The following is a 72089-nucleotide window of genomic DNA, read 5'->3' as shown; positions in this document are numbered from 1 at the left end:
CATATTTAATTGATTTTTTACAATTGCATAAACTATAGAATGTATAAGTGCTTATGGTAGAGATCTCTCAAAACTTATGACTAGGTAAGCATATTTGTAGAAACTCATGTTGTACAAACATTGTCGTTGGTTGATTCTTCATCCATTTTATTTCAGTAAGTAATTGACAATGTTTGTATACCCAGGATACTTGATATGGAAATAGCACCGTTAATAGTAATTACAGATAAATAAACAGTTGCATTTGCTTTTTTTTCGAAAAGAGGGATCTCCCCGGCCTCTGCATCAGAATGATGCATACGGCCATCTTATTAACGAAATAAAAGGTTCCAACAAGGTTCCAAAGTCTCCGACTGAAAAGAAATAAAAAGACAGCCCACACAGAGCTAAAGAGGCTGGGCACACAGACTAGCCATGATAAGACGCCACAACCGGCTGGCTAAAGATAGATAGGTAAACTAATTGCCTATCCTATTACATGACCGTCATCCAAACCGGTTGAAGATATCCCGAGCTACCATCTCCCAGCGGATAGATCCAGTAACCAAATGCTCCCTGGCCCCCATCGGAGTGAGTAGCGACCATGAACGGATCACGGCCGTGGCTCGGAAAATAACCTGCAAAAAGTGAATACGTGATATTCTGTTAAAAACCAAATCATTTCTGCAAGTCCAGATAGTCCACAACAAAGCGCAAACTCCAACACGAATATGTCTCGCTAATTCAGGCTCAATCCCAGTGAGCCATGTCCCAAATAACGTAGTGACAGAATTCGGTGGAGTAATGTTAAAAGCAATGTGGACCGTCCGCCAAAGAACTCTGGCAAATGGGCAATCAAAAAAGAGATGTTTGATCGTCTCGTCCCGATCACAGAAGCTACACCTCGTAGGTCCTGTCCAATTACGCTTAATCAAGTTATCCTTGGTTAAAATAACCTGTTTATGGACAAACCACATAAACACTTTTATTTTCAAAGGGACTTTGACAGCCCAAACATGCTTGGAGGTAGGAATGGAGCTCGAATTAATTACATCAATATACATTGATTTCACCGTGAATACTCCAGACCTAGTCAGTTTCCAGTGTAATTCATCGGGTTGTTGAGAAAGATGGACATCCATTAGTCTTCGAACTAGACGGAGCCAATCTTCCCAACGATTGCCCACTAATGACCGTCTGAACTGAATATTAAGGGGGATGGATTGAAACACCGTAGCAACGAATACCTCACGTCGTTGAACAATGCGATATAAAGACGGATATTGAATGGCCAAGGGTGTCTCGCCAAGCCAAGTATCCTCCCAGAATCTTGTACTAGTGTCGTTTCCAATAACGACCTTTGTCCTATTAAACATAGATTGTTTGACTTTCATCAGGCCTCTCCAGAAAGGCGAGTCAGTTGGCCTTACTGTGACTTGAGACAAGGATTTGGTCTGTAGGTACTTGCTGCGAAGGATCTGGGCCCACATAGCATCAGTCTCAAAAGAAAGCTTCCACAGCCACTTGCTAAGAAGGCATCTATTCTTAACTTCAAGATTCTCAATACCAAGACCCCCTTGATCTTTCGGTCTACAGATGATATCCCATTTTGCAAGTCTGTACTTTCTTTTTAGCTCATCACCCTGCCAAAAGAAACGCGATCGATAGAAGTCCAGTCTTTTCCTAACACCAACTGGGACTTGAAAGAACGATAAGAGAAACATAGGCATACTCGTGAGCACCGAATTAATCAGAATTAATCGGCCTCCATATGACATGAGCTTGCCCTTCCAGCAACTCAGTTTCTTCTCAAACCGGTCTTCGATGCACTTCCATTCTCTATTGGTCAGCTTTCGATGGTGGATTGGAATACCTAGGTAAGAGAAAGGTAAATCCCCCAAGTCGCACCCAAACAATTGCCTATAAGCCTCCTGTTCGTCTTTGGCTCTACCAAAGCAGAACAGCTCGCTCTTATGAAAGTTAATCTTTAACCCGGTCAATTGTTCGAAAAGGCATAACACCAGCTTCATATTTCTCGCCTTGGCCAGGTCATGCTCCATAAAGATGATTGTATCATCAGCGTACTGAAGGATGGATACACCTCCATCAACCAGATGAGGTACCAAGCCACCCACTTGACCATTCTCCTTAGCCCTTCCTATCAAGATGGCTAACATATCAACCACAATGTTAAACAGGATAGGGGACATCGGATCTCCTTGTCTTAGGCCTTTATGTGTCTGGAAGTAATGACCAATATCGTCATTCACTTTAATTCCCACACTCCCTTTTTGCGTAAATGATTCGACCTGGCGTCGCCAGGCTTCATCAAAACCTTTCATACGCAATGCCTGTTGGAGAAATGGCCATTTGACCTTATCGTACGCTTTCTCGAAATCCACCTTAAAAATGACACCATCTAACTTCTTGGAATGGATTTCATGGAGCGTTTCATGAAGGACGACCACCCCTTCAAGGATGTTTCTGTCCGGCATGAAAGCAGTTTGGGAGTGCTGCACCACAGAATGCGCAATCTGTGTGAGCCTATTAGTCCCGACCTTGGTGAATATTTTAAAACTAACATTGAGAAGGCAGATTGGCCTGAACTGCTCAATTCTCACAGCATCCGTCTTCTTAGGAAGCAGTGTGATAGTTCCAAAATTCAAGTGAAATAATTGAAGCTGTCCAGAGAACAGATCATGAAACATAGGTAGCAAATCCCCCTTAATAATATGCCAGCACTTCTTGTAGAACTCCACCGGAAATCCATCCGGTCCGGGAGCCTTATTATTTTTCAACTGTGCTATAGCATCAAACACCTCCTTCTCCGAAAACGGGGCAACCAGAATATCATTTTCAGCAGCCGAAAGTTGAGGCACATCCTCAGTTCTGGACTCATCGAGAGATACACAATTATCCTCCGGAGGTCCAAATAACTGCCTATAATACTCGGTTATATATGTTTTTAGGTTGTCCTGTCCTACAATAGTGCCCTCATCTTGTTCAAGTTGGAATATTCTCTTCTTTCTGTGCTTACCATTAGCAATCAGATGAAAGAATTGAGTATTCGCGTCCCCTTGGACCACTTTGCGAACCTTAGCTCGCAAAGCCCACTTCAACTCTTCTTCGCGGAGAAGTTCTTTCAACCTCTTCTCTGCTTCAGTTTTAACCTGGAGCTCAGCAGGCACCAAAATCGTGGATTCTGCCTTAACGTCCAGATTCTGTATAAGAGAGAGGAGCCTGTCCTTCTCAATCTTATACACCCCACTAAGGTGCTTAGCCCAACCCCGTAAGAAGCTTCTCAAACTCCTAATCTTATTTTGCCAACGCTCAACCGCGGTCCTACCTCCAACACCCTTCGCCCATTCCCTAGCGATGAGGTCTAGGAATCCTTCACGTTCGAACCAGGCCATCTCAAAAGAAAAGGAGTTTTTGTTTCCCACGTGGTTCGGCTCCCCTGAGTCAACGAACAGGGGTGTGTGATCGGAAAAACCCCGTGAAAGAGCTTGAACCGTCACAAGCGGGAACTTCTGTTCCCACTCCACACTCGCAAGAACGCGATCAAGCTTTTCGTAAGTCGGGTTGGGCAAAGAGTTAGCCCAGGTAAACTTTCTACCAGAAAGCTCTATCTCCCTCAGATCCAAGCTTTCAATAATAGTATTGAACATGAACGACCACCTGCCGTCAAAGTTATCATTATTCTTCTCCTCTCTCCTCCTAATGATGTTGAAATCACCCCCAACTAAGATGGGAAGCTGCTCGGACCCACAAATCCGAACAAGATCCGCCAAAAATTCCGGTTTAAGCTCGGGCTGTGCGGCACCATACACCGCCACCAACGCCCAGTTGAAACCATCAACCTTAGACCTCACTCGAAACTTAACCGCGAAGTCGCCCATCACTACACTACGGACTTCAAGCGAATCGCATCTCACACCCAGCAAGATACCACCCGATCTTCCTCGCGGAGGGAGGCAATGCCAATCAAAATCAACACCACCCGCAAGAGAGGAAAGGAACTGGGGCGCAAAGTTGTCTCTACCAGTCTCCGATAGAGCAATAAAATCTAAGCGATGCTCCAGAGAAGCCTCAGCAAGAAACCTTCGTTTAGCCAAGTCTTTCAGACCTCTGCTATTCCAAAAGATTCCTTTCATCACTCATCATGAAATTTTTAGTAGTCCGAATCCTAGCACTCCTACGAACTGCAGAATCGGGGTAAATTTTCCGTTTCCACTTACGCTTGGGTTTACTAGGTCCTGACTCCCGATCCTCATAACCGGGCTCAACGGAAGAAACAACTGCATTATCTATGGGCATATCATCGTCCTCAGACTCATGATTGGATGGTGCTAGATCCACACACATATTATCGAGCACTCTAACCCCTAATGCATCAATCTCATTATCATTCATGGGTTTAACCGCTGCAAGATTACGAATAGTTTCTAAGGCACGCTCCGCCTCCAAATCTAACAAATCATTCACCGAATTGGAAATCTCACTATCTGTAGCCCCGAGTGAAACTCCTAATTGGTTTGCATTATTTATAATTTCCTCATTAGAAAAATGCAATAAAGAATTAGATATGTTGACGGACATACCAGTAGAGATCCCAGCATCATGAAGCTTGGCCGCCCTCATAGCGCACCTCTGCTGCATGTCATCAACCTCCGGAAGCTCCTGAATGCGAGCACTCATCCGCCTCCCCGTCGAGGCCGGGTCCGGGATCCCGCCAAAAGCAACGACCTCCTCCCTAGTAACTCCTCGCACTGAAACCCGCGAAGGGTCAACCAAGGATACCGGAGGAGGCGGCTGCGGGCTCCCAGACCCCTCGGACAAGTGCCCCAATCCGAGACCCATAGCAACAGGTACACTGGGAGGAGGCTCGGATCTCCTGACCGCCGACGAGGAAGGAGGAGTCAGGGCCGCCTGCCCCAAACCCCCCTCCCCCAACGCCACAAAAGGCGCGGGCGCCGCCACAGCCGAAGGAGAGGCGGTCCACCTGACCGCCGGCAAGGAAGGAGGAGTCAGGGCCGCCTGCCCCAAACCCCCCTCCCCCAACGCCACAGAAGGCGCGGGCGCCGCCACAACCGAAGGAGATGCGGTCCTCCTGACCGCCGGCGAGGAAGGAGGAGTCAGGGCCGCCTGCCCCAGACCCCCCACCCCCAACGCCACAGAAGGCGCGGCTGCCGCCGCCACGCCCGAAGGAGAGAGAGCCGCGGCCGCCTGCCTCGGGCTTCCTCTCCCATCACCTGCCGGTCCCGTCATGACCAGCGATGCCGATGTCGGTATAGTGAAGGGGGAAGTGGGAGCCACCTGCCCCGACCCCCCACCCCCACGCCCCACCACAGCCGCAGCCGTTAGGGCCGAAACGTCGACCTCCGGTGGAGCAACCACCGACTCCCTGTCCCCGGAGCCAACCAAAGTCCTCACCGACGATGTCCGCAGCAAGCATCCAGCCGGTGCCCCACCAGCATCCTCGAACGCCAACAAAGGTAGTGACTGCTCAAACGCATCATCAGAATCTACCCGGTCACTCCAAAGTCTGGGAGGGGCAGAGGCTGGCTCAAAGGACCCGAACCGCAACGAAGTCATAGGCACCGATGGAGAAGGTGCCGGCTCAACCCCGGTTCCATCCCCGGTCTGAGCTACAGGACGAGAGCCGTTAGTCCCCTCACGAGTCGACTCGTCAGTCGGTGCCTCCTCAGCTCCCGTACCGTCGTCCCCCTCGTGCATGTCAACATCATTCCCCATCATCGCCTCAGCAAACAGGGCAGCGTCCTCAAACTCGATCTCAAGAGGAAACACCTCTCCTCTGTAAGTCCAGTTAACCACGTCAGGCACGAACTCAATATCCAAAACACTCACTAAGATGCGGGCCACTCCATGTGCACGAGTAAAGGCCATATCCACTTTCTCCATCTTGCCAACCATAATGCCCATACTGGCCACGACTCGAACATCCTGCAAAGGCTTAGATGGAGCCCCCGAAAACCGCAACCAGACCTGCGTAAGCGGATTTCCTTTAGGTTCCACCTGCTGCCACTCATGGAACTCCAGAATGCACCTAGTGCCAGGAACTCTGCATAAACCAAAACTCAACAATCGCTGCAGATCGTCCACTGAAGGAAACTCCACCTTAAAAACCTTGGCCTCGAGAGGAACGAGCTCCCAATGGAAGTCTCCCGGTACCAGTTCCTGAAGCCTCTGCACAATCTGAGCCTCCAAAACCTCACCCTGAGTAGCTTTGACAACCCCGGTGGTCAAGCTCAAAGTCTCCTCCGGAGCCTCTCTCGCTGCCGGGGACTCGAAGAACATTAGCTCAGCACAGTAAACTCCATACATAGCCAAAGACGGAGCCTGGTCACACAACAACGGGCAATCCCCCGAGGCATGTGCCGGCTTACCACAGGAGTCACACAGCTCTGCCACGCATTCAGCTATGAAGTGGCCCTTCTCACCACAACGGTAGCAAAGCATCCTTTCCTTCTTACGCGCCCACTTGGACGCCCTCTCAGCATCAGACCTGTCTGTAACCTCAGTCACACTCCCAGTCACCGGAACCTCAACAGTGGCTAAAGCCGCAACCACCTCCCTTGCCTGGGGAGGGAGCTCCGTGGAAGCGCAAGCGGTCTCCAGTACTGACTCCTCTTGGTCAACAACTGCCGGAGGCGGAGGCGGAGGCTGTCTGCGATGATACCTCCCGCGGCCACCGCCCCGACCACCGCGATGACCACGGTGACCCCCTCTCTGGCGGTGATCCGGACCGGAAACACCCTCGACAAATCCTCCTGGAGGCCCGAGAAACGGTCTCTCAGCAGACCCGTCACTCTGCCAGGCATAACCACGCCCCCCTCCCGTGGAGGAGGAACCCCGGTGCTGTCCATTGCCATACACATCTAACCCATCGTCCCCCCATTGGCCTCGGGGCGGAGCACGAGAGTCTTTAGAACTAGAAAGCTGCCTCGTCTGAGATGGTCCTGACCGGTTTTGGGCCGGTCGCGCGACGAAGTTAGGCGGAGGCGCGCCTATAGCCTAACCTCTGCCAGTACCGGTTGCACCAGCCACGCCCATCGTTGGGGGCCTAGGCCCGCCTCTACCCGCGGCCTGCGGAGCGACGGGCGCCGGAGGCCTGAGCCCTCCCTTTCCTGCCGCCGGTTGCAGGGACGCCACCGGCGCTGGAGGTCTAACCCCACCGCGGCCTGCCACCGGCTGAACGACGGGCGCCGGCGGCCTCCCGCCCAGCGGTGCGTTACCACGGCCTGGTCCCGGAGGAGCCCCACCGCCCGCCGGCTGCCTCTGGCCAGTTGGGCCGAGAGCTCCACGCCCCACCGGCGGCTCCTCCCCGCCCCGCCCGGCTGGAGGGGCCGAGACGATCTTCTTCGGAGGAGGCGGCGCAGTCCCACGACCAGCCATGGGAACGAGCGGTCTGATTCGTCTCGCCCGACGAGCACCAAACGTCGGGATACCCCTAGTCCCTCGCCTGCGAACCCTAGCAACGACAGACGACGGCGCACGACAAGAAGGAAACCGATCCCTTTCGTACGTGCATGTGATTGCGTTGCGGGATGGAGGATGGTCCGGTTCAGCATGGGCCTCATACCCATCTGACCTAGGCCCAACTCCTCGTGGACTCGTCTCCCTCCGAGCCGGCCCAACATAGCCCAACAAGTTGTTCAAACGAAGCGCTCTCGCCTCCGCAATCCCCATCGCCGACACTGCCACGATCTGCGCCGCCGGTGCCTTACACTCGCCGATCCGCCGCTTATTCTTCCTCTTCTTAACAGTAGTCCACGACTCCGGCCTAATCATGTCGAAAAAGCGTAAGATTCGGAAGACTCACCTTAGGTATGGGACCCTTCCAAGGTCGAATCGCAGATGCCGCCGTCCTCCGATGAACTACACGTCGAATCATCTCGTTCTTCTCGTCCACGCGAAGACCGATTCGCGCCGGATCCTCCAATGGCAGAACGCGATCAATCGTCGTAGCCACCTCATCTTCGGTATAACCTGAACGAAAAAATTCGCAAATGAGATCGGAAGGAGTCGGTGAGGGCAAGGAGTCCGCCGGAGGATCCCCATCGTCATCCACGCCTTCATCGTCTGAGTCGGCGAGCGCCCAAAACCTCCCGCCGACCCGTCGTTGGTCGCTGGCCGCGGAGGTCGCCGTCGCGGGCGCAGTCGCCTGGCCAGACGCCCGGTCTCCTCTCATCAGTAACATGGTCTCCTCTCATCAGTAACAGTTGCATTTGCTTGTATTAATTTTGCATACACATGATTTAATTATTTGATATAGTCACCTACAATGTGCTCAATATCTTAGTTAGAATTTCATGCACCAGAATTAATCATAAAATATAATTAACGTAGATTTCCTTACATTGTGTAGGACTTCCATCGTAGGGGTACTAGTAACCTAACTGAAAGCACTACTACAGATTAGTGGCCAGTTCTTTAGGGCTTATGGGTGGCTGTCAAAATAAGTTGTCCCCTAACTACCAAACTTATTCTGAGAGCCCAACCTAAAGTTTTATTCCAGAGTCCTACTAATTAAGGGTTAACTAGTAGGTACACGCTATTGGTATAAAGTCTAGACTTGGTCCCACAAATTGATCATTTTGATTTAGATGTTGTTCTATAAAAATTTAAGCTGAGTAGATAACTAGGATAGCAGATACAACCAAATAATGGGATAATTAAGCCCACGGACACTAAAATGATCATAAAGAAAGTGATTTTTTTACAAGACACCAAACCTCAAAATTATCACCAAACACATAGCTGAACCCGTTGCCATTACATCACCACAACTTTTTCGAGAGAGAGACGACATCATAAAATTCATCTACTGAAGTACCAACAAAGACTTGCAGAAGGCCCAAACCTCATTGAAACTCCGCTTGGACGTAATAGATAATATTATTGTGTTTACTAGTATATTAATATTGTCTTTATCAGTACAATTAATATTTAGGGCCCTCTTTATCATGGGTTTAGGGGGCAATAGGGTGCTTATGTGGGCTTTCATACTTTCATTTTCCTTCTCTTAAATTTGTTGTTGGTGTTTTTCACGTGCCTGTGTTTTGACCATAATCCCATATACTACAGATCTCCAATATTTGTTAGTCAGTGGATCATTACATATTATTACCCTAGGACTACAGTTCTACTCTATTTTTTTCTCTTATGTTTTTTTATTATCTTTCTAGATGCCACATTCTATAGGTGGACGGCCTTTCTGATCTACTCCTGCAGCGAACAATAAATTTGAGACAATATCAAACAAAATAGAATAAAGAATTGATTTTTCCTTGCACAAAGTTTTTTTAGATGAGCTTGCACCAAAGATGTTCAAGATTTTTAGGGGCACGCAAAATTTCGTGGCAATATGACACTCGGCAGCTATGGACAAAAAAATCTGAGCTCCGTAAATAGGTTCAAAATGTTGAAGTTTGGAGCACTATTTTTTTTTCTCCAGAGCTCCCCAATGTCATATCACCATACAATTTTGCACGCACCAAGAGAACTTGAGTTTTTTTGTGCAAAAATAATAATCAGATTTTTAATTTACATTGCTATTGTTTTCTAATTTATTGTTCAACCGGGACAAGATGAGCTCGGGTCAGTCAGCAAGTAGCCTAGTCTAACGTTCTTTCCTTAAGACAGCAGGTATTATTATTTTTGCTTCCAAAGCTTACTCTTCTCATCTTATTAAAGAATAAATTTTGATATGACATTGACAAGTTTTGAAGGATTCTCTTGTTTGGGTCAAGAATTTGGGTCTTGTGTGTATGGTGTCCTTTGGTAGTTCGTGCATGACATTCAGAAACGGCCAAGTCTCAACTAAAAAAAGGATATGGCCAAGTCAGCGGGAGGTTCAGAGTGGGATGTCGGGCGGTCGCCTCTGGTGGCGGTCTACTCAATGGGCTCTTCGGCGAGCCTCCGGGTAGCAGCGGTGGCGCTGCCTCTTGATCGCGTGGGCGGCGAGAGGTGTTACGGTGGGTGGCCCTAGCGCCTTCCTTGTTTGACAGTAGAGAGTCCCAGAGTTGGTTCTGGAGGTCCTGGCTTCGTCGCGGCAGCTGACTGTGGCTTCTTCGTGGCAAGTCGAAGCAACCAAGCGAAAGATTGCGCTCTGGTGTCGAGGATGATGACATCTACGGGTGTCGCTTTCCTCCTTAGGACGTTGCCGTGGTTTTGCTTCCCATGTCAGGGTTCCAAGTAAAAACCTTTGTCTGCTCCAGCGGACACGACGACCACACTTCTTGTCGTTTTCCTCTTGAGGGTGTGGTCGTGGAACTCAGTGACATTAGTTGTGTTGTGGTGTAATCTTTATGTCCTCCTGCATTCTTGCTCGGCGAAGTCGTCGTTCCAATGTGTGTTGTCCATTACTTTTCTAGGCTCTGCTTCTTTGAGGGATTCCTCGCCATCATGTGTCGCTCCACCATGTATTTGCAGTTCGTACTTTAACTATAAAGCGGAGCGAAAGTCTGTTTCGTGTGAGGAGGGGAGCTGGAGGGAACAAGGGAGATGGCGAAGGTGAAGAGGAGGAGGGTGAAGCAGATCAGAAATGACCATGTCGTGCTAAGACAGAGCGCATATGTTCTTCTACCTTCATCATCACTGCTCCTCACAGCTGCCAGTCCTTGGGCTTCAAGGCCGCGAGGCTCACCAAGGAGATCAACTTCGTCATTGGGATGGGAGCGATGTCATCAAGAACGGCAACAAAGAGACGGTGGGGCAACTCCCCAGAAAGATTTGGTTCTTACGAGTGGTTTATGTGAGGAATTTGACGAGTTGTATGCAAGTTCGTGGCCGTGATTATATACACAAAGTTGGTATGTTTTTAATGGAATGTGTCATGGGACTTTTTTTTAGGGGGACATGGGGAGTATTTTGTGAAAAAATATATTTGTTTACATGTCGCCATGGATATCGAATGGCCCAATTGACCATTGGAAAAAGAATGGAAAAGGGTACAACTAGGCCAGATATTGACGGGCAAACGGTAAGAAAGCCAAACGGGCAAGTGGGCTGCATCCTCGTGCGAACTGGATCTTTCTCAGCTGGCCCATTGGCCCAACTTAAGGGAGCGACGAGCTGCAGGGCGCTCGTTCGATTTTGCTCATAAAAAAATAGACCTGCATTCGAGGTTTGAAGTTACGTGAACTCGTTCCATAAAAAAAAAGTTGCTTGAACTCGTCCCTCTCAAAAAAAAAGTTACCTGAACTCGGTGTTGCACGGCGGAAGGAAGGCTCATATCATTCTCGAATGTACTTGGGATTGGACGGAGGGAGTAGGATCTGGAATTTTCCTTCTGTTCCATGATCATTCGTGATCAAGAATTCATATAGAGTAGCTTAATTTTATATCGCTCAGGTTTGTAATCTTTTGTATATGTATAATAGTTAGTTCTTTTTTTTCAAGGACTAATAGTTAGTTCTCGCTGTTGAATATATGGTTTGTGCATGTATATTGTATAGCCTGGCCCACCTCTTAGTCTGTGTATAGTTGAGGTTGTGGCCCACCTTGTACTCCATATATACATGCGCTATGCACCGATCAATACATCGTGAAGCATTGCCAAAACTCTTGTCTCCAACATGGTATCATACCTAAGATCCTAACCCTAACCCGTGTGCCGCCGTCGCCGCGATCCCCATCGCCGCCGCCGCTGCCACCACCGCCGCCGCCGCCGCGATCCCATGCCGCCGCGACCGCCGCCCCATGTGCGCCGCCGCCCCCGCTTCCGCCTCCACCCTACCGCGCCGCCACCCGGCTGCGCCTCCACCCCTCGGCCGCGCCGCTTCTCCGCGAGACGCCGCCAACCCCATCCCCCCATGGCCTCCCCCGGCTCCTCCGGCACCACCCGCAGCCGCCGCACCAACCCGTTCGAAGGTCCCGATCCCGACGTCATCCGCGACCTCAACATCCTCGCCCGGGTACCCGTCGTCCTCGACCACCTCACCTCCACGTACTATGCATGGAAGACGTACTTCTCCCTCGTGTTCCGGGAGTACAACATCCGGGATCACATCGATGGCTCCGTGGACTCCCGCTTCATGGAGGACGATGAGGAGTGGATGTCCATCGACGCCACTCTCATCCGTTGGTTCTACCCCACCATCTTGAAGGACCTCTTCTACACGGTGGTCTCCGCCGACGATGATGCTCACGCCGTTTGGACCAAGCTCAACGGCCTCTTCACCGACAACGCGCTCCAACGCAAGGTTTCCTTGCACAGCGAGTTTTTTGGGTGCCAGCAGCTCGACACGTCTGTTGATGATTACTGCATGCGCCTCAAGAAGCTTGTTGACGAGCTCCGTGATCTTGGTGAGAAGGTCTCCGACAAGCTCCTCCTCAGCACCCTCATCGCCGGCCTGAACGACGATTTCGGGAACGCCGCCTCCAACATCCCCCTCATCACCAACCCGACGTTCCCGAAGATCGTTGCGTACCTGAAGTTGGACGAGCGGAGGATGCGGATGTCACGCGCCCGGGCCACCCACACCGCCCTCACCGCCGGTACCCCGCGGCGGTGCGCCGCCCACCGCCCCGCCGAGGCCCGTCCCGGGTCCCTTCCCAGCGCCGCCGCCGCCCGGGTTCCCGTACCCGGGGCAGCCGCCGGCCCCGCCGCAGCCCCACCCCCCCCCCCCCCGCCGAGCAGCAGCGCCGTGGGGGCCGCCTTGGCCGAGGCGGCCGCAAGCCGCAGCAGCAGTAGCCGGCTGCGCCCGGCGGGGCGCCGCGCCACCACCAGCAGCAGCTCCCACCGGTGCCCTGGCAGGCCGGCCAGAAGGACCGGGCTTGTGCACGCATACTCCATGCCTATACTGCGTGCCCCCGTTCTGGGCTTCTTCGGCGCCCGCCCGGCCGCTCATCAGGCGCTTCATGCGGCCCCTCAGCCATACCCGCTCGTGCCGCTCTACGGCCCCTCCGCGGCCTACGGGCTGCCCTCGGCCGGCGGGTTCGTGGCGCCACCGCCTCAGCTGGCGCCGTCCGCCCCGGCTCTTCCGCCGGCACCTTGGGACCCCGCGCTCCTAGCGGCCCTCCACACCGCCCCCACGCCGCAACAGTACACTGGCGGTGGCGACTGGTATATGGACTCCGGAGCCACGGCTCACATGGCCGCCAACCCCGGTAACCTTCTTGTCGCTCACCCCGTTCACACCGCTGCTCGCATTACCGTGGGTGACGGTTCTTCCATGCCTATTACTCATGTCGGCCATGCTGCTTTTCCTTCTAACGCCATGTCATTATATCTTTCTAACGTACTTGTCTCTCCTGACATCATTAAAAATCTTGTTTCCGTTCGTTCTCTTACACGTGAAAATCCTGTTACCGTTGAATTTGACATGTTTGGCTTTTCTGTTAAGGATGCCCGTACCCGGATGGTGCTCCACCGATGTGACAGCCCTGACGAGCTCTACCCGGTCCACTCCTCCACTTCCTCTGCTGCTGCACCCATGGCGCTTTCCGCCGGAGTGGACCTTTGGCACGCCCGTCTCGGTCATCCCAACACCGCCACCCTTCGTCATATTCTTCGGAGTTTTTCATTCACGTGTAATAAGATCGACGATCACACTTGTCATGCTTGTCGTCTCGGCAAACATGTCCGTCTTCCTTTTAGCAATTCCTCGCATGTCGCATCATACCCATTTGAGTTAATTCATAGTGATGTTTGGACCTCTCCTGTTGCAAGTAACACGGGCTATCTTTATTATCTTGTCATACTTGATGATTTTTCGCACTATGTGTGGACCTTCCCGTTGCGGCGAAAGTCGGACTCTGTTGCCACTCTCACCGCTTTCTACTCCTATGTCTCCACGCAGTTTGGACGTCCCATTCATGCGTTGCAAACAGACAACGGGAAGGAGTTTGATAACCTTGCGATCCGCAACCTTCTCGCCACACACGGCACGATCTTTCGTCTCACTTGCCCGTACACTTCGCAACAAAACGGCCGCGCTGAGCGCGTGCTTCGCACTCTTAACGACTGCGTTCGCACCCTCCTCTTTCACGCCAACGTGCCACCACGTTTTTGGCCCGACGCGCTCGCCACCGCATCACTACTCATCAACATTCGTCCTTGTCGCACTCGCGGGAACTTTGCACCTCATCACCTCTTGTTTGGCACGCCACCTTCCTATGCTGAGCTCCGTATTTTCGGTTTCCTGTGCTACCCCAGCATCGCTTCCACTACCCCTCACAAGCTCGCACCTCGGTCTGTGCCCTGCATCTTTCTCGGCTATCCCCCCAACACCAAAGGCTACCGCTGCTATGATCCTATCTCACATCGGGTGATCACTTCACGACATGTTTACTTTGATGAGATGGTTTTTCCGTTTCAGCAGGTACCTTCGGATGTTACGGCTTTGCCCGCTCCCGGTGACGGCCGCCCATGTGCTTCTCTTGGGCCGCCTCCCAGCTTTGAGGGTGCCCCCCGCGCCACGGGTCGAGTTTCTTCCCGGTTGGCTGCCCTGGGGGCTGCACCTTCCTCGGCACCCGCGACGCCCTTGACGTCCCCGACCACGCCATCGGCCTCGCCCGCCGCCTCGCCCGCCGCCTCGGAGGAGGCGGGCTCTTCCTCGTCGTCACCCGTCTCCGCTCCGGACCCGCTCCCCCGTCCGATGACTCGCTCTCGGGCTGGCACCCTCCGCCCGAGCACACGGTACCCCAGCGATGAGTACCTTCTCGCTGCTTCCGTCTCTGAGTCGTCCCCTCTCCCATCGTCAGCTCGAGCCGCCCTTCGGGATCCTCATTGGCTCGCTGCGATGCAGGAAGAGTTCGACACGCTCCAGCGAAACCGTACCTGGCAGCTCGTCCCTCGGCCGCCCGTGCCAACATCATCACGGGCAAGTGGGTCTTTCGGCACAAGACTCGTCCGGACGGTACTCTCGAGCGCTATAAAGCTCGCTGGGTGGTTCGGGGCTTTCGACAACGCGCGGGCGTGAACTTCACCGACACATTTGCCCCGGTTGTTAAACCGGGCACGATCCGCGCCGTGCTCCAGCTAGCCGTGTCTCGCGCTTGGCCTGTGCATCAGTTGGATGTGTCCAATGCCTTCTTGCATGGTCACCTCGCTGAGCAGGTGTTCTGTGAGCAGCCCACCGGCTTCGTCGACGCCACGCATCCAGATCATGTGTGTTTGCTCTCCCGTTCTCTTTATGGGTTGAAGCAGGCACCTCGGGCCTGGTACCAGCGCATCGCCGCCTTCCTGCAGACGCTCGGATTTACATCGACTCGCTCCGATGCGTCCCTCTTCGTGTATCATCACGGAGTTGACACGGCCTACTTGCTGCTGTACGTACATTCTGACGGCATCCACTGTCGCGCTCCTCCAGCGGCTCACTGCTTGTCTTCGCGATGAGTTTGCCCTGAAGGACTTGGGTCCCCTGCATTACTTCCTTGGCATTGAGGTGGTTCGATGGCCCGATGGGTTCTTCCTGCACCAGCAGCGCTACGCCCATGAGCTTCTCGATCGAGCTGGCATGCTTAACTGCAAGCCCGCTCCTACGCCCGTCGACACCAAGGCCAAGGTTTCTGCTTTGGAGGGTTCGCCTGCATTTGATGCGGCCTTCTACCGCTCCATTATGGGTGCTTTGCAGTACCTGACCCTGACGCGCCCCGACTTGCAGTATGTTGTTCAGCGGGTCTGTCTCCACATGCATGCTCCACGCGACTCCCACTGGACTCTGGTGAAGCGTATCCTCCGATACATACGCGGCACCCAGTCTTTGGGACTTACGCTGACGGCCTCCGCCTCCACCGACCTCGTCGCCTATCCTGATGCGGACTGGGCCGGCTGCCCGAACACACGGCGCTCCACCTCGGGGTACTGTGTCTATCTTGGGCCGTCCCTTATCTCTTGGTCCTCCAAGCGACAGCTCACTGTGTCCCGCTCGAGTGCCGAGGCTGAGTATCGAGCAGTGGCTAACGCCGTTGCTGAATGCTCTTGGCTCCGTCAGCTGCTTCAGGAGTTGCTTTGTGATGTTCACAAGGCCACGCTCGTCTATTGCGACAACGTCTCCGCCGTCTACCTCTCCGCCAACCCGGTCCATCATCGTCGAACGAAGCATATTGAGCTCGATATACACTTCATTCGTGAGCAGGTGGCTCTTGGGCGCATCCGGGTCCTCCACGTCCCGACGGCGCAGCAGTTCGCCGACGTCATGACGAAAGGACTGCCTACTTCTGTTTTCGAGGAGTTCAGGTCCAGTCTTTGCGTCTCCGGCGACGCTTCGACTGTGGGGGGTGTTGAATATATGGTTTGTGCATGTATATTGTATAGTCTGGCCCACCTCCTAGTCTTTGTATAGTTGAGGTCGTGGTCCACCTTGTACTCCATATATACGTGCGCTATGCACCGATCAATACATCGTGAAGCATTGCCAAAACTCTTGTCTCCAACACTCACAAACATATTTCTCTGATTAAAAAAAATTCTCTCAATATGCAAGCAATCACATTGGAGATTTTTGAAAGGTTATTACTTGTTTAGATCGCTATTTTTCACGGATTCGAGCTTCATCATGCAAGCAGTACTGTAAACTCTTCAACACATCGTTGTGCTGTAACATACATTGATATAATCCTGGCCTTTCTAGTTGCGGTTTGCATTCGGATATGCTTCTGTTGAATGACTAAATGCTGAAGAGCGGAGCTTAAAAAACATTTTACAACTATACAGTAGTAATATACAATCATATGACTTTCTTTTTGTTTTTCTCATATTATTGCTCTGAATATTTATGTTTCATACAATTAAATCTTATTAAAATATACTACAAATACATTTTCGCAACAATGTACGGGGTATCATCTAGTTGAACAGAGGGCACTGACTTAATTTTGTACCCCTGAGAGCGCCCAACAAGAAATTGAAAATTAAACATCCTTGAATATATTTTCTGAAAGCAAACACCACATTGTAGATTTTTTATCATTTCATTTTGTGAACGTGTAAGCGTGCCGATTCATGTCAGTTAGACACAAAGATGAAAATGGGGGCTTAAGCCTAGGGTTCCTCTGCCTCCTGCCGGCGTCGCCGCCGGTTCGTGTCATCTCCGATGGCCTTAGGCCATGGGGGCGCGATGGATCCTGACTCTTGGCGGCATGAGGGCTCGACTTTTAGATGTTTCTTCGAGTTTTGTTAGGTTTTGTGTCCTGCTCAGGAAGACGAGACGGCGGCGGCGGCTCCCTGAAGATGGAATAAGATTCTCTCCCGCCTAGCCCGTCTCGATGATGTGTTTAGCATCGTCGGTGGTCGTATGGAGGTGTGTCTCCGGCGGGCCTGTGTTTGATGGATTTGCTCAGACCTGTTCGTCGTTTATCTACGTTCGTGCGTTTTTCACGTTGGATCCTTCCGGTCTACGTCACTCTTCATCGGCGGCGGTTGCTGTTCTGGTGTGTTGGTCCAATGAGGCCTTAGCACGATGACTTCCCAACTATTTACTACAACAAGTTTTCTGGGAGGGAGGGGCGATGATGACGGCGCGCCTTCAGCTCACTTCAGTAATCGTCGTTGGGCGATCTACGGATCTAGATGTAATTTTTATTATTTATAATGTTCGTTGTACTATGATTGGAGATGAATAGATCGAAAGTTTTCCCACAAAAGAAAACTTCTGATTTCTAAGTTAAGTTTAGGTGTCACACATGTAACACGCTCCTTATCTTTTCTTTTTCTTCTATGCATGTTGCAGAAAGTTGCAACCTGATTATATATCAAGAAGTTTGAAAAGAATTGTGAAACATCTCGCAACTTAATGATCAGATGGAATTGGTGTATGGCACTGCTGGGAGAACTATAAATATTGCAATGAAGATGACACCCGGGATTGTAGGAAGGCTATTATTGATATCTCCGATCTGCAACCAACCATGACGCGTACATCTTCGGCTCCTCTTGTGACGGCCAATGTGATTAGGGTTTCTCTGCCTCCCACTGGCGCCGTCATTGGTCCGCCTCGTCTTCGGCGTCCTTAGGTCCATGGAGGACGGTGGACCCCGACCTTTGCCGGCGGGAGGGTTCCTGCTTATTTTTTAGGTCGATTCGGGTTTGTGCCCTGCTCAAGAAGACGAGGCGGTAACGACTCACTATAGATGAGATAAAGTCCTCCCACCTAGCCTCCGTCCCAACGGCGCGTCTAGCATCGCTGGAGGGTGTGTGAAGGTATCTCTCCGGCGGATCTCGTGGGATTCGATCGGTGTTTGTTTTTGTGCATCTTTATGGATTCAGTCTTCGTTCTTGTGTCTACATGTTGGATTCTTTCAATATATATTTCTCTTCATTAATGACGGTTGTTGTTTTGTTGAGTTGGTCTTATGAAGCCTTAGAGCATCACTAGTAGTACCCTCAAACCCTCAAACCAGTTTAAGGGTTGAGAATTGGCATTTTTTGGGCACTTTTAAGGGTTGAAAAACAGGGGCAAAGACTAGAACTCTCAAACTCAACCCTTATAACGGAATTCCGTTATAAGGGTTGAGTTTGAGGGTTCTAGTCTTTGCCGCAACTCCAACCCTTAAAACTGTCATTTGGCATATCACAATTATCACTAGAAAAACACATTCAACCTTGAAACAAACTAGGAAGTGAAAATCATTGATGCATGGTTTAATAGTTTACATCACAAAATCATCATCTTCCCCCTCTCATCGGCACCATCACCAAAAAGTTGCACCTCGGCGCCATCTCCTAGACCACTTCCACGTCCATCAAGCACCTCCATAGGCGCCGGTGGTGGAGTCCTCCACACCGCCATCGCCACCACCACTCATCGGAGTGGCACCTTGAAGAGTAGAGGACGCACCACGGAATATCCTCTTCCTCTCTGCGATGTCCTCCTTGTAGTCCCTCCACCACATCAATTGGTCTTCATCCATGTCCTTCTTGGACATCATGTGCTCCTTCTCTTCCACCATGAGTTCTTTCCATGCCTTTGCTTCTTTAACCTTGATCATCCTCTCCTCCAAGTCGGCCTTGCGCTTTGCTTCAACTTGTGCAAGCTTCACCTCTTTCTTCTTCTCGGTGATAAGAAGCTTTGTCTTCATTGTCAATGTCTCCCTTGACTTCATCATATGCTCCATCTTCTCCCTTATGCTTGACGCTTCTCCTTCCATCTTCTTCCTTAGCTTATTTCTTGGTTCCCTCGGGCTTGCACAAGTTCCTTTCCTCCTCATCACTATCATCCATCCTAAGCATTGCCGCCTTCTTGGGTGCGGTCTCTTGATCCCTCAACTTCCACTTGTCAAAAGTTTGAAGAATTGCCCAAACATGCTTAAATGAGAATGCTTTGCCCTTGGAAGCGGCCATCTCCTTGTACCTCAAGCTGGCAATTGCCTCCTACAAACCCACCAATAGCATAGTAAACGCACATAAGACCTCTATCTCGGTCACCTCCTCCTCATCTTCCCCTTCCTCCTCCTCATCACCCTCTTCCTCCAAGTCATCACCAAACCCAAAGGGTTCGAGAGGAGAAGCCCCGAGGTCCACCTCCGCGCCTTGGAGAAGTCCCATGAATGACGTCGTTGCGGGCATACCGTCGAGCTCCTCGTGCACGACGGGCGGAGGGTCGGCGATTGGGGGCGCGGGCGCGGTCTTCTTCTGGGAGGTGGTCCTCTTCACGACCGGGGTCTCTCCCGCGGCGAGCTTGGCGACCGTAGCACCCTTCGGCCCAACCGACGACGTCTTCCGACGGCGCTTGGTGGTGGGCGGCTGCGGCGGGGCGAGTTCGGGCGGGGCGAGGGAGGAGGCGGGGGCCGGGGCGACTGCGGGCTGCGGAGGGACGACGTGCTGGCCAGCACGCCGCCGCTTGGCGCCGAGGACGTGGGTGGCGGCGACCACCGACGCGACCTGCGCCTGGCTCGGGACGGGCGGCTGCTGGGCCGACGCGGGCGTCGTGGAGGCGGCGATTGGGGGCGGGGCGACGGGCGGGGTGAGGGAGGAGGCGGGCGTGAGGACGAAGGCGGGCTGCGGCTCCATGGCGCGCGGCGGCCGGCGGCCGGCGGCTGCGAGCTTGGCGGGCGGCGGGACGGGGCTGATTTTTCCCTCCCACGCTTTCACAGCGGAGGAATAGAAGTTGGGGTTGTTTCCCCTCTCCAACCCTCACTTTTAGAGGCTGGGAGAGCAACCCGGGCTCCAACCCTTAAAATTGTTTAGGGGTTTATATGGGTTCTAGTCTTTGCTTTTTTTCTGTTTCAACCCGTAAAAAAGCGGTTTTTGAGGGTTTGAGGGTACTACTACTGATGCTCTTAGCACGACCCGACTGCTAATAGGTTTTGCCCCGCTTTGATAAGAGAGGAGCGATGACGATGACGTGCCTTTGGCGCGCTCTAGTGCTTGTAGTAGTTGCTAGGTGGTCTACGGACCTTCATGCAATTTTTGTCATTTTTGGTGTTCCTGGTACTGCCATGACATATGATGAATAGATCAGAAATTTTTCTAACAAAAATAATTTAGATTGCGACATGTCAACAGATCCTTTCCATAGTATATATAGAATAAATGCCAACCAAATGCGGCATCTTTCTTTAATTAATGGACAAGAAGCAGCTTTGGACGGAAAAATTCGGAGAAAGTGCAGCTTGCAAGGTTGTACGTAGTACAAGACGAAAAGTAGATATATATAGAGCTCATAAAAGAATACGGTTCAGTCTGGTCCCGCCCTCCCCAGCCGAAACCGGATCACACACCAATACACCATGGCACCGTGCCTCCCCGCGAAGTATTAAAAAAAAAAAGAGGGGAGAAGAGCACCGGATCGCACCGCCGCACACGCGTCACATCCGTCGGTGTGGTGGACGGCGAGGCCGGAGACGGTAGGTGGAAGCAAACGAGCGCCTTTCCCCCCTGCTCCCCCATCAGCGAGAAAAAAAAAAAGCTCCGAGGCAACAAGCCACGCCACGCAACGCAACGCGCGGGACGCGTGCTCGGCTCCCCAGATCTCCCCGCATCCGCATCCCTCCCTCCATCCCCCGCGAGCGAGCGCAGCGCACCAGGTGTCGGATGAGTTGACGCGGCGGGACGAGCGGAGGCGAGGCGAGGGCGAGGCAGCGCGGGAGGCTAAGGTGGGGCGGGAGGCAGATCTGGGGAATCTGGCAGGAGCGGCGGTGGGGCTGCGGGCGCGGGGGCGGGCGGGGGGCTGGGCGGACGGCGGGGACGAGGGCGGCGAGGGGGAGGACTGCAGGCTCAGGCCCTGGCGGCGGAGGCTGCTCGCGTCCATGGCGTTCTCGTGGCCCTCGGCCCTCCGCCTCGCCGTCGGCGCCGCCCTGCTCACGGCCGCCGGCGTCGCGCTCTTCACGCTCCCCGTCGAGAAGGTGCGCGCCTCATCCCCTCGCCATCGCCGACCTGATTCGGACCCTGCTACCGATGGTAGATGTGATGATGTTAGGGCTATACCGCTTGCAACGTGCGTGATGTAGTGTGGCGCGAGAAGAAGTCCTTTGTGTTGCCGAAATGTAGCTCTGTCCTGGCTCCTGATTAGACGTACTCCACCCATCGATTACACCTAGTCTCGTCACCGTTTTGTGGAAAGAGAATTTTTGGTATGACATTGTGTTATATGGCTGAAAGTTTCCTAGCAAATGCTGTCAGCGGCTGCTGGCACGCACTCAAAAGTTTAGATCGTTAGAAATGTAGGCTTGTACAGAGTAGACTGTTCATTGCATTCCAATATAGTATGATAGTGTCACCTAATCAGTGAAATTATTTGTAGGCAGAAATTATCTCATTAATGTAAATACTACTCCCTCTGTCCCCAAATATAAAACGTCTTATATTATGTGACGGAGGGAGTATTTTGCAAAGTATTTGACGATGTAACATGTGTTCTATCAAGGCTCTAAAAAATCTGTAACCGATGCTGTCTGTTCACCCATCTAGTAAGTATTGTATGCCAGAATTGGTAATTACATGTAAGTGGTAAGGCCGTTAGGGTGCATTTCTCGAGGACACTGGTATCTATTTGTTATAATCTATTCGAGTGCATCCTTCTCCAAATAATAGCAATATAGCATATAATTCGCATATGTTTATACACTTCTATAACAGTCTTTTTAATGTTTGCCTTTTCCATAGTGGAATTCATAGTGTAGTTTCAAAGCAGAGCCAGGATTATAATTTTCAATGTGAAACCATTTCCTTAGATACTTTTTCCCCATGTTTTAATTAGTTAGTTCTTCTAAATCTAGTACTAGTAGGCCACTTAATACGGCAGAACATTCTCATGTTATCACATTCGCCCTTTCAAAGAACTGTTTGCTTAGTCTTCATATTATCAGATATGATGGCATGTTGGTAGATGATATTGATATGGAGTTAGATTGGTAATTTGAGAGGAAAAATATGCAGGTTACTGGTCCTGTTGGCTTTCATACTTACATTTGATGATGTTAGCCTATGTTTATGGAATAAAGTTTTCTATTGTTTGAGATCTCTGTCAATCAAGCATCAGTGCTAGGCTTCAGATTTCACTTTCTCTAGAATTATTGAAACTAAATCTAATCTGTCTCTAAATTTTCCGTGTTAACATTTTTTATTGCGACTATAGTTCTAAACCTTTTTCTTCTTCTTTCGTTCTTTGTTTACCTTTCTACTAGATGCCACAGTTTAATGTTTGTCCTTAACACAACATACACGTTTTTGCTTCAAATACTTACTCTTCTCATTTTATTCATGATGAGTTTCGATATGACATTGACAGATTTTGAAGGATTTTCTTGTTTGGATCAAAGAGAACCTTGGTGCATGGGGTCCTTTGGTATTGTAAGTAATCTCTCCCCTTTGTTACATGATTGTATTGGCATAGTGAATTCAACTGAATACAATGTCCTCCACTCTTCTCTACCATGCTAACTACTTAGGCATTCCATTTTTCACACTCCTCACTCGTGACCACCTTCCTAGTGCCCTTTGAGTGGACCAGTTTTCCAGCACAACCCAAGGCCTACACCACACACCACACTTACGCACAAAAAGGAGGGTGGTTTACACAGCTGTTGCTCAAGATCAAAATTTCAGCTTCATATTTGAAAGAATATTTTGAGATATATTGTTCATAATTGGCGTGTTGTGCATTGCAGGGCCCTTGCTTACATCCCTTTGACGGTCTTAGCTGTTCCAGCCTCAATACTCACAGTAAGCACGAATTGATTTTTCTGTTAGCAGTCACTTCTGATGGAACTTCCGTTTGTTATGCTCTCCTCTTTATTTGACGTAGTATTAATTGGCTGATTGGTGTGCATTATCTGCTTGTTTAGCTTGGGGGTGGTTATCTATTTGGCCTGCCCGTTGGGTTTGTTGCTGATTCCATTGGAGCGACAATTGGCGCAACTGCTGCATTTTTGCTTGGTAGAACGGTAAGGAGGAACTTAATGCTCTTGTAATTTGAAAGTAAATTGCATGTTGTCACTGATAACAAATTCACTGCTCAAGAACCAGTCACCAATTAACGTAATTCCATCTTCCTGACAATGTTTTCTCATATATTGTGGGACCTAAATTATATGTTGCATTTTCTTCTTCTTTATCAACTGTAATTACGTAAGAAGATAATATGATAAAATACGTATAGATATGCTCCCCTGGTCTGTGGAGGCTTTAATTTCTGCCTCTTAGTTTCATCTTTAATGGTGCATTTAATGTTTATATCTTATAGTTCTATATGACTTGCAGATTGGAAGGCCGTATGTTCTCTCCAAATGCAAAGATTACCCCAAGTTTCAAGCAGTAGCTATAGCCATTCAAAGGTCTGGCTTCAAGGTAACTTCTTGCGGATTGGATGTTATAGCTCTGTGATGTGAAAAACACAATAACTGCCAAGTGTTCTGCAAATGTTTCAGTTCCACATGATTGTTAAAATTTCAAAAATTAAGACTATTGCTATGAGTAATGTCCAAAGGTGGTACTAGAAACCTGAGATTTCCGACATATAATTATCAAGGAAGCATATTTTCTTGTTTTTATGATTTTGTTGGAGTAATTTGCGTGATTTTGTGGTTTTTCGGTGCTGGTTCTTGCCCCACAATTTATGAATGCCCAAGGACTTATTTTTTTAGTTTTAACTCGTACGTGTATCAGTATATGCGGTTTTTTGGTGCTGCTTCTTACCCCCACAATTTTGCATTTTCTGTGACTGTTTCACAGTTTTAACTTGTCGTGTTTCAATATATGTTATTGGAATTCTCCTGCATATCACAATAAACCTAGTTATTTACGCTTTTCATATTTTTGTTCACAGATCGTGTTGCTACTACGGCTTGTACCTCTACTTCCATTTAACATGTTGAACTACCTGTTGTCTGTCACTCCTGTTGGCATTGTGGAATACATGCTGGCATCTTGGCTGGGAATGATGGTATGCTTCAAGTTCTTCTCTTCGTTATCTAATTTTGGTGCTGGCACATACTGGCTGGCCAGTTGACCTAATGAAACCTCATGTTGTAACCATCAGCAACCTTGTCTTTTGACCATGCATTCACCGTCAGGCTTTGTGTAATTTGCTGCTTCGTGCACTGTTGTACGAGTAGACATAATTATTTTCAGAAATCCGTGTTCGGTTCCACAGTTCCTTAATCAGCAATTCAGCATATCACTGTATTTCCACACGAAACATGGTCACATGTAACATGATACAAACATCTGCTAACTTGCAGGTTTTGTTACCTTTAACTAAAAGAGCTGATCTTAAACTATCAGGTGTTTGTGACCTTTGTTGCTAATCATATTTATTCTTTTGCCAGCCAATCACTCTCGCCTTGGTATATGTGGGAACAACATTAAAAGATCTATCAGATGTGACACATGGATGGAGTGAGATCTCGACTACCAGATGGGTGAGCAATTGAGTATTGTAGCATTTTCCTGTATTAATTTTTGGAGTAGGTATCATGTTTGTCATGAGTCCATAATTATTGTTGACGTTTCCTCTGTTGTATGGCTTGGGGTTCTTCCAGGTTCCTTTTCGATCATTCATGCTTGCCATGAACCATGTGACGTTTATTGTGCAGAATTTAGATAATTGAAAATCGTTCATAGCAATTTTGTAGTATACACTTTGTTTGCATTTGGGTTCTTTTCATATTTGGTCAGGCTTTTGCAAAAACTTAAGTTGCATGCATGAGCATGATCTATCAAGTTCCAGAGTTATTTTTAACGATGCAAATTTCGTCACAGTCCACAAGTACTCCCTCCGTCCCATAATACAAGAGCGTTTTTGACACTGCACTAGTGTAATAAACGCTCTTATATTAGGGGACGGAGGGAGTATGTTGTAGTGGCATATTGGTGTATGTATGGTAGGAAAATGTGCTTGGTATTTCCTGGTAGCACTAAAAAGCTGTCGTCTACATTTGATGTTTAGCTTAAGGTGAAATGTGGAAGAAAAATGCTAACATGTAATGTGATCAAGTAGGCAAAAGTGCCATATTTTTTCTCATAATTGACAGTAAAAGAAATGAACAGGTGGAGTCATATCTACCCCATCTCCAATTATATACATGTCCTTCAAGTTGTTTGACCGTTTTTAAAAGTAGGTGCCACTGTTATACACTGCTTTTAACGACTTCTTTGTTCTTCACAGGTTCTCATAATTTCTGGCTTTGCAATGTCCAGTAAGTGCCAGTTCCTCCGTTATTCTTTGTTGTCACTCTACTCCTGCTTACATTTGCAAGTATATGCTGATGATTTTCCTCGTGTCATGCTGCAGTTCTCTTGATTATATGCGTCACAAGAGTCGCAAAATCTGCTCTGGACAAGGCGCTGGCAGAGAATGGGGAGGCGGATCTAGGAGCCCCGCAGCTTCCGGTGGCGGCCTCTCCCTCGGACCTGCATCAACCTCTTGTAATCAGGATTGACACCTCGAATGAAGATCACGAGAAGTAAAACCTGTTGGTTACAACTTTACATGTACATTCTGTGGGATCTGTAGCGTTGTACTCCTTATATTAGTTCAGGTTTAAGGAAGACATGGGTGTTAAAAAGGTTAAAAAGGAAGGGAGAAAAAAAGAGGGGTATGCCAATGTGGAGATTGACTGATAGGTGATACTACAGTATACATTGTTTCCTTTTTGTTTTAATCCACGTGCTGCTACTTTTTATCGTTGATGCTGACACAATTGTAGTTGTACTTTCTTTATTGACGCGTTCAAGCTCCAGAGCTTGATTATCATCATCATCAATAGCTAAAAAGTATTCTACTCGTTCCTAGTTTCCTGCCCCCGATGAGGTATTTAGCTCATACAGGTGCGAACATTGTGGTGTGAATGGATGTAGCGGGACAGTGATAGCAGGTTTGGGTGAGGAAGTGCAGACTAGCGAGACGAACCTGAGTGATTTTGGACCAACTTCTTGTTCTTGCTTAAACACGAGACGAGGCTACTACAAGCATACCCTATATAACACCACGAAACATGACGATTGGCACTTTGGCAGCGGAATATTTTTTCAACCAGGAAAGCCAAAGACGGGGCTTGAGCATGTGCACGGCTTTGCGCCCACACCAGCTCTCTGCCTGGTGCAGGGTGGCCGATGAGAGCGGCCAGACTCCTGGCTATCGATATCGTCATATCTAGCACGCGGGCGCGACCGGCGTGGTGTGAGGGCCGGGCACGGCGAGGCCGGAGGCGCGGAGATGAGAGGCTCCATCGTGCCGTGCATGCCCTCCCGACCGGGCAGCGGATCTAGCTGCCGGCGGGGCTGGCATGTACTGTACTAGTTCGAGCATATCTCCTCTCTTCTGACATGTGCACACAAATGGCAGTGACACACAAATCCGAGGTATATATACACGCAACGGCGCAAATACTTCCAACCGCACCCCGCCATCGCTTCTTCGGGCTCTCCGGAGCCGGGGCACACCATGCCAAGTTCCCTCCACTACCAGCGCGTCGGTTCCTCCACTGAATCCAGGAGCAACCGAACAAAGCAACCGTTCTCTCTTCCTTCCTCACTTTGTTTCAGCGAAAGCAACCGTTCTCAAAACACAAGAAGAAACCAGAGCAGATTTTTCACGCCAGCAAGCGATCAAACCCAAGCGATCGATCCTCTGTGCTACTATTACGTGCCATGCCACGCAGATACGGCCAAGTCTCGAGCGGCAGCGGGGAGGAGAGCGCGTCATGGTCATGGAGATGGCGAGCGCGAGGAGGCGGGCGAGGCAGCTCAGCGGCGACCACGCCGTGCTCTGGAGCGCCTGCGTCCTCCTCTCCGCCGCCTCGCTGCTCCTCGCCGCCACCCTCTCCTCGGGCTTCGGGGCCGCCAGGCTCGCCGGGGAGGTCAGCGTGGTCGTCAGGGCACGCGCCGGCGCCGTCGTCTTGACGACGGACGGAGACGCCGCCGTCGACAACGCCCGCCGGTACTGCGGCCACGTTGATCACGACGGCATGTTAACCGACGGCGAGTGGGTGCGCGAGGAAGCGGGCGTGGCCCCCCTGTACGACTCGAGGGAGTGCCCTTTCGTCGACGTGGGGTTCCAGTGCCGGGAGAACGGCCGGCCGGACGACGGGTACGCCAGGTGGAGGTGGCGTCCGAGGCGCTGCGAGCTCCCGAGGTTTGCACCATGGCGGCATGGTTTCATGGATGGAACTGCACTTTTTTATTATTATCTGTTATTAGTTAACAACTTAACATTGCTCGTCGATCGCTTGCAGGTTCGACGCCGAGAAACTGCTGGAGGTGCTCCGGAACCGCCGGCTGGTGTTCGTCGGCGACTCGATCGGGCGCAACCAGTGGGAGTCGATGCTCTGCATGCTCTCCTCCGCCGTCGCCGACGCCGGGGCCTCGGTGCGCGAGGAGCACGGGAGCCCCATCACCAAGCACAAGGGCTTCCTCTCCTTCCGGTTCCTTCGCCACAACCTCACGGTGGAGCACTACCGGTCGCCGTACCTGGTCCGGCGCGGCGGCCGCCCCCGCCGCGCGCCCAGGCACGTCCGCTCCACGCTCCAGCTCCGCGCTATGGACTCCAGGGCGCACCTGTGGAAGGGCGCCGACGTGCTCGTCTTCAACTCCGGCCACTGGTGGAACCACGACCGGCTCCAGCAGCTGTATGTGTGTTTTATGGATCGCTTAAAATGGCTGCTCCTCGGGTTCCATGGCTTGACCTTGCTGTGCCAGGCATTGCTACTTCCAGGAAGGCAAGAGGCTGAGGCTGGACATGAGCGTGGAGGCGGCCTACCAGAGGGCCATGGACACAGTGCACGAATGGGTCCAGAAGGAGGTGGACGGCAGCAAGACCCTGGCCGTGTTCAGAACCTACTCGCCGGCGCACAATAGGCACGTCTCCTCTGCTGGTCTTGTGAATTTCAGCCATGATTTGCACAGATAAGTAGCAATTTGCTTGTTGCTTTGCAGGGGCACAAATGGCGGGAGCTGCGGCAAGGAGACGCTGCCGGAGCTGAACATGACCGGAATCTCGCTGGGCCGGTGGCCGGGAATGCTGCAGCCGGCGTTTGGGGGACCGGAATCGGCCGTGGTGAGGGACCTGCGTGTGATGAACGTGACGCTGATGACGGCGCACAGGAGGGACGGCCACCCGGCGGTGTACAATGTGGAGCCGTCGGCGAGGATGCTGGTGGGGCAGAGGGAGGACTGCAGCCACTGGTGCCTGCCCGGTGTGCCCGACGCGTGGAACGAGCTCCTCTACGCCATGGTTCTCGCCAGGCTTTCTTAGACGTTCTCTTGACTGACGTGTATGTACATTTACTTCGCATTTGGATTTTTTGTTTCTTTTCAAAAAGGAGTAATTATTCACCTAGAATTTACAAAGTAGTAATACATTAATAAGTTTGAAGCTACCATTGGCAACATCCTTGTTACTCCTATCCACTTGATGAAGGGGTGTATATTGTCGGGGCTGCATACTCACACCTCACACCAAAGCCCAACATCTAAAGTGGGAGACCTCAGCCAAGCCGAACTGCCGGGTCTGGGTCACACACTGGTCCAGCGCACTCTCAGTGTGCACCGCATGCGCGCGCTGCAGAGGCCGTCACCACCATATTCCACCAATTCATCTTCAGAGCAGGTAGTAATGCATCGACCCTGCCAGACCTGCCGTCGACGCCACCACCTCCCTACACGCGTTCATCATCACACATCCTTCACCCAACAGTTTATTGATTTCGAAGAAGGTAGTGTGGATTTTTTGATTTCCTAAAAGAGTTTTGGTTGAACATTTTTTTTCTCCGAAGAAGACAAAAAATATAATAAAGAATAAAATATGCTCCAGTGATTATGCTCCATACTGGGTAAAAATCTCATTGGTGTACACACCGTCGTGAACAACAATTGGTTCTTCGTTCGGTGTAGCGTAGACCATAAACGTGAAAAAATAATATCAAAGGAGAAGAGCTTTTGTCACTAAAAACCAAATCATTTCTACATAGGCAAATGGACCATAATAAAGCATACACTCTCACTCTTATTAGCATTCTGAATCTATTTGAAGTACCGTCCAACGAGTGATAAAAAATATTGGCAACACTTGTGCGTGGATAAAGATTGAACGCTATTTGGATGTTTGGCGCGCAAACTTGAACTAGAAAAAGTGGTGCTTGATTGTCTAGTCGTGAGTACAAATGCTACACTTCTTCTTTCCTTGGCAATTGCAACAATGATGTTATCTTTGGTTAATACAACTTCCCTCCGAAGATACTACACGGAGATTTTAACCTTTAGTGGAATTTTCGACTTTCAAATTTTCTTGTTATTATTACTGGGACCTCTGAACGTGTGAGCGATGGTAGACTGTGAATGACCCATATGTAGTGAGGTTCCAGCGAAACACATTTCATCCTTGTATTAGATTAATCTAATCAGGATAAAAGATTTTGCCATGACATAATACGGAGGCCAATCAAATCCCGTCCGAAAAAATATCCAACGAGGATGAATTGAGCACATGTGCAAGAGTGTCATTCTTATCGCGAACAATATGATACAAAGCTGAATATTGTTGTCGGAGGCTCGCATTGTGTAACGCCCACGATGCGGCTATATCTCCTACGTGTCGAGGCACGACTTAGAGGCATAACCGCATTGTAGGAATTGTCGCAAGAAGGGTCATCTTCACACAATCCCATGTAATGAACAAGAATGGGATAACGAGAGTTGGCTTACAATCGCCACTTCACACAATACATAAATTAATTCATACATCATCCAAAATCCACACATAGACCGACTACGGTCAAAACCAAATGAAAATAAGATAAACCCCAAATGCTATATCCCCGATCGTCCCAACTAGGCTCCACTACTGATCATCAGGAAACGAAACATAGTAACGACCACGTTCCTCGTCGAACTCCCACTTGAGCTCGGTTGCCTCCTCTGCACTGGTATCGTCGGCACCTGCAACTGTTTTGGTAGAATCTGTGAGTCACGAGGACTCAGCAATCTCACACCCGCGAGATCAAGACTATTTAAGCTTATAGGAAAGGATGGTGTAATGAGGTGGAGCTGCAGCAAGCACTAAGCATATATGGTGGCTAACAAACGCAAATGAGAGCGAGAAGAGAAGCAACGCAACGGTCGCGAAGCTAGAAAAGATCAAGAAGTGATCCTGAAACTACTTACGGTCATGCATAACTCAAACCGTGTTCACTTCCCGGACTCCGCCGAGAAGAGACCATCACGGCTACATACACAGTTGATGTATTTTAATTAAGTCAAATGTCAAGTTCTCTACAACCGGACATTAACAAATTCCCATCTGCCTCATAATCGCGGTCACGGCTTTCGAAAGATAATACTGTTGGAAATATGCCCTAGAGGCAATAATAAATGGTTATTATTATATTTATTTGTTCATGATAATTGTCTATTGTTCATGCTATAATTGTGTTATCCGGAAATCGTAATACATGTGTGAATACATAGACCACAACGTGTCCCTAGTAAGCCTCTAGTTGACTAGCTTGTTGATCAACAGATAGTCATGGTTTCCTGACTATGGACATTGGATGTCATTGATAACGGGATCACATCATTAGGAGAATGATGTGATGGACAAGACCCAATCTTAAGCATAGCACAAAAGATCGTGTAGTTCGTTTGCTAGAGCTTTTCCAATGTCAAGTATCATTTCCTTAGACCATGAGATCGTGCAACTCCTGGATACCGTAGGAGTGCTTTGGGTGTACCAAACGTCACAACGTAACTGGGTGACTATAAAGGTGCACTACGGGTATCTCCGAAAGTGTCTGTTGAGTTGGCACGGATCGAGACTGGGATTTGTCACTCCGTATGACGGAGAGGTATCTCTGGGCCCACTCGGTAATGCATCATCATAACGAGCTCAATGTGACTAAGGAGTTAGCCACAGGATCATGCATTACGGTACGAGTAAAGTGACTTGCCGGTAACGAGATTGAACAAGGTATTGGGATACCGACGATCGAATCTCGGGCAAGTAACGTACCGATTGACAAAGGGAATTGTATACGGGATTGATTGAATCCTCGACATCGTGGTTCATCCGATGAGATCATCGTGGAACATGTGGGAGCCAACTTGGGTATCCAGATCCCGCTGTTGGTTATTGACCGGAGAGGCGTCTCGGTCATGTCTGCATGTCTCCCGAACCCGTAGGGTCTACACACTTAAGGTTCGGTGACGCTAGGGTTGTAGAGATATTAGTATGCGGAAACCCGAAAGTTGTTCGGAGTCCCGGATGAGATCCCGGACGTCACGAGGAGTTCCGGAATGGTCCGGAGGTGAAGAATTATATATAGGAAGTCCAGTTTCGGCCACCGGGAAAGTTTCGGGGGTTATCGGTATTGTACCGGGACCACCGGAAGGGTCCCGGGGGTCCACCGGGTGGGTCCACCTATCCCGGAGGGCCCCATGGGCTGAAGTGGGAGGGGAACCAGCCCCTAGTGGGCTGGTGCGCCCCCCATGGGCCTCCCCCTGCGCCTAGGGTTGGAAACCCTAGGGGTGGGGGGCGCCCCACGTGACTTGGGGGGGGGGGAAGTTTCCCTCCCCCTTGGCCGCCCCCCCATAGATGGGATCCCAGGGCCGGCCCCCCCCAGGGGGCCTATATAAAGGGGGGGAGGGAGGGCTTCTGTACCCTAGCCCCTGGCGCCTCCCTCTCCCTCCCGTGACACCTCTCTCTCCCGCTTGTGCTTGGCGAAGCCCTGCCGGGATTCCCGCTACTTCCACCACCACGCCGTCGTGCTGCTGGATCTCCATCAACCTCTCCTTCCCCCTTGCTGGATCAAGAAGGAGGAGACGTCGCTGCTCCGTACGTGTGTTGAAAGCGGAGGTGCCGTCCGTTCGGCGCTCGGTCATCGGTGATTTGGATCACGACGAGTACGACTCCATCAACCCCGTTCACTTGAACGCTTCCGCTCTCGATCTACTAGGGTATGTAGATGCACTCCTTCCCTCTCGTTGCTAGTAGACTCCATAGATGGATCTTGGTGATGCGTAGAAAATTTTAAAATTCTGCTACGATCTCCAACAGTGGCATCATGAGCCAGGCCTATGCGTAGTTACTATGCACGAGTAGAACACAAAGCAGTTGTGGGCGTAGATGTTGTCAATTTTTCTTGCCACTACTAGTCTTATCTTGTTTCGGCGGTATTGTGGGATGAAGCGGCCCGGACCGACCTTACACGTACGCTTACGTGAGACAGGTTCCACCGACTGACATGCACTAGTTGCATAAGGTGGCTAGCGGGTGTCTGTCTCTCCCACTTTAGTCGGAACGGATTCGATGAAAAGGTTCCTTATGAAGGGTAAATAGAAATTGGCATATCACGTTGTGGTTTTACGTAGGTAAGAAACGTTCTTGCTAGAAACCTATAGAAGCCACGTAAAAACTTGCAACAACAATTAGAGGACGTCTAACTTGTTTTTGCAGCATGTGCCTTGTGATGTGATATGGCCAAAAGGATGTGATGAATGAGATATATGTGATGTATGAGATTGATCATATTCTTGTAATAGGAATCACGACTTGCATGTCGATGAGTATGACAACCGGCAGGAGCCATAGGAGTTGTCTTTATTTTTTGTATGACCTGCGTGTCATTGAATAACGCCATGTAAATTACTTTACTTTATTGCTAAACGCGTTAGCCATAGAAGTAGAAGTAATCGTTGGCGTGACAACTTCATGAAGACACGATGATGGAGATCATGGTGTCATGCCGGTGACGAAGATGATCATGGCGCCCCGAAGATGGAGATCAAAGGAGCAAAATGATATTGGCCATATCATGTCACTATTTGATTACATGTGATGTTTATCATGTTTTGCATCTTATTTGCTTAGAACGACGGTAGTAAGTAAGATGATCCCTTATAATAATTTCAAGAAAGTGTTCCCCCTAACTGTGCACCGTTGCGAAGGTTCGTTGTTTCGAAGCACCACGTGATGATCGGGTGTGATAGATTCTAACGTTCGCATACAACGGGTGTTGACGAGCCTAGCATGTACAGACATGGCCTCGGAACACACGCAATACACTTAGGTTGACTTGACGAGCCTAGCATGTACAGACATGGCCTCGGAACACGGAAGACCGAAAGGTCGAGCATGAGTCGTATAGAAGATACGATCAACATGGAGATGTTCACCGATCTTGACTAGTCCGTCTCACGTGATGATCGGACACGGCCTAGTTAACTCGGATCATGTTTCACTTAGATGACTAGAGGGATGTCTATCTGAGTGGGAGTTCATTGAATAATTTGATTAGATGAACTTAATTATCATGAACTTAGTCTAAAATCTTTACAATATGTCTTGTAGATCAAATGGCCCACGTTGTCCTCAACTTCAACGCGTTCCTAGAGAAAACCAAGCTGAAAGATGATGGCAGCAACTATACGGACTGGGTCCGGAACCTGAGGATCATCCTCATAGCTGCCAAGAAAGATTATGTCCTAGAAGCACCGCTAGGTGAAGCACCCATCCCAGAGAACCAAGACGTTATGAACGCTTGGCAATCACGTGCTGATGATTACTCCCTCGTTCAGTGCGGCATGCTTTACAGCTTAGAACCGGGGCTCCAAAAGCGTTTTGAGAAACATGGAGCATATGAGATGTTCGAAGAGCTGAAAATGGTTTTCCAAGCTCATGCCCGGGTCGAGAGATATGAAGTCTCCGACAAGTTCTTCAGTTGTAAAATGGAGGAAAATAGTTCTGTCAGTGAGCACATACTCAGAATGTCTGGGTTACACAACCGCTTGTCTCAGCTGGGAGTTAATCTCCCGGATGACGCGGTCATTGACAGAATCCTTCAGTCGCTTCCACCAAGCTACAAGAGCTTTGTGATGAACTTCAATATGCAGGGGATGGAAAAGACCATTCCTGAGGTATATTCAATGCTGAAATCAGCGGAGGTGGAGATCAAAAAGGAACATCAAGTGTTGATGGTGAATAAAACCACTAAGTTCAAGAAAGGCAAGGGTAAGAAGAACTTCAAGAAAGGACGGCAAGGGAGTTGCCGCGCCCGGTAAGCCAGTTGCCGGGAAGAAGCCAAGGAATGGACCCAAGCCTGAGACTGAGTGCTTTTATTGCAAGGGAAGTGGTCACTGGAAGCGGAACTGCCCCAAATACTTAGCGGACAAGAAGGCCGGCAACACCAAAGGTATATGTGATATACATGTAATTGATGTGTACCTTACCAGTACTCGTAGTAGCTCCTGGGTATTTGATACCGGTGCGGTTGCTCATATTTGTAACTCAAAACAGGAGCTGCGGAATAAGCGGAGACTGGCGAAGGACGAGGTGACGATGCGCGTCGGGAATGGTTCCAAGGTCGATGTGATCGCCGTCGGCACGCTACCTCTGCATTTACCTACGGGATTAGTTTTAAACCTCAATAATTGTTATTTAGTGCCAGCTTTGAGCATGAACATTGTATCTGGATCTCGTTTAATTCGAGATGGCTACTCATTTAAATCCGAGAATAATGGTTGTTCTATTTATATGAGAGATATGTTTTATGGTCATGCCCCGCTGGTCAATGGTTTATTCTTGATGAATCTCGAACGTGATGTTACACATATTCATAGTGTGAATACCAAAAGATGTAAAGTTGATAACGATAGTCCCACATACTTGTGGCACTGCCGCCTTGGTCACATTGGTGTCAAGCGCATGAAGAAGCTCCATGCAGATGGACTTTTGGAGTCTCTTGATTACGAATCATTTGACACGTGCGAACCATGCCTCATGGGTAAGATGACCAAGACTCCGTTCTCCGGAACAATGGAGCGAGCAACCAACTTATTGGAAATCATACATACCGATGTGTGCGGTCCAATGAGTGTTGAGGCTCGCGGTGGCTATCGTTATGTTCTCACTCTCACTGATGACTTAAGTAGATATGGGTATGTCTACCTAATGAAACACAAGTCTGAGACCTTTGAAAAGTTCAAGGAATTTCAGAGTGAGGTTGAGAATCAACGTGACAGGAAAATAAAGTTCTTACGATCAGATCGTGGAGGAGAATATTTAAGTCACGAATTTGGTACGCACTTAAGGAAATGTGGAATCGTTTCACAACTCACGCCGCCTGGAACACCTCAGCGAAATGGTGTGTCCGAACGTCGTAATCGCACTCTATTGGATATGGTGCGATCTATGATGTCTCTTACCGATCTACCGCTCTCATTTTGGGGCTATGCTTTAGAGACTGCCGCATTCACTTTAAATAGGGCTCCGTCGAAATCCGTTGAGACGACACCGTATGAATTATGGTTTGGGAAGAAACCTAAGCTGTCGTTTCTAAAAGTTTGGGGATGCGATGCTTATGTCAAGAAACTTCAACCTGAAAAGCTCGAACCCAAGTCGGAAAAATGCGTCTTCATAGGATACCCTAAGGAAACCATTGGGTATACCTTCTACCTCAGATCCGAAGGCAAGATCTTTGTTGCCAAGAACGGGTCCTTTCTGGAGAAAGAGTTTCTCTCGAAAGAATTAAGTGGGAGGAAAGTGGAACTTGATGAGGTGATAGTCACCCCTTCCGAACCGGAAAGTAGCGCAGCGCGGGAAGATGTTCCTGTGGTGCCTACACCGACTGGGGAGGAAGTTAATGATGATGATCATGAAGCTTCGGATCAAGTTACTGCTGAACTTCGTAGGTCCACAAGGACACGTTCCGCACCAGAGTGGTACGGCAACCCTGTCCTGGAAATCATGTTGTTAAACAACGGTGAACCTTCGAACTATGAAGAAGCGATGGCGGGCCCGGATTCCGACAAATGGCTAGAAGCCATGAAATCCGAGATAGGATCCATGTATGAAAACGAAGTATGGACTTTGACTGACTTGCCCGATGATCGGCGAGCCATAGAAAATAAATGGATCTTTAAGAAGAAGACAGACGCGGATGGTAACGTGACCATCTATAAGGCTCGACTTGTCGCTAAGGGTTATCGACAAGTTCAAGGGGTTGACTACGATGAGACTTTCTCACCCGTAGCGAAGCTGAAGTCCGTCCGAATCATGTTAGCAATTGCCGCATTCTATGATTATGAGATATGGCAAATGGACGTCAAAACGGCATTCCTTAACGGCTTTCTTAAGGAAGAATTGTATATGATGCAGCCGGAAGGTTTTGTCGATCCTAAGAATGCTAACAAGGTATGCAAGCTCCAGCGCTCCATCTATGGGCTGGTGCAAGCATCTCGGAGTTGGAACATTCGATTTGATGAGATGATCAAAGCGTTTGGGTTTACACAGACTTATGGAGAAGCCTGTGTTTACAAGAAAGTGAGTGGGAGCTCTGTAGCATTTCTCTTATTATATGTGGATGACATACTATTGATGGGAAATGATATAGAATTCTTGGAAAGTATAAAGGCCTATTTGAATAAGTGTTTTTCAATGAAGGACCTTGGAGAAGCTGCTTATATATTAGGCATCAAGATCTATAGAGATAGATCAAGACGCCTCATTGGTCTTTCACAGAGTACGTACCTTGACAAGATATTGAAGAAGTTCAATATGGATCAGTCCAAGAAGGGGTTCTTGCCTGTATTGCAAGGTGTGCAATTGAGCACGGCTCAATGCCCGACCACGGCAGAAGATAGAGAAAAGATGAGTGTCATCCCCTATGCCTCGGCCATAGGGTCTATTATGTATGCCATGCTGTGTACCAGACCTGATGTAAACCTTGCCGTAAGTTTGGTAGGAAGGTACCAAAGTAATCCCGGCATGGAACACTGGACAGCGGTCAAGAATATCCTGAAGTACCTGAAGAGGACTAAGGATATGTTTCTCGTTTATGGAGGTGACGAAGAGCTCGTCGTAAAGGGTTACGTCGACGCTAGCTTCGACACAGATCTGGATGACTCGAAGTCACAAACCGGATACGTGTATATTTTGAATGGAGGGGCAGTAAGCTGGTGCAGTTGCAAGCAAAGCGTCGTGGCGGGATCTACATGTGAAGCGGAGTACATGGCAGCCTCAGAGGCAGCGCAAGAAGCAATCTGGATGAAGGAGTTCATTACCGACCTAGGGGTGATTCCCAATGCGTCGGGCCCGATGACTCTCTTCTGTGACAACACTGGAGCTATTGCCCTTGCCAAGGAGCCCAGGTTTCACAGGAAGACCAGGCATATCAAGCGTCGCTTCAACTCCATTCGTGAAAGTGTTCAAAATGGAGACATAGATATTTGTAAAGTACATACGGACCTGAATGTAGCAGATCCGTTGACTAAACCTCTCCCTAGAGCAAAACATGATCAACACCAGAACTCTATGGGTGTTCGATTCATCACAATGTAACTAGATTATTGACTCTAGTGCAAGTGGGAGACTGTTGGAAATATGCCCTAGAGGCAATAATAAATGGTTATTATTATATTTCCTTGTTCATGATAATTGTCTATTGTTCATGCTATAATTGTGTTATCCGGAAATCGTAATACATGTGTGAATACATAGACCACAACGTGTCCCTAGTAAGCCTCTAGTTGACTAGCTCGTTGATCAACAGATAGTCATGGTTTCCTGACTATGGACATTGGATGTCATTGATAACGGGATCACATCATTAGGAGAATGATGTGATGGACAAGACCCAATCCTAAGCATAGCACAAAAGATCGTGTAGTTCGTTTGCTAGAGCTTTTCCAATGTCAAGTATCATTTCCTTAGACCATGAGATCGTGCAACTCCCGGATACCGTAGGAGTGCTTTGGGTGTACCAAACGTCACAACGTAACTGGGTGACTATAAAGGTGCACTACGGGTATCTCCGAAAGTGTCTGTTGAGTTGGCACGGATCGAGACTGGGATTTGTCACTCCGTATGACGGAGAGGTATCTCTGGGCCCACTCGGTAATGCATCATCATAATGAGCTCAATGTGACTAAGGAGTTAGCCACGGGATCATGCATTACGGTACGAGTAAAGTGACTTGCCGGTAACGAGATTGAACAAGGTATTGGGATACCGACGATCGAATCTCGGGCAAGTAACGTACCGATTGACAAAGGGAATTGTATACGGGATTGATTGAATCCTCGACATCGTGGTTCATCCGATGAGATCATCGTGGAACATGTGGGAGCCAACATGGGTATCCAGATCCCGCTGTTGGTTATTGACCGGAGAGGCGTCTCGGTCATGTCTGCATGTCTCCCGAACCCGTAGGGTCTACACACTTAAGGTTCGGTGACGCTAGGGTTGTAGAGATATTAGTATGCAGAAACCCGAAAGTTGTTCGGAGTCCCGGATGAGATCCCGGACGTCACGAGGAGTTCCGGAATGGTCCGGAGGTGAAGAATTATATATAGGGAGTCCAGTTTCGGCCACCGGGAAAGTTTCGGGGGTTATCGGTATTGTACCGGGACCACTGGAAGGGTCCCGGAGGTCCACCGGGTGGGGCCACCTATCCCGGAGGGCCCCATGGGCTGAAGTGGGAGGGGAACCAGCCCCTAGTGGGCTGGTGCGCCCCCCATGGGCCTCCCCCTGCGCCTAGGGTTGGAAACCCTGGGGGTGGGGGCGCCCCACCTGACTTGGGGGGGGGGGGAAGTTTCCCCCCTTGGCCGCCGCCCCCCCATAGATGGGATCCCAGGGCCGGCGCCCCCAGGGGCCTATATAAAGGGGGGAGGGAGGGCTGCTGTACCCTAGCCCCTGGCGCCTCCCTCTCCCTCCCGTGACACCTCTCTCTCCCGCTTGTGCTTGGCGAAGCCCTGCCGGGATTCCCGCTACTTCCACCACCACGCCGTCGTGCTACTGGATCTCCATCAACCTCTCCTTCCCCCTTGCTGGATCAAGAAGGAGGAGACGTCGCTGCTCCGTACGTGTGTTGAACGCGGAGGTGCCGTCCGTTCGACGCTCGGTCATCGGTGATTTGGATCACGACGAGTACGACTCCATCAACCCCGTTCACTTGAACGCTTCCGCTCGCGATCTACAAGGGTATGTAGATGCACTCCTTCCCTCTCGTTGCTAGTAGACTCCATAGATGGATCTTGGTGATGCGTAGAAAATTTTAAAATTCTGCTACGATCTCCAACAAATACCCTGCAGGGGTGTCCCAACTTAGCCCATTATAAGCTCTCACGGTCAACGAAGGATAAACCTTCTCCCAGGAAAACCCGATCAGTCTCGGAATCCCGGTTTACAAGACATTTCGACAATGGTAAAACAAGACCAGCAAAGCCGCCCGAATGTGCCGACAAATCCCGATAGGAGCTGCACATATCTCGTTCTCAGGGCACACCGGATTGTCCAAGCTTCCGATAGGCGAGCCCAGAGTTGCCCCTGGTGGCCACCGGCGACTGACAGTTTGGACCAATAATCAGGGGAGCACTGGCCCGGGGGTTTAAAATAAAGATGATCCTCGGGCTCGCGAAAACCCAAGGGAAAAAGGCTTAGGTGGGAAATGGTAAAACCAAAGTTGGGCCTTGCTGAAGGAGTTTTATTCAAGCCGAACTGTCAAGGGGGTCCCATAAATCACCCAACCGCGTAAGGAACGCAAACTCAAGGAACATAATACCGGTATGACGGAAACTAGGGCGGCAAGAGTGGAACAAAACACCAGGCATAAGGCCGAGCCTTCCACCCTTTACCAAATATATAGATGCATTAATTAAATAAGAGATATTGTGATATTCCAAAAATATCCATGTTCCAACATGGAACCAACTTCAACTTCACCTGCAACTAGCAACGCTATAAGAAGGCTGAGCAAAAGCGGTAACTTAGCCAAACAACGGTTTGCTAGGAAAGGATGGTTAGAGGCTTGACATGGCAATATGGGATGCATGATATAGCAAGTGGTAGGTAGCACAGCATAGCAATAGAGTGAACAACTAGCAAAGCAAAGATAGAAGTGATTTCGAGGGTGTGGTCATCTTGCCTGCAAGGTTCTCAGAGTTGTCGAAAGCTTGATCCTCGTAAGCGTACTCAACAGGTTCCTCGTTCACGAACTCGTCTCCCGGCTCTACCCACAGCATGAACACAAGCAATGGAACCACAATCATTCACGAGAAATGCATAAGCAACATGATGCAATAGATGCATGATATGCGAGATGTGATATGCGATGCATATGCGTGCTCCGGAAGAAAAAGGATGAACAAGGCAGTAACTTGGAAAACCAAGTATGCCACTGGAAAGATGAGATGATTTCGGTCGAAATCGATATAAAGATCACCGGAAACGGATGCAGGGTTTGCAAATGGCAAGCAAAACAAGAATGACACGATTCTGCGATTAACAGCATGATAGCACTTAGAATACAACAAGTAACTATGCTACAGCACCCCAACATAGCAACAAAGTATATGGTAGTGATCTATAGGATATGCTTGACAAACGATGAACACTGAGCTACGACTAGATCACACAATAACAGGTTCAAACAAGCATGGCAAAAGTGCAAAAGATATCAGGTTCACAGACTTAGTGAAAATACTGAACATGGCTGAAACAGCATCAGGTAGCAATGTTCAGAGCAAGCAAAACACATGCTACAGGAACTTAACATAGAAAAACAAGGCATAGCATGAATCTACTAAATGCATAGAACAAAAGTCCCTTACTGACCATGAGCCAAAAAGGACCAGAAGATATGATGGCACCCATGTAAACATAGCAAGTTTCGTTAACAGGTTTCAGACTTAGCAGAAAACAGAGCATGGCAGAAACAGTAATATGAAGGAACCTTGGTGAGCTTGATTCACTCACCACAAAGCAATTCATGACAAAAAAGCATACCTAAAGCAAGATGGCATGTTTATGCAGATATCCATGGCAAGAGCAAATACATAGCATGAAAGGATCAACTACAACAAGCTTGGCAAAATTGAATAACACGTAAACAATCTGCCAGAAATACTTTATAGCAAAATTAGAGAAAGATTAAGACATGTTATGACACTCCATAATTGCAAACAGGGGCATGGATAGATAGAGCACAACTATATCTACAAAACATCCTTACTGAACATACTCAAAATAAGCATGGATCTCACTGTAGACACATGGATACATGGCAACAAAATAACAGCAGTAACAGACAAAATCCTGTCCCTGAAAACAGAAACATCACGAAGCCTAGTTTGCATGCTTGTGCCAGTCACCACATAGATCACAAAAATACATGGCATAAACCTCTATAAAGATGGCATGGCATAGATCAAAACACCTGTAGAGCTCATGCCCATAAGATGCACACATCAATTGCAACAAAAATAACAAATCACCAATTTCTGATAGGTAACAGCAATAAACAGCACATAGCACTCTTGCACTAGAGATTTGGGCATCAAGATGGAATCTAATGAGCATGGCGAAATGGAACAAAATGAAGAGCATCTCGTGAAGAACATTTTGATATATTACACGCATGAAACAGAGCCGTATGCAAAGAGTTATGATGCAATGAACATGGCAACAGAATGTTGGAACTTCGGGACTTGGAGAAAAATTCGAGAGGGGGAGAAGTCAACCTTCGGTCCAGATCTCGTCGGCACGCGAACCGAGGCGGGCGGCTCGCCGGAGTTCGTCGTGGGGAGGCTCGGGGAAGGAGGAGGCGACGGGGACGGCGCGGGCGACGACCAGCGGGCGGCGGCGCGGTCCGGTGGTTGGCGGCGGACACAGGGTGGCGGGGAGGCGCGGTCGCGGGCGCGGCGGCTCGCGGGGGAGCGGGCGACCCGGGCGGCGGGGGAGATGGGCCGGGAGGGCCCGATCCGGGCTCTCCTGGCTGCGGCGGTGGAGACGGCGGGGTGGACACGTGGCGGCGGCGGATTGGGCGAGGGCGGCGGCGCGAACCGGACGTGTCCGGCGCGCGGAGGGAGCGTGGCTAGGGTTTGATTTGCGTGAGAATTTCGGGGGAGACACATATTTATAGGTAGAGGGAGCTAGGAGAGTCCAAATGAGGCACGGTTTTCGCCCACACGATCGTGATCGAACGACCGACAGCATGGAGGGGACTTAGATGGGGTTTTGGGCTGTTCGGAGGGGGATTTGCTGCAACACACAAAAGGACTTTGCGGTTACCCGGTTAACCATTGGAGCATCAAATGACCTCCAAATGGAACGAAACTTGACAGGTGGTCTACCGGTGGTATACCAAGGCCACTTGGCAAGCCTCGGTCCATTCCGAGAACGTTTAACACCCGCTCACGAAAAGAAACAAGAGGGGTGCGCCGGTGCACGTGGGAGTGTCGGATTGCAAAACGGACAACAGGGAAAATGCTCGGATGCATACGACGAACACGTATGCAAATGAGATGCACATGATGACATGATATGAGATGCATGACATGAACAAAATGCAAAACAAGAGACAAAACCCGACCACGAAGGGAATATCATAACACATAGCCGAAAATGGCAAGAGTTGGAGTTACTAATATGGAAAGTTACATCCGGGGTGTTACAACACTCCACCACTACGAGAGGATCTTGTCCCGAGATCTAGGACTGAAAGAACTCCGGATATTCGGAACGGAGGTGTTCCTCGTGCTCCCAGGTGGTTTCTCAGTCGGAATGGTGCGACCACTTCACTTTCAGGAATTTGATTGACTTGTTGCGAGTCTTGCGCTCTGTTTCTTCAAGAATAGCAACGGGGTGCTCATGATAAGACAGATCTTCTTGGAGATCAATCTCTTCGAAGTTGATGGTGCGCTCAGGAGTCTTGAAGCACTTGCGAAGCTGTGACACGTGGAACACATCGTGCACGTTCGCGAAGTTGGAGGGAAGCTCAAGTTGATAGGCGAGGTCGCCTCTTTTGCCAATGATCTTGAAAGGACCCACGTATCTAGGGGCAAGCTTCCCTTTGATACCGAAGCGACGAGTGCCTTTCATTGGAGAGACGCGGAGGTAGACATGGTCTCCGATCTCGAAAGCCAAATCACGGTGCTTGCTATCATAGTAACTCTTCTGGCGCGATTGCGCGGCTTTGAGATTTTCACGGATGACTTTACACATTTCTTCAGCCTCTGTGATTAAGTCATTGCCAAGAAGTTGGCGTTCACCAGTCTCTGACCAATTGAGAGGAGTACGACACTTTCTGCCATAGAGAATCTCAAATGGGGCCTTGCCCGAACTCGCTTGGAAGCTGTTGTTGTAGGAGAATTCGGCATATGGAACACAATCTTCCCACTTCATGCCAAAGGAAATGACACAAGCCCTGAGCATATCTTCAAGAATTTGATTGACTCGCTCGACTTGGCCACTAGTTTGAGGATGGAAAGCTGTGCTGAAGCGAATGTTGGTGCCCATGGCCTTCTGGAAGGAGTCCCAGAACTTAGAAGTGAAGATGCTTCCATGATCTGAAGAAATCAATTGTGGAATGCCGTGCAAGGAGACAATCCTGGTGGTGTATAGCTCTGCCAACTGAGCTGCTGTGATAGATTCTTTGATTGGAAGGAAATGAGCCACTTTAGTAAGCTTGTCGATGACAACGAAGATAGCATCATTTCCGCGCTTGGACTTTGGAAATCCAGTCACGAAGTCCATTTCGATATGATCAAACTTCCATTCTGGGATAGCAAGAGGTTGGAGGAGACCAGCTGGTCGTTGGTGTTCTGCTTTCACCCTTCGACAGACATCACATTCATTCACGAATTGAGCGATTTCTCGCTTCATTCGAGTCCACCAATACGACTGCTTGAGGTCATGGTACATCTTCGTACTTCCAGGATGAATGGAAAGAAGAGAATTGTGCGCCTCGTTCATAATGACTTTCCTTAGATCACCTTTAGGAACCACAATCCGGTCCTCGAAGAATAAAGTGTCTCTGTCATCAATGCGATAGCACTTGTATTTGGAAAGACCCTTGTCGATACCACGTTTCACCTTCTTCACCATGGTATCCAGGAGTTGTGCCTCATGAATTTGATCTTCCAAAGTAGGAGAGACTAGGAGGTTGGCAAGAAATCCTTGAGGAACAACTTGGAGATTGAGTTTGCGGAAAGCTTCACAAAGGTCCGGTTGGAATGGCTTGATAATTAAACTGTTGCAATAAGCCTTCCTGCTCAAAGCATCTGCAATGACATTGGCCTTTCCTGGAGTATATTCAATACTCGGATTGTACTCTTGAATCATTTCGACCCATCGAGTTTGCCTGAGGTTGAGGTTTGGCTGAGTGAAGATGTACTTGAGACTCTTGTGATCGGTGAATATGTCCACTTTTCTTCCCAACAAGAGATGTCTTCATGTTATTAATGCATGGACAACTGCCGCCAACTCAAGATCGTGAGTGGGGTAGTTCTTTTCATTGGGCTTCAACTGACGAGAGGTATAGGCCACAACTTTCTTCTCTTGCATTAACATAGCACCAAGACCTTGAAGAGAAGCATCACAGAAAACTTCGAATGGCTTGGATTCGTCAGGAGGAGTCAAGACAGGAGCTGTGACGAGTTTCTCTTTGAGAGTGTTGAAAGCAACGTCACACTCAGGAGTCCAGACATACTTCACATGTTTCTGGAGGAGGTTGGAAAGAGGCTTTGCAATCTTAGAGAAATTCTCAACGAATCTTCGGCAATAGCTTGCAAGACCAAGAAAACTGCGGAGCTGCTTGACATTCTGAGGAGGTTCCCAATTCACAATTGCAGACACCTTCTCGGGATTAACAGCGATGCCCTTGGCAGAGATGATATGACCAAGGTAAAGAACTTCATCAAGCCAAAACTCACATTTGGAAAACTTCGCATAGAATTGATACTCTCTGAGCTTGTCGAGCACCAATCGCAAATGTTTGGCATGATCCTTCTTATTCTTGGAGAAGACCAAGATATCATCGAGATACACTAGGACGAATTCATTGGTATAGGGGTTGAAGATGAAATTGATCATCCAAGAGAATGTTGGAGGAGCATTGACAAGGCCGAAAGACATGACAATATATTCATAAGAACCAAAGCTTGTTCTGAATGCTGTCTTGGGAATATCTTCTTCACGAATGCGAATCTGATGATAACCCATTCGAAGGTCAAGCTTGGAGAATACTTTAGCACCTTTAGGTTGCTCGAATAGCTCATTGATGTTGGGAAGTGGATACTTGTTCTTAATTGTCTTCTTGTTCAATGGACGGTAGTCGACACAAAGTCGGTCCGTGCCATCCTTCTTCTGGACAAAAAGAACACCACAACCCCATGGAGATGAACTCGGTCTGATCAAACCCAGACGCTCTTGTTCATCAAGCTGTTTCTTCAATTCTTTCAGCTCCTTGGGTCCAAGCTTGTATGGACGCTTGCAAACGGGTTCAGTGCCGGGCTGAAGATCGATAACGAACTGAACTGGCCGGTGCGGAGGCATACCCGGAAGCTCTTCTGGAAAGACATCTTGATACTCACAAACGACTGGAATTTGAGAAATAGCATCCAATTCGCCCTTCTCATTGAGAGAAAATAACCGAATGGTCTCGTCATGAGCGGCATAGATAATCACATCCTCAGAAGAGTGTGTCAATTGAATTTCCCTGGCAGCACAATCAAGTTGAGCCTTGTGCTTAGAAAGCCAGTCCATCCCGAGAATTAGATCAATATCCGAGTCACCAAGGACAATTGGTTTAGACAGAAATTTATAGTTGCCCATCTTGATAGAAACATCCGGAACCATGTAGCTTGCGTTCATGCATTTGCCCGGAGAGACAACTGCTAACGTTCTAGGCAATTCTTGGAAATGCAACTCATGCTTAGATGCAAATGGTCTTGAGATGAAACTAAGCGATGCACCAGTGTCAAAAAGAACTTTTGCAGGAAAATCATTAATTGAGAGATTACCCATTATCACATCAGTAGATTCCTCCGCTTGAGCTGCGTTCATCATGTTGACCTTTGCAAACTTGGGATTATGCTTGGTCACTGCATTGCTGGAAGATCTCACAGGAGGAGGAGGCGGAAGGCGCCTTTGATTGAAGCACTTGTTAGCATAGTGAACTTTCTGCTGACACTTGTTGCATCACCTCTGAGAGTGGACGATGATAAGGAGCATTCGACTTTGGAGCTTGATTCTGAGACTTGTTCTGATAGCCAGGGTTGGGTGGGTGGGAAGATCCATGGCCACCTTTGTTCTTCTGCTGGAAAGGCTGACGAAACGGAGGAGGAGAAGGCAACCAGAACTTCTGTTGCTTAGCAGCCACTAGTGAGGAAGAAGAAGACTGAACTGCGTCCCTGACTCTCTTCTTAGAAGCCTCACACTTGAGCTAAGCAGCCTCTTGCTTCAGTGCCATATTGTAGAAATCATCATACTTGGTCGACTCAAAAAGCACGAGAGGTAATTGCAAATCTTCTCTAAGGCCACCTCTGAATTGATAGATCATGCTCTTTTCATCAGGAACATCTTGCTTAGCGAAGTGAGCGAGTTTCTGAAACTGAGTATTGTATTGATACACGGACATGCTGCCTTGCTTGAGATTGCGGAACTCCTCACGCTTGCTCTCAACAACACTTTGTGGAATGTGGTGAGCTTTGAAGTCTCGACGGAAATCATCCCAGGTAATCACACGACCTCCTCTGGAATCTTTGTATTGTTGCTACCACTCGGCAGCTTGATCCTTGAGTTGAAAAGAAGCGAACTTGACAAAGTCCTTAGGCCTGACATTGCTACATTCAAAATGCTTGTTGATGTCCACGAGCCAATCATCGGCATCTGTGGCCTCGGCACAGCAGCTGAAAGACTTCGGCTGATTTGCGAGGAACTGGTTGAGGGTAGCGAAGTGAGGCTGATTGTTGCCTTGGCCTTGATTTCCTTGATTGCCTTGCCCTTGGGTGCGTTCTTGCAAGAGTTGCAAAATCATCTGAGCATTGGCGTTGGTGGCTGCCATGATAGCTTGCCATGCCTCCGGAGGCGGAGGTGATGGCGGAGGGTTCGCCTGACTCCCCTCATTGCGTTCCGGATTCTGACGCGTTGGCGGAGCCATCCTGAAGAGGGTGACATCCGTTAGCATCTTGATAGACAAATAGACAAGTTGAATCAACGGATAGAAATTGCAACATATAGTCTTCACAATAAACATTCGAACAAGGATGAATGAATGAATTCCATAGTAAATCATCACACTTCCATTAAGGTGAGAAGCCACTTGATAAGAGATTGATGAATAAAATAACAAGGTGCAACTGGAACAAATAAGTGGTCAGGATTACCCAATCACAAACCAAATATCTGCGGGAAGAAATGCTAAGAGCTACTTGAATCCCACCTATAAACTCCCGAAACTTTTTGGTTATGCAATCTGGTGTTGGGGATACAGGGGACACAAAATATATCACCCAAACTAGCAATCCCTAGATCCAGCTGTATCCATCCGTCAACACATAACCAAGAAACCTTCGGAAATCGTGTACCTCAACCTTCAAAAAGCATCTGTTATACGAGTTATGGCAATACTCCCGAACTCCCGCCCCAGTATTGGGTGGCGTCGAGGTGATCTCACCAACAACTTCATAAAAGAGATTTTCGATGTCGGCGAAACTCAGGTATTCCAGAACTGCAACGATAAATTTGTGATGACAACACCTCGGAGCTCAACTCCCCGGGACACTGCCACAACCCCTAAATGTCAGCAGGCACCAAGAACAATGTTCTCGTCACAAAACCATCGGAACGATTCTAAGATACCCGCGTGATCCTAATTTTTTTTAGTGAAATTTGAGGAGAGAAGAGTCAAAACTTCTACGTCAGGAGGCCTCACCAGAGCGACGAAGGGACTGAGGAGTAAAAAGAATCCTACTCTTCGATATATATAATCCTAAGACTCAAAACATTTTTGTTCTAGACCCAACAACGCCAGCGGTTCGATCAAGCAGGGGGCTCCTAAGTTGGGGATGGCTCTGATTACCAACTTGTAACGCCCACGATGCGGCTATATCTCCCACGTGTCGAGGCACGACTTAGAGGCATAACCGCATTGTAGGAATTGTCGCAAGAAGGGTCATCTTCACACAATCCTATGTAATGAACAAGAATGGGATAATGAGAGTTGGCTTACAATCGCCACTTCACACAATACATAAATTAATTCATACATCATCCAAAATCCACACATAGACCGACTACGGTCAAATCCAAATGAAAATAAGATAACCCCAAATGCTAGATCCCCGATCGTCCCAACTAGGCTCCACTACTGATCATCAGGAAACGAAACATAGTAACGACCACGTTCCTCGTCAAACTCCCACTTGAGCTCGGTTGCGTCATCTGCACTGGCATCGTCGGCACCTGCAACTGTTTTGGTAGAATCTGTGAGTCACGAGGACTCAGCAATCTCACACCCGCGAGATCAAGACTATTTAAGCTTATAGGAAAGGATGGTGTAATGAGGTGGAGCTGCAGCAAGCACTAAGCATATATGGTGGCTAACATACGCAAATGAGAGCGAGAAGAGAAGCAACGCAACGGTCGCGAAGCTAGAAATGATCAAGAAGTGATCCTGAAACTACTTACGTCATGCATAACTCAAACCGTGTTCACTTCCCGGACTCCGCCGAGAAGAGACCATCACGGCTACACACACAGTTGATGTATTTTAATTAAGTCAAGTGTCAAGTTCTCTACAACCGGACATTAACAAATTCCCATCTGCCTCATAACCGCGGGCACGGCTTTCGAAAGATAATACCCTGCATGGGTGTCCCAACTTAGCCCATTATAAGCTCTCACGGTCAACGAAGGATAAACCTTCTCCCAGGAAAACCCGATCAGTCTCGGAATCCCGGTTTACAAGACATTTCGATAATTGTAAAACAAGACCAGCAAAGCCGCCCGAATGTGCCGACAAATCCCGATAGGAGCTGCACATATCTCGTTCTCAGGGCACACCGGATTGTCCAAGCTTCCGATAGGCGAGCCTAGAGTTGCCCCTGGTGGCCACCGGCGACTGACGGTTTGGACCAATAATCAGGGGAGCACTGGCCCGGGGGTTTAAAATAAAGATGACCCTCGGGCTCGCGAAAACCCAAGGGAAAAAGGCTTAGGTGGAAAATGGTAAAACCAAAGTTGGGCCTTTCTGAAGGAGTTTTATTCAAGGCGAACTGTCAAGGGGGTCCCATAAATCACCCAACCGCGTAAGGAATGCAAACTCAAGGAACATAATACCGGTATGACGGAAACTAGGGCGGCAAGAGTGGAACAAAACACCAGGCATAAGGCCGAGCCTTCCACCCTTTACCAAATATATAGATGCATTAATTAAATAAGAGATATTGTGATATTCCAAAAATATCCATGTTCCAACATGGAACCAACTTCAACTTCACCTGCAACTAGCAACGCTATAAGAAGGGCTGAGCAAAAGCGGTAACTTAGCCAAACAACGGTTTGCTAGGAAAGGATGGTTAGAGGCTTGACATGGCAATATGGGAGGCATGATATAGCAAGTGGTAGGTAGCGCAGCATAGCAACAGAGCGACCAACTAGCAAAGCAAAGATAGAAGTGATTTCGAGGGTATGGCCATCTTGCCTGCAAGGTTCTCAGAGTTGTCGAAAGCTTGATCCTCGTAAGCGTACTCAACAGGTTCCTCATTCACGAACTCGTCTCCCGGCTCTACCCACAGCATGAACACAAGCAATGGAACCACAATCATTCATGAGAAATGCACAAGCAACATGATGCAATAGATGCATGATATGCGAGATGTGATATGCGATGCATATGCGTGCTCCGGAATAAAAAGGATGAACAAGGCAGTAACTTGGCAAACCAAGTATGCCACTGGAAAGATGATATGATTTCGGTCGAAATCGATATAAAGATCACCGGAAACGGATGCACGGTTTGCAAATGGCAAGCAAAACAATAATGACACGATTTTGTGATTAACTGCATGAGAGCACTTAGAATACAACAAGTAACGATGCTACAGAACCCCAACATAGCAATAAAGCATATGGCAGTGATCTACAAGAGATGCTTGACAAAAGATGAACACTGACCTACGGCTAGATCACATAATAACAGGTTCAAACAAGCATGGCAATAGTGCAAAAGATATCAGGTTCACAGACTTGGTGAAAATACTGAACATGGCTGAAACAGCATCAGGTAACAATGTTCAGAGCAAGCAAAACACATGCTACAGGAACTTAACATAGCAAAACAAGGCATGGAATGAATCTCCTAAATGCATAGAACAAAAGTCCCTTACTGACCATGAGCCAAAAAGGACCGGAAGATATGATGGCACCCATGTAAACATAGGAAGTTTCGTTAACAGGTTTCAGACTTGGCAGAAAACAGAGCATGGCAGAAACAACATTATGAAGGCATCTTGGTGAGCTTGATTCACTCATCACAAGGCAATGCATGAAAAAAATCATACCTACAGCAAGATGGCATGTTTATGAAGCTAACCATGGCAAGATCAAGTTCATATCATGTATGGATCAACTACAACAACCTTGGAAAAATTGAATATCATGTTAACATTCTGCCAGGAATATTTTATAGCAAAAATAGAGCAAGATTAAGGCATGCTATGGCACTCCATAATTGCAAACAGGGGCATGGATGGATAGAGCACAATTATATCTACAAAACATCCTTACTGAACATACTCAAAATAAGCATGGATATCACTGTAGACACATGGATATATGGCAACAAAATAACAGCAGTAACGGACTTGGCAAAATCCTGTCCCTGAAAACAGAAACATCACGAAGCCTAGTTTGCATGCTTGTGCCAGTCACCACATAGATCACAAAAATACATGGCATATACCTCTGTAAAGATGGCATGGCATAGATCAAAACACCTGTAGAGCTCATGCCCATAAGATGCACACATCAATTGCAACAAAAATAACAAATCACCAAGTTCTGATAGGTAACAGCAGTAAACAACACATAGCACTCTTGCACTAGAGATTTGGGCATCAAGATGGACTCAAATGAGCATGGCACAATGGAACAAAATGAATAGCATCTCGTGAAGAACATTCCGATATATTACACGCACGAAACGGAGCAGTATGCAAAGAGTTATGATGCAATGAACATGGCAACAGAATGTTGGAACTTCGGGACTTGGAGAAAAATTCGGGAGGGGGAGAAGTCAACCTTCGGTCCAGATCTCGTCGGCACGCGAACCGAGGCGGGCGGCTCGCCGGAGTTCGTCGCGGGGATGCTCGGGGAAGGAGGAGGCGACGGGGACGGCGCGGGCGACGACCGGTGGGCGGCGGCGCGGTCCGGTGGTCGGCGGCGGACGTGAGGTGGCGGGGAGGCGCGGTCGCGGGCGCGGCGGCTCGCGGGGGAGCGGGCGACCCGGGCGGCGGGGGAGATGGGCCGGAAGGGCCCGATCCGGGCTCTCTAGGCCGCGGCGGCGGAGACGGCGGGGTGGACACGTGGCGGCGGTGGATTGGGCGAGGGCGGCGGCGCGATCTGTCCGGCGCGGACCGGACGTGTCCGGCGCGCGGAGGGAGTGGGGCTAGGGTTTGATCTGCGCGAGAATTCCGGGGGAGACATATATTTATAGGTAGAGGGAGCTAGGAGAGTCCAAATGAGGCACGGTTTTCGCCCACACGATCGTGATCGAACGGCCGAGAGCATGGAGGGGACTTAGATGGGTTATTGGGCTGTTTGGAGGGGGATTTTGCTACAACACACAAAAGGACTTTGCGGTTACCCAGTTAACCGTTGGAGCATGAAACGACCTCCAAATGGAACGAAACTTGACAGGTGGTCTACCGGTGGTATACCAAGGCCACTTGGCAAGCCTCGGTCCATTCCGAGAACGTTTAACACCCGCTCACGAAAAGAAACAAGAGGGGTGCGCCGGTGCACGTGGGAGTGTCGGATTGCAAAACGGACAACGGGGAAAATGCTCGGATGCATAAGATGAACACGTATGCAAATGAGATGCACATGATGACATGATATGAGATGCATGACATGAACAAAATGCAAAACGAGAGACAAAACCCGACCACGAAGGGAATATCATAACACATAGCCGAAAATGGCAAGAGTTGGAGTTACTAATATGGAAAGTTACATCCGGGGTGTTACACATTGCCTAGCCAATTGTCCTCCAGAAATGGATCTCCGACCCGTCTTTTATCGCAAAGGATTGAAAGTAGAAAAAATATTTTTTACCGCCATTAGACTATCTCAAAAGTGCGAGTCACCGGGTTTTCAATAGGCGTGAGACATAGACTTTTGGGCTAGATACTTATTGCGCAATAGGGTTTGCCAAACACCATCCTCAGTAAGTAAGACATCGTTCCTGACCTGTCGTGGAATTGTCACGGCAGATGTCCTCGTGCAAGGACTTAGTCGTGGAGCCATCGCAGCTAGGAATCTTAAAGGGGTTAAACGGGACAAGGAATCGAGGGTTATACTGGTTCGGCCCTTACGGTGAAGGTAAAAGCCTACGTCCAGTTGAGGTGGTATTGATTAGGGTTTCGACGACCAGGAGCTAAACCGTCGTGCCTGGTTATCGATTTGGTCTTACTTGTCCCTAAACCGCCGCCGGGTCGTCCCTTTATATAGAGAGGTTGACGCCCAGCGGCTCTCAGAGTCCCGGCCGGCTCATAACAGTGTCCGGCTCGGACTTTTAACTATTCTTGCCTTACACTACAAGTTTCACCATAACGGCGGTTATCACTACGGGCCTTAAGCCATCTCCGGGTCTTAAGCCCATTATTGACCCGCCGTCTTCAAGTTTGGCACTGGGCTTCGCGTGATGACCATTATGACGTAACTTGGCCCCTCCTGGGCGGGTGACTCTAATGGTTATATCCTCAACATTAGGCCCCAGATTTATTTGAACCGGTTCATGTCAATCTTCAATCCCTTTGAGAGAAAATCTTCCGGCTTATATTTGTGCGAAGGTTATAACCCGCCGTGACGTCATCTTCTGGATTCCTGATAACCCGCCATGACGTCATCTTCCATTAAGTTCATTTTTTATTCTGTCATATCCCAACGGATCTTATCTTTAATGGCCATCCCGAAAATCGAGGCACTTCTGTGGCGAGATAATCACGCCTTGGCGTCCTCGTTTCTCGCGCCCACTTATTAGCCGCACCTTATAAATAGGCCCGGCCCATAAGCCTTCATTCACTTATCTCCTCCGTCGTCTTCCTCCTCTGACACCCGAGAGCTCGAGCTTCGCCGCTGCCGCCGCTCCCCTGGTCTTCGTCAACCTCGGCCGCTGCATCACCCTGACCGGTCCAGGGAAACGGCAGCAACTTCCGCATCTCTTTCCGCACCAGTAAGTTCTTGCCACTCCATAGAATAGATCCGCATTAGGGTTCTTGTCGTTCTCCCCTGTTCTTCGCAGTTCGTCGCCACTTCTTCACAGTTTTTCCTACACGGCCCCCTTGGATCCAGAAACCATATAGAACTCGTGCGGCTGTGGTTTCGCACCCATTTTCAATAGTAGCATGTCCCCTTTACTTGCAAAGAGATCTCCTTAGAGCTCATGAACTTCTCTGTATCAGCTTCTAGGTCTAGAAATTTTTTCTTTCTAGTCGATCGTTTGATCCAAAATAATTACTGCGATTTGTGAAACTTGTTTGTGCCACACTTAGTCAAAAATTGCATCTGTTAGCTATGGCGGCTCATATCTCCGGCTTAAAAGAGACCACGCGTTGTGAACTTTCCGGCTCATTTATGATAGAGTTTTGAACAACTTGAATTACTCACGATGCCCACAGCGGCTTAGATAACCCGACACAATTAGCCATATGTCATTAGGCCCCTTCATAAGCCGCCATCTTGAATACTGAACTGTAAACTTCCTCCGGCTTATAGTTGAACCGGACATTTCCTTTTGTCATAGGTTTTCGTCTTTCACAATGCCGCCCAAGGCTCCCAAGGCACCCATTACATGCAACTGGATGAGATCCAATGTTACTGATGACACCTTAGCTGATTTCGTGAAAACGGGTTACCTGCCTAAAAAGGAGGTCATGTCTTATCGTGCCCCTGACCCGTCCGAAGAAAGACCTCAACCAAGAGACGGAGAGGTTGTGATATTTGCTGATCACATGAGCCGGGGTTTTGCACCTCCCGGTTCAAAATTCTTTAGAGCCGTTCTGAACTTCTTCGATCTGCGACCTCAAGACATTGGACCCAATTCCGTGTGAAACATTTGTAATTTTCAAGTGTTCTGCGAAGTATACCTTGGAGAAGAGCCCAGCCTACTGCTCTTTAGGGAGCTGTTTTATCTGAACCGCCAGAATGAGGGCGCCAATGGGCCTAGCTTGGAACTTGGCGGAATCTCCATTCAACGACGGAGAGATTGCCTCTTTCCTTATGCTGAGTCGCCAAGCCACCCAAAGGACTGGAACCAGACATGGTTCTACTGCCAAGATACTTCTCCGGCTGATGAGAACCCTCTGCCCGGCTTTCGTGCCCTGCGTCTGGAGCCAACTCACCCCCTGTCAGACAAACTATCTCAAGCTGAACGTCAACCACTGATCCCCACCATCAACAAGATTAAGGCTCTTCTGGGAAATGGCCTTAACGGCGTTGATCTGGTCCGGGTCTGGATTTCTTGGCGGGTGATTCCCCTGAGCCGCCGCCCCGGCTTAATGTGTGATTACACGGGCCAAAAGGATGATCCTCTGTGGCACAGCCCCAACGACCTACCTGAGGACGTCGTTGACGACATGACCAAGTCCCTCTTGAACGAGAGCTTAGCAGACTGTGGGAGGACCGGCTTAAGCCCCTTCTGCCAAGCTAACCCGGTCCGGCGGTAAGCCGCCAATCTGAGCACTTTACTTTCTATTTTAACAATTTTCTTTTTAACTTCACGGAAACCTTTGTTGCATTTTTTCAGGCTAATGACAAGTTCTGGAAGGTCAAGTATGACCATGAGGCTGCTAAAAAAGCCAGGAAGGCTAAGAAAGCCGCCAGGAGAGCCGCTCCCCGCAAGAAGGGGAGTAAGCCTAGCGCCTCAGAGCTGCTTCAGTTGGATGATAGCTCCGAGTCAGAGGTAACCCTTGATTCTTTAGGCTCTTCTTTTGTTTTTCGTCTGTTTTTAACCACCTTATTGACACTAATTATCAGCAGGATGATACCGGAGCAAGTAACCCGGTGATTGAAGAGGTAACTATACTTTCCTCCGACTCGGACCCCTTGCCAAGGCTGAAAGTCCGAAGAGTAACCCGAAAAGTAAGATTTTCGCATCCTTTAGCTTATCAAGATCCTCAATTTCTTTTGAAGCAACAGATTCATGAGAGCCGGAGGCAAACCCGGGCCAGCAAGGATGCAGACCTCTCCTCCGGCTTACCCGAAGCATCAAGAAAGCGCCGGACTGAGGTTATCTCCAACTTATACCCTTTTCATCCTTTAGCGGGCGTCACTCGTCAACCACTCAATTCGTCTGATTCAAACTATCAGGAAACTTCACCTTCCTCCGGTGACTCCATGCAATCTAACTTGCCGGCTTTCAAGACCGCACCCGGGTAATGATAATCATCTCATTTTGTGCTTATCTTACTTATGTTTTTTGTACTAACCTTTTGACTTTTAGTGCCCAAGCCAAGCTCAGCAAGAGGGCCAAGAAAAATAAACCGGTCGAAGAGCCGGACTTAACTGAACCCAATGCCTCTGCCTCTGAGCCGCCATCTGCACCAGTTCCGGAAACCGCCGCTTCAACTGAAGAACAAACCATGGCGGGTTCTGATAACCCTGAGATTCCCAGCTCAGCTCAACCGGCCGATGACCCGGATGTGGTGATTACCCGGACTGAATATGTTGAGCCGGGAAGACCCACTGTGCTGGCCAGATGCTCTGCCAAAGAAGAACTGCTGGAGCGCCGCAGGGCTAGACTGGAGATCACTGACTATGCTAACTTGAGCATTGGAGACATTGTTTCTGGTTACATTGGTCAAGTGCACAACAGCCGGGACCTGGAGATTGATATGGTGAAGCAGATACAGCAAAAATCTGAGGTACAACTCTCTTGCTTACTCCATGGTCATCCTTATAATGCTAGCCCCCGAGTCTATTACTTATGATAGAATATGTTGTAGACTTAACTTCCGGCTTACCTTCATGAATCGGCAATTATAAATAGAATCTTTCAGCATACATTAGCCCCCAAGTGCCAAGTGTCTTTGCTTGCAAAGTGCTTGGGACTTTAATGTTGCATAATAATCACTCACACTGTAACCCGGAATTTGTACAGGCTGCCTGCAAGAAATTTGAATCTGAAATCTCTGAGCTGAAGAACCGCCTGAAGACTCAGGAAACTGAGACCCGGAAGGCCAACACCAAATTTGAGTTCAGTGTTGCTGCACAAGAAAAGCTGAAGAGGAAATTTGAAACAGAAAGAAAGACTTGGGCCGAGGAGAAAACTGCTTTGCTCAGCCGGGCCGAACAAGCGGAGGCTGCTCTGACTGAGAGAACCGCCGAACTCTCCGTCTTAAAGCGCCATGTGTCACAGATGGTCGCCGCAATCTTCGGTAAGTCATTCTGCAAGCCTTTAACAAGCTTACATTCTTTATGTCTTAGAAGTCCCACAATTGCCATCAGCTCACCTAACCTTGTTATGCAGGTCCTAGAAGCTCCAACCTTAACCAAAATGTTCTGACCAAGCTGAAAGCTATTTACACCTTGGTGGAGCAACTCTACACCGGGTCACAACGTGCTTTAGCCGTTGTGGCTCTCTCCAATGAGGTTCCGACTCACCTGGCGGACGTACTCAGGCGGCTTGCCGTTCTTCCTCAGCGCTTCCAAGAGCTAAGACGGGCCTCTGCAAGAGCCAGAGCTATAGCTGCGCTGAGCCGGGCCAAGGCTTTTCTCCCGGAGCTAGACCTGGCCGACATCGCTCTTGGATACCCCAGCCTGAAGGAAGACGGCACCCCCTTTGATTAGAAAGATTTCGCTGCCTGTGTGAATAGCGTGCGCCCGGTGGCCACCCTGATTGGGAATGACACCGACCTTACCAAGTATCAGCCGGGCTATGACGCGGAAAATCAGAGGATCCCCACTCCACGCTATGAAGCAATCAGCTTGATCCCTCCGACTCGTAAGCATACCTTCGCCCCAGAAGTTGACCCGGCCGGGTTAATTGATGACGAGGCTCAATTTGAAGCTTTGAGCGGCATTGATTGGAAATCATCAACCTTCCAGATCATGGAATCAGCCGGAGGAGCGGAGAGGGATGAGCCGGAAGCTTCGACCCAACAAGCACCTTGATTTTTAGGCGGCTCATGGTTACACTTTAAAACAATGCCTCACCTTTTGGACTCAGGGAGTCTTGTAATAGAGTAGGACAAACACTTAATTTTGTCGTGCCATCGTGCACGTGTTGAATGCTTAACTCCATTGAAGTTGCTTCCTTATATTCCTCCGGGCTATAATTGATCAGTTATTTTCCTTAAGCTTGAAGAACTGTCTTTAATTATTCTGCATAGAAAAATAAATCACAAGTCTCTAGGCGGCTTATCGCATGGAGAGTCATATACTTAACCTGGAGCATAACCAAGGTCGTAAATGACCGGCTCTCAACCGTATCTTCAGGATAACCACAATAGCCTACCTGCAAACCTTGCAAGTATATGTCCGGTTTATGTAACCCAAATAATGAGGTTGAGAACTCAACTCCGGTTCACCAGCATCGATAATGCTTATTGTGTGCTAGCAATATTGTTAATCAAAGTTAAGCCGGCGGAGTAAGAACCGCCCTTGCACACTGTTGATATGACCAGAAGAACTTGTTGCAAATCAGAAGATCAAAACTTAGGGGCTTCCGGTTCGAATACGACCAGAGAACCGTCCCAAAGGGGTTAAGCTAAGATTCGAATGCGATCATATAGCCCCCAGTGGCTTTGGCGTTGCTGATCAAGAGGGTACCGACAGCTATGTTCTCTTTGGTTCGAATACGACCCATGTGTGAACAGGAAGCCCCCAAATGACCTTGAGAGTTGTTTAACGACGCTGATTCGAATACGATCCACGTCGGTTCCCAAAGGGGGTTGAGCTATGATTCAAATATGATCAAGAAAAACTCCCCAATGAGCTCGGCAATTTGCCAATCAAGTGGGTATCGACAGCTATGTTCTCTTTGGTTCGAATACGACCTATGTTTGAACAGGAAGCCCCCAGGTGACTATATTGTTAACGGCTAGATTCGAAACGATCGTAAGCCGGATCCACCTCCAAGTGACCATGTGATGTTGTAATGGAAATAACACGTTTACCTTTGGAGGAGAAAAGGACAGAGGTCCTGCTTTATTATTTATCATAATATATACATGGCTATAGAAATATGTACATTATGAGAGCCGGTGGCTCAAGTGTAATAAGGCCGAAGCTGAGCTATGTTCCACGGCCGACGGGTCTCTTCCTCCGACTTACGTGAATCTTTGTGCTCCCGAACATCGATAAGGTAGTATGACCCGTTGTGCAAGTTCTTGCTGACCACAAAGGGCCCTTCCCAAGGCGGGGATAACTTGTGTGCATCTGTTTGATCTTGGATAAGCCGGAGCACCAGATCACCTTCCTGGAAGACCCGGGACTTAACCCGGCGGCTGTGATAACGGCGCAAGTCTTGTTGGTAAATCGCCGAGCGAGCTGCTGCCACATCACGCTGTTCGTCCAACAAGTCAAGAGCATCTTGGCGCGCCCGCTCATTATCCGCCTCAACATAAGCCGCCACTCGAGGTGAGTCATGACGGATGTCGCTAGGGAGGACTGCTTCCGCTCCATAAACCATGAAGAAAGGCGTGTAACCCGTAGATCTATTAGGAGTAGTATTGATGCTCCATAACACGGAGGGTAACTCCTCCACCCAACAACCCGGCGTCCGTTGCAAAGGGACCAAAAGCCGGGGCTTGATGCCCTTCAAGATCTCCTGATTAGCTCTCTCAGCTTGACCATTGGATTGAGGGTGAGCCACTGATGAAACATCAAGTCGAATATGCTCTCGTTGACAAAACTCCTCCATGGCGCCCTTAGCCATATTGGTACCATTGTCAGTTATAATGCTGTGTGGAAAACCAAAGCGAAATATCACCCTTTTCATGAACTGAACCGCTGTGGCTGTGTCACACTTACTAACTAGCTCTGCTTCAACCCACTTTGTGAACTTGTCGACTGCCACCAAGAGGTGGGTCTTCTTATCCTTGGACCTTTTAAAAGGCCCAACCATATCAAGCCCCCAGACCGCAAATGGCCAAGTAATTGGAATCATCCTCAGCTCCTGAGCCGGCACATGAGCCCGTCGCGAGAACCTCTGACAACCGTCACATTTACTGACCAAGTCCTCCGCATCAGCATGAGCCGTCAGCCAATAAAAACCATGACGAAAAGCCTTGGCCACAAGGGATTTTGAGCCGGCATGATGGCCACAATCCCCCTCGTGAATCTCACGTAAAATTTCTTGACCTTCCTCAGGGGAAACACAATGCTGGAAAGTTCCAGTGACACTGCAACGATGCAGCTCACCATTGATAATTATCATTGACTTAGACCGCCGGGTTATTTGTCTGGCCAAAGTTTCATCCTCAGGCAATTCTCCCCGGGTCATGTAAGCCAAGTATGGTACTGTCCAGTCTGGGGTAATGTGGAGAGCCGCCACCAACTGTGCCTCCGGGTCAGGGACAGCCAAGTCTTCCTCTGTAGGCAACTTAACAGAAGGGTTATGCAAGATGTCCAAGAAAGTATTAGGCGGCACCGGCTTTCGCTGAGAGCCTAGCTGGCTTAATGCATCAGCCGCCTCGTTCTTCCTGCGATCGATGTGCTCTACTTGGTAACCCTGAAAGTGTCCAGCAATGGCATCAACTTCACGGCGATAAGCCGCCATGAGAGGGTCCTTGGAATCCCACTTGCCTGACACTTGTTGAGCCACTAAATCTGAGTCGCCAAAGCACCTTACCCGGCTCAAGCTCATCTCCTTAGCCATCCGAAGACCATGGAGCAAGGCCTCGTACTCAGCCGCGTTGTTAGTACAGGGAAACATCAACCGTAGCACATAACGAAACTTGTCACCTCTAGGGGAAGTTAATACAACTCCAGCCCCCGAGCCCTCCAATTGCCTAGACCCGTCGAAGTGAATAGTCCAATATGTATTATCCGGTTTCTCTTCAGGCACCTGCAGCTCTGTCCAATCGTTGATGAAATCCACCAATGCTTGAGATTTGATAGCAGTGCGTGGCACGTATTTCAGACCATGAGGCCCAAGCTCTATAGCCCACTTAGCCACTCTTCCTGTGGCTTCTCTGTTTTGGATGATATCTCCTAGGGGAGCAGAACTAACCACAGTGATGGGGTGACCCTGGAAATAATGCTTAAGCTTCCGGCTTGCCATGAACACACCATAAACAAGCTTCTGCCAATGTGGATACCGCTGTTTGGACTCAATGAGCACTTCACTGACGTAGTAAACCGGCCGCTGAACCGGATACTCCTTACCCTCTTCCTTGCGCTCCACCACCACAGCCACACTGACGGCTCGTGTGTTAGCAGCTACATACAGTAATAAGGGCTCCTTGTCAACCGGAGCAGCAAGAACTGGGGGCTCAGCCAGCTGTCTCTTCAAATCCTCAAAAGCAGCATTAGCAGCATCATTCCAGACAAAGTCATCTGTTTTCTTCATCAACTGGTACAGTGGCATGGCCTTTTCACCCAAACGGCTTATAAACCGGCTCAAAGCAGCGATGCGGCCTGCCAGACGCTGGACGTCGTTGATGCACGCCGGCTTAGCCAGAGAGGTGATTGCCTTGATCTTTTCCGGGTTAGCTTCAATGCCTCTGTTAGAAACCAGGAAACCCAAGAGCTTGCCTGCGGGAACACCAAAAACACACTTGGCCGGGTTAAGCATCATCTTGTAAACCCGGAGATTATCAAAGGTTTCTCTAAGATCATCTACCAGGGTCTCCTTCTCCCTGGACTTAACCACGATATCATCCACATAGGCATGAACATTGCGCCCAATCTGGTTATGAAGACAATTCTGCACACAACGCTGATAAGTCGCCTGTGCACTCTTGAGTCCAAAAGGCATAGACACATAACAGAAGGCTCCAAAGGGAGTGATGAACGCCGTCTTCTCCTGGTCCTTAACTGCCATTTTAATCTGATGGTATCCAGAATAAGCATCCAAAAAACTTAAGCGCTCACAACCCGCCGTAGCATCAATGATTTGATCAATACGGGGGAGAGCAAAAGGATCAGCCGGACAAGCCTTGTTTAAGTCCGTGTAGTCCACACACATCCGCCAGGTGCCGTTCTTCTTGAGCACGAGTACCGGGTTAGCTAACCATTCTGGATGAAAGACTTCAACAATAAACCCGGCCGCCAAGAGCCGGGCCACCTCCTCACCAATGGCTTTCCGCCTCTCCTCATTAAACCGCCGAAGGAATTGCCTGACCGGCTTAAATTTCGGATCAATATTGAGAGTGTGCTCAGCGAGTTCTCTAGGTACACCTGGCATGTCAGAAGGTTTCCATGCAAAAATGTCCCTGTTCTCACGGATGAACTCGATGAGCGCGCCTTCCTATTTCGGATCCAGATTGGCACTGATGCTAAACTGCTGAGATGAGTCACCTGGAACGAAGTCAACAAGTTTAGTCTCATCAGCTGACTTAAATTTCATTGCCGGCTCATGCTCCGTGGTCGGCTTTTTCAAAGATGTCATATCTGCCGGGTCAACATTGTCCTTGTAAAACTTCAACTCCTCTGTTGCACAAACAGATTCTGCATAAGCCGCGTCACCTTCCTCACACTCCAAGGCTATCTTTCGGCTGCCATGAACCGTAATGGTCCCATTGTGACCCGGCATCTTGAGCTGCAAATACACGTAACACGGCCGTGCCATGAACTTGGCGTAAGCCGGCCGCCCAAATATAGCATGATACGGACTTCTTATCTTAACCACCTCAAAGGTTAATTTTTCCGCCCTGTAGTTGTACTCATCTCCAAAAGCCACTTCCAGCTCGATCTTACCAACTGGATATGCCGACTTACCAGGCACCACACCATGGAAAACAGTATTGGACTGGCTGAGGTTCTTATCAATCAACCCCATACGACGGAAGGTCTCATAATAGAGGATGTTGATGCTGCTGCCTCCGTCCATGAGCACCTTAGTGAATTTATATCCCCCCACCTGAGGAGCCACCACCAGGGCCAGGTGACCCGGATTATCAACCCGGGGAGGGTGATCTTCCCTACTCCACACAATAGGCTGCTCAGACCATCTTAAATAGCGTGGAACCGCCGGCTCAACAGCATTCACAGCCCTCTTATGAAGCTTCTGATCTCGCTTGCACAGACTGGTGGTAAACACATGATACTGTCCACCATTGAGCTGCTTTGGATTGGTCTGGTATCCCCCTGCTGCTGTTGATGACCCTGGCCGGACTGCTGATTAAAGCCCCCTTGAACATTCTGAGGATTGGAATTTGAGCCGCCGCCCGGGCCATGAAAGCCGCCGGCGCCTGAGCCGCCGCCCGAGCCATTGTTGCCATTAAAGGCATTGGAATTCTTAAAGGCCTTCATGATTGCGCAATCTTTCCATAGATGAGTAGCTGGCTTCTCCCTAGAGCCATGCCTTGGACAAGGCTCATTCAACAACTGCTCAAGCGTCGGGCCTGACCCGCCGGCTCGGGGAGGTGGCCTCCCCTTACGTCGCTGGTTGTTACCCTGTGAGCTGGCGTTGGCCACAAACTCTATGCTGCCATCAGCCTTACGCTTGCTACCTCCTTGGTTCGCCGGGTTATGCTGAGGACCCTTGCCATTGCCGTTCTTCTTTCCCTTCCCTGTCCTTTCATCATCCGACGCGGGGTCCTTGGTACTATCAGAGTCGGCGTACTTGACGAGAGCCGCCATCAGCGTACCCATATCATTGCAATCGCGCTTGAGCCGCCCGAGTTTCATCTTCAGGGGCATGAAACGACAATTCTGCTCCAACATTAAGACTGCAGAGCCGGCATCCATCTTATCAGATGAATGTATTATCTCTTTGACCCGGCGAACCCAATGGGTTGTAGACTCACCCTCCTGCTGCTTACAGTTAGTCAAATCCACAATGGACATAGACTGCCTACAGGTATCTTTGAAGTTTTGGATGAACCGGGCTTTTAGCTCAGCCCAAGACCCGATAGAATTCGGTGGCAGCCCTTTCAACCAAGTGCGGGCAGTCCCATCTAACATCATGGTGAAGTACTTGGCCATTGCCGCTTCACTGACCTCCAGCAACTCCATAGCCATCTCGTAACTCTCGATCCATGCTCCGGGTTGCAAATCAGCTGTGTAATTAGGCACTTTCCTTGGCCCTTTGAAATCCTTGGGCAGACGTTCGTTACGGAGAGCCGGCACCAGACAAGGAACACCTCCAGTCCTCGTAGGTATACCCACGTCGATGGAAGCCGTCGGATAAGCCGGGGGTGGCTGGTAAGCCGTCAACTGAGGCACCTGCTCCGCCTCTTGCCGTGCTCTGTCTTGGTCTACCGCGTGAAAGGCTCCGTTATGAGCCGGGCCGTGGCCAGGAGGCAAGTCATGGCGTCGGACATTACTTGAGCCGGTCGCTGAGACCATGTGTCTGCTATAACTCGGGCTCCGGCCTGGACGAGGGGTTGAATGAATCCTGTCCCGGCTATAAGAATATGCCTCTTGCTGCGCCAGAGCCGTCTGAAGGAGTTCTCTGACCCGGCGGGTTTCAACCGCCGTTGGAGAGTCACCATCAATTGGGAGAGCCGCCAGCCGCGCCGCCGCGGCGACCATGTTTTCCAACGGGTTGGCATAATGACCCGGTGGTATTGGCACGTACTGAGGCGGGGCAGGGTTCACCCGGGGAGGTCCCATCACTTGGGGCTGAATTGGCGTTCCAGCCCCGGGCACTATGATCTCTGGCGGGTTACTAGGCCCTGCCCCAGGCGTGTTGAAGAGGTTTCGAGGATCGTAAACCGGAGGGAGTCGAGATTGGGCCTTTTGATGCCTCCTTCTCATGACCTCATTGGACGCGTTTTGATCCATCGTGAGCCGGAAAGACTGTGCCTGGATCAGCTGAGTCTGGGCGTCGAGAGCCGCCCTCTCTGCAGCCATCCTGATCCCTTCCGCCGCCAGATCCTCCTTGGCTTTTGCTAGATCCAACTTTAACTGTGCCACCTCCGCGTCATGCTGAACTTGATCCGCCGGGGCAACCGTAGCGGTCAACAGGACCGTCATCTTGTCTGTGAGATCCATCAGCACCTGAGCCGGCGAGGGCACAGGGCTTCCTGACCCGGCGGCGGGGTTTTGAACAGGTTGTGCGCCGGCCATGAAGATTCCAACCCGGCTCGGCGGCTCAAAGGGGTCCGGAATGCTGTCGCCATCGGAACAACCCCTGAGCCTGCCATCTTGAAGTTGATACAACGAGTTTGACTCATCCGTAGACGACTCGCCGTCAGAGCCGGCGGCCGTCTCATCACCAGATCCAGATCCTTCAGAGAGTCCTCCATGGACACATCCCACGAAAGCATGCTTCAAGGCAGGTAGAGCCCGGGCGGGTCGTGCACGCTGAGCCGTCTCGATGAGATCGGCGCAGAGATCCGGCTCAGGGCCCGGCTCACCAATCTTGCCAATGAAGACATGAATTCCGCCGAAGGGGACCCGGTACCCGTACTCGATTGAGCCGGCGTCGGGGCCCCAGTTTGCATCGTCGATGTAGAGCTTGCCGCGACGACTCTTGGTCATCCGGCCCACAGCGTATCCCTTGAGCCCTTCGAAGCTGCCCTTCAAGAACTCAAATCCACCGTGCGCTGGCCCCACGGTGGGCGCCAACTGTCGTGGAATTGTCACGGCAGATGTCCTCGTGCAAGGACTTAGTCATGGAGCCATCGCAGCTAGGAAGCTTAAAGGGGTTAAACGGGACAAGGAACACGAGGGTTATACTGGTTCGGCCCCTTACGGTGAAGTTAAAAGCCTACGTCCAGTTGAGGTGGTATTGATTAGGGTTTCGACGACCAGGAGCTAAACCGTCCTGCCTGGTTATCGATTTGGTCTTACTTGTCCCTAAACCGCCGCCGGGTCGTCCCTTTATATAGAGAGGTTGACGCCCAGCGGCTCTCAGAGTCCCGGCCGGCTCATAACAGTGTCCAGCTCGGACTTTTAACTATTCTTGCCTTACACTACAAGTTTCACCATAACGGCGGTTATCACTACGGGCCTTAAGCCATCTCCGGGTCTTAAGCCCATTATTGACCCGCCGTCTTCAAGTTTGGCACTGGGCTTCGCGTGATGACCATTATGACGTAACCCGGCCCCTCCTGGGCGGGTGACTCTAATGGTTATATCCTCAACATGACCCGCATGTCGTGAATGTAAGGCCATCTTAGTCTTTTGGCCTACAAACCACACTCCATTTGGCCAAGCAGTACCTTTTCTTTTCATTGTCTCCTTGCCAAAAGGATCTGGATCTAAAATAATCCAACCTTCGCAAGACATTTTTTTGGGAGTTGAAAAAACTAAAGCATATAGAGAACCATATTAATGAGAACATAATTGATTAAGACCAATTATCCTCCAACCGAGAGGAACTTGTCTTTCCAACTGGTCAACCGTTTCTCTAAGACACCTCTACAGGTTTCCACTCCACATTAGTGAGACGTTGATAATGAATTGGAATTGCCAAATATTAATCAGAATTGGCCTTGCGCACACTCAAACAAGTCAGGGTAATCGTCTGTCATCTCATTGGCCTCTCTAATGTAGAACAATTCACTTTTATGAATGCTAATTTTAAGACCTGATTTTGGTTGTAAAATTATATACAAGGAAAACAAATCGTCACCCGATAGCTCGAGCAAGCATCTTCTCCGAGCATTCACATGCTCCGTAGAGCACTTCCCTTCGTCTCTTTCGTGGAGAAACAAACTTCTGCGATGTTTCTCTCCCTGGATGGGATCTTATCCCCTCTGATGTCTCCCTCTCTCCTCATCTGATGCCCTTCCTCTACCGTGCTTCCATGGGTGGCCTCAGGGTGTCACAATGGCAATCGAGTTGGAGGTCAAACCAAATCCTCTACGTGCTCGAGGTCGGGGAAGATGGCAGACTACTCAGGCTCTCTAGATCTAGGGATGGGAGGGTTCTGGTGACCCCCCCATGCAGTGAAAACGATGTGAAAAAATGTTGGTTCTCGAACTAAAACCACAAGAAGAATTATGGATGGTCGTCTAAAAAAAGAATTATGGAACAAAGGGAGTAGTTACTTGTGTTTTTTATGTTGTATGCATATGTTGTGTGTCAACATGCTGCAAGTTCGTGTGTTTTTGACGTATACACACATGTATCACATTGCAATGATTACGAACATATGTCTCAAATGTTGGTTATACTGCCCCATGTGTTGCGTCGCTATGTCTGGCCTCGTTTGATCTTGTATCAAACCTTTCACTTTCATTTGTTACCTAGGCAGGCTCTTAGTTATAACACCGTAAGGGCCTCAGTTTAAGGCGGGCAATCACTTCTTATATAAAAAAATGTCTCAAAATTTGCATATGATGTGACAGATTTTATCAAGCATTTTATGCGCAATGAGATGCACGGTTGTGTTTGGAATGATGTAATATTTGTCATGTTTTTGACTCATTGTGAGAATATTGTTGTACTCGCACGAAAAAACCATTGCACATGGATTTTCAATTGCAATGATTGGACACATCAAAATTAATATGTTAATCATATTCTGGTACTCGTGGCTCGGGCTGAATGGTCAAGTCCGATCGCCGGCTAGCTTAGGCTACAAAGTACTAATTAATCAAGTGTTTTCGGAATGAGCTCATTGATCAATGTGGCAATAAATTTTTCCATCAGAAGATTTTATATTATCATGCATCTATGTGACATGCCAATTCTCCTAATTTAGGATGTGAACATGCTATTCATATGCATTGCATGATTAGGCATTATTTGAAGTTCATCAGTTTATTTTGAGAATCTATGAACACTAGTATGGATTGCGTCATCGCCACGGTTGAAAATCCCTATCGCACACACAGTTACAAATCGTCACCTTGCAATGGTGCGCGATAGGGGAGAGGGTGCATCACACATGCTAGAGGTTAATCGTGGCTATTTCAGTTGAAAAACATTATTTCAACACAATAAACAACGAGTAAGGCTTTTTAGGGTATGTGTTGTGTCCATGTTAGTTTTTTTGTGGGCTTTCAGGAGAAATCTCCAAGATGGGTACATATTTGGGTGGGTATGTGCGGGAATTACCTAGTGTCTACGGATTTTAAGGCGTGCATATAAGGCCTTCACGGGTAAGGTGGGTAACTGGTACGGGTAATGCTATGTCATCCACATCCCGGTATTAACTGGTGGGTATGGAATTTTACCCAACAAATTTCCCATGGTCATTAAAACTTGCCCATCCTGACACCTAGTAGTGTAATTACCCGCGGAGATGTGGTAACGGTTAACCAATGTCAACTTGACTAGTGAGGATGACCAGGTAATTTCTACTTGCCAACTACATTTTCATGCTTTTGAACTTGAACATTGGCATATCATTGTTTCACTTGACTTGAAACTTCTTAATTTTTTATTGTGATGCTGGCAAGCACAAGGAATCTCTACTCCTAATGAAGTAGTTGATAGCCTGGTATTCCGGTTTTATTTTCATCCGGTTTTATTTCCTCCCACCACCCCTGGATTTTCTCCTTCCCATTATAAAAAACCAAATCCTTCGTGCACTTATGTGTAGCCCCGACAGATCCATGTCAAATAAAACGCAATCATCAATCAATCAGTGGGAAGTTGGGACATTTCCTTTTTATATAGGATTCACTGCCATACACGGCCCATGTGGTAAAAGAAGAATAAGGTTCCCGTTTTGCAATTAACCGTACATTGCAGCCGCATCTCATTCCCCGCACAGAATCATAATCGCATCGATGCCCACCTCTTCCCGACGCAGCCGTCACCCTCGATTCCCTAGCCTACTCTCCCGATCCAGTTGCCGCCACAACAACGCAGGGGCAGCTACGACAGCAGCCCGCCCGGAGGCTTACCTCTACGTGGCATGGCGGCAGCGCAACCCTCGCTACTACAGCCGCCCGGGTCCTAGCGGCTGACGGCGACGACGGTGCATGGGTCTTCGCAACCACCGACAGTTGCTCCCCATATCCGGATGCTCCCGGTGTGGGTGCAAGTGGCGCGGCGGTGTCCACCATTGCTGCCGCTGCCAGCGGCCGCGGCTGTATCGGGCTAGGACAATCAGTGATTCACCCATCAACCCCTTGGTCGCTGGTCTCCTCTCCTCCTCCCACTGCCGTTTCCCTCCTTCCCACGAGTGGGTGCGGCCCCCTCCGCTTCGTGATCGAGATGGATTGATGTGGACTGTGGAGATTGCGAGCATCGGCGGGCCAGAGTCATTGAGGTGCACGATGTGGAGAGGACCTCGCAGCGCCGGGGAGGGCAAGGTAATCGTCCTGGTGGGCGCCGCCGCCGTCAACCACAAGACATGGTCTACCCGTACTAAGCCATCGACAACCAGGTGAGATCCCCGTGGTGAATGTCTTGTTGTGACCTAGGGATTGGAGAGAGAGGATGAAGGGGCCTTGGTCGGGGATGGACAAGGATGGCTGGCAGCTGGATCGCTGGACCCGGGGATTCACGGGAGATCTCAACTCTGCTTGGATCTGGAAGATAGGGTCGAGGCGAGATGCTGCCTCGTCCACCTCGGCTTCAGACCCGGTCTGTGCGGCAACAATGGCGATATGCTGCCTGGCCAGGGCTTATCCCCAACCATGCTAGCGCAGGATCCAGACTCCACAGGGTAGTACTCCCGGTTTCTTCCTACCCAGACTAAGATGATTAGTTTGATTCAACTTGTAAGCGTAGGTGCATTCTTCTATTGGATGAGTTGGTGACCAAAAATTCCCGGTCTTAGGCACGCCAATTTTGCCCAGGGAATCTTGTTTTTTTCTTAATTAGGATATCTTGTCTGATTAACATTGGTTTAGTTTCTGAAATTTCCTTTCTTTTTTTTGCGGGGTGAAATTTCCTATTGATTGGTCAGATCTTGTTTTTCTTTTACGTGAAACAATAGCCAGATTACCTGCTGCAAATTTTGTCTGCAAGATGAAGATGAGGGGGTGTGCAATCAGGCCTTTGGCGCTCCTTACTCTTTGATTGGAGCTAACAAAAGGGTGAGGGGCTGTTTTATTTTCAACTTTCATGTCTAGCACTTTTCTCTTCTAGCAGATATACAAGTTGTTGCCAACGACTCCGGTCGGGTGGATGATGCCATGGTCGACCATGTCCTGCATGAAATGCCGGGCAGATGATAACATTGTTGCCTTCTGTCTCAAATGTCGTCTGAACTTCAAGTTCTTTCTTCGTGTGACAATCCAGCTCTGCTGCACAGATATGAAAGTCGCATGTTATTCAGGTTGGACTTAAATAACTCAATTTTGTCTACCAGTTGCACATCTCTCACAATTGCTTAAAAGAAATGCAGAATCTTTATCCACATATACATTTAATTTTAGTTCTAGCAGAAAAGGACGGGGACAAAGAATGCAACAATGATAGGATGGAAGCCAGTATGCCTGAACCAACAAGCCCGTGTTCTTCAATCCCGTCTTTCATTACGTCGGAAGTGGATAATCAATGTTTTTTTTGTACCTTGTTATTTATGTATCTTAGTCGAAGCTAACTGCGATTCTTCGGCTAATTTTTTTTAAATAATACATTTTTTTATTAAATTACAGAAATATTACGCTGAAAAAATAATTTTCAAAAATAATACACCGTCGGCCCGCTGCAGGCCGACTGAGCCTAGTCAGCCCACAGCAGGCCGACTGGTGGCCCATCTGCTTGCTGCTGGCTAATTGGGCTGTCGGCCACCAGATCAAGCCCAGTCGGCCTGCAGTTGGCCGACAGGGTCCAGTCGGCCTGCAGTTGGCCGATAGGCCTGCAGTGGGCCGACAAGAACTAATTGGCCTGCTGTGGGCCGACTGGTGCATGCCACCATTTTGTTTCCGAACGATCCCTTTTTTTAAAAAAAAACTATGACGTATTCCGCACAACCCTTTCCCGCCATATGTTCGCGCCAACTATTTCCCGCCACCCGTTTCCCGCCATCCGTTTCCCGCCACCCGTTTCCCGCCATACCGCAGTCGTTCTTTCCCGCCATTTCTCCTCTCTACCTATAAAACCCCCTTCAGACGGAGGTGGATAAGCATTTAGTGTAGTGTAGTTGAGATGTCCCATTATCCTTTCGATCATAGTTTTCACCCTGGGATGAGCAGGACTCTTCTGAGGCTAGCTACCGATTTCAGGATGGATAATAGGATAGTTCCATGGGACGAACTCACCGGTAGTGACACCATAATGAATGAGTTGGCTCACCAATTATGTAGGTCTGGGTGGCCTGAAAGGACCTATGAGGAGGTACGTAAAGAACTTCTTAGGTTGCATGACAGGTGGAAGAAGGTAGTGGTGCCGAAGAGTGAAACTTTCAGAAGGATTGCAGCAAATAATCCATGTTTATGGACTGAGGAGAGCGAGGACGAAGATGATATCTTCATGCCGCCGCTTCCGGGTTCTGCATCGTCGAAGGGCAAGAGTTCTTCATCATCGAAGGGCAAGGTTTCTGCATCGTCGAAGGGCAAGAGTTCTTCATCGTCGAAGGGCAAGAGTTCTGCATCGATCGAGGATGACGATGATGACTTCATGTAGTTTTTATGCTGTATGTTGTGAGTTCAGTTACGTACCATTTAATTTAGATGTAGTTCTATCTAGTTGTTTGTAATGTCTCGTTGTATGAGTATTATGTTCTATCTAAATATGATCTTGTAGTTCGGATAACAGAGTACTAAAATAGAGTAGGCATATGTCTCATACATAAGTACATAGTCATTTGTCTCATACATAGAATAGACATAAGTCTCACACAGAAATAGATGGTAATGTCTCTACTGATAGATAGAAGCGTCAGTGACGACGTCTGGCCTGGCGGGGAGGCGGATCTGGAAGCGGCGACCATCCCAACCTGTCGGGTGCCCTAATGTGACGAGGAGGAATCTCAGACTCTCCCTGGTCATGCTGTGTATCCTGTGTGGGGCCTGGTGGAGGAGTCGAAAACATGTTCATCCACTGGGTGTGCTGCGACATCTGAGCCTGTATGTTCTCCTCGGGATGTTGATCACTCCCCCACGTATCATGTGATGCCGACATAGACGCCTGATATCCGTAGGCTCCTACGCGATGGAACGTTTCATCATGAAGAATGAGGTCGCGTCAATTAATATTGAAAACAATAAATATGAAGACACATACCTGCTGGCTGTGACGGCTGCTCTGGCTCAAACACGAAACTGGACGAGGGACCGTGCTGCTGTGGCTGTGGAGATAACACGAAGCTCGACGAGGGACCGTGTTGCTGTGGCTGTGGAGAAAACACGAAGCTCGACGTGGGACCATAGTGCTGCGGGTGCCACGTAGAACTGCCAGGTTGGTCAGGACGGGGTGGCCTGGTTGTCGGCTGATGTGCTAGACGTGGACGTGGTTGATGTCGGTGCATGGAGTGACGCGGCTGCTCCTGCTGGTGCTGAACAACATCGGTTCTCCGGGTGCACGTGATAGCCTCGTACACAGTCCGTATCTTATTCTGAATTCTTTCCAAGAAGGGCTGTAGCACTGGACGATGCTGAAGAAGAGGTCCAGACGATAGTGATCGTCCAAAGGTGGTCACGTCGTCGTAGAGTTCGCGTGTCAAGGTAGCCTGCAAATTTCCATGACGATTAA

At 49.1% G+C, this 72089-nt stretch overlaps 3 protein-coding genes across 3 annotated transcripts; all 3 read left to right on the top strand.

Moving 5' to 3' along the window:
- The first annotated feature begins 20734 nt into the window (after positions 1-20734).
- Positions 20735-26077, top strand: LOC123051782 (TVP38/TMEM64 family membrane protein slr0305). Its single transcript, XM_044474761.1, has 9 exons — positions 20735-21291; positions 22677-22738; positions 23056-23110; positions 23233-23331; positions 23648-23734; positions 24213-24329; positions 24715-24807; positions 25554-25584; positions 25680-26077. Exons 1-9 carry the CDS (start codon positions 21196-21198, stop codon positions 25853-25855), a joined length of 816 nt encoding a protein of 271 aa, XP_044330696.1. The 5' UTR covers positions 20735-21195; the 3' UTR covers positions 25856-26077.
- Positions 26078-26805: 728 nt separating this feature from the next.
- Positions 26806-28295, top strand: LOC123055675 (protein trichome birefringence-like 11). The gene is made up of 3 exons (XM_044479585.1): positions 26806-27521; positions 27622-28014; positions 28085-28295. Exons 1-3 carry the CDS (start codon positions 27091-27093, stop codon positions 28293-28295), a joined length of 1035 nt encoding a protein of 344 aa, XP_044335520.1. The 5' UTR covers positions 26806-27090.
- LOC123048848 (protein trichome birefringence-like 11) lies at positions 28240-28754 on the top strand. The gene has a single exon (XM_044471868.1). The coding sequence runs from the start codon at positions 28371-28373 to the stop codon at positions 28638-28640; it is 270 nt and encodes an 89-aa protein (XP_044327803.1). The 5' UTR covers positions 28240-28370; the 3' UTR covers positions 28641-28754.
- Positions 28755-72089: the final 43335 nt, after the last annotated feature.

This window comes from Triticum aestivum, chromosome 2D, assembly GCF_018294505.1.
Source record: "Triticum aestivum cultivar Chinese Spring chromosome 2D, IWGSC CS RefSeq v2.1, whole genome shotgun sequence".
NCBI lineage: Eukaryota > Viridiplantae > Streptophyta > Magnoliopsida > Poales > Poaceae > Triticum > Triticum aestivum.
The sequence above is the reverse complement of the archived record's forward strand: the minus strand, read 5'-3'. Positions and strand labels throughout refer to the sequence as shown.

Excerpts from the sequence above, each read along its gene's own strand:
- LOC123051782 (XM_044474761.1), top strand. The coding sequence starts at position 21,196 with ATGGCGTTCTCGTGGCCCTCGGCCCTCCGCCTCGCCGTCGGCGCCGCC. Across the intron at positions 21,292-22,676 it reads TCACGCTCCCCGTCGAGAAG|ATTTTGAAGGATTTTCTTGT; the intron begins GTGCGCGCCTCA and ends TGACATTGACAG. Across the intron at positions 22,739-23,055 it reads GCATGGGGTCCTTTGGTATT|GGCCCTTGCTTACATCCCTT; the intron begins GTAAGTAATCTC and ends TGTGCATTGCAG.
- LOC123055675 (XM_044479585.1), top strand. The coding sequence starts at position 27,091 with ATGGTCATGGAGATGGCGAGCGCGAGGAGGCGGGCGAGGCAGCTCAGC. Across the intron at positions 27,522-27,621 it reads AGGCGCTGCGAGCTCCCGAG|GTTCGACGCCGAGAAACTGC; the intron begins GTTTGCACCATG and ends GATCGCTTGCAG. Across the intron at positions 28,015-28,084 it reads CACGACCGGCTCCAGCAGCT|GCATTGCTACTTCCAGGAAG; the intron begins GTATGTGTGTTT and ends TTGCTGTGCCAG.
- LOC123048848 (XM_044471868.1), top strand. The coding sequence starts at position 28,371 with ATGACCGGAATCTCGCTGGGCCGGTGGCCGGGAATGCTGCAGCCGGCG.